This window comes from Eleutherodactylus coqui, chromosome 11 (assembly GCF_035609145.1).
Source record: "Eleutherodactylus coqui strain aEleCoq1 chromosome 11, aEleCoq1.hap1, whole genome shotgun sequence".
Classification (NCBI taxonomy): domain Eukaryota; kingdom Metazoa; phylum Chordata; class Amphibia; order Anura; family Eleutherodactylidae; genus Eleutherodactylus; species Eleutherodactylus coqui.
In genome coordinates, this window is record NC_089847.1 from 84703836 (window position 1) to 84775924 (window position 72089).

Sequence of the window (72089 nt, forward strand, 5' to 3'; positions counted from 1 at the left end):
GCCAATATATGCTACCCATCTGAAACATTGGTTTCCAATGCCCCAGTTCAGATGGCCAATTTTGCGGTGCGTAAAAACGGCCATACGGAAAAGGTAGCGCATACGGTGTACAATCCAGTCAGCCGTTTTTTCCCCGGCCTGAAAAGATAGTTCTGGAACTATCTTTTGGACAGAATATGGCGGCGGCTCCCATAAACTCCTATGGGAGTTGCCCAAAAAGGAAGGTGGGAGGGAGTTTAGTAGTCCCATCCTGCCCCTTGTCCGCAGCCAGCAATGGGAGGTGGTGGTTGTGGGAGACAGGGTGGCGCTTAGCTCCACCCCCATCTTCTCCCATTGGAATCAGGTGGAGGGGAGGAGAGAAGAGGGAGAGAGTTTAGCAGTCACGCTGCTAAACTCCCTCCCACCTCCTTTCTCCGGCTGCTGTCATTGGCGCCCATGCAGCGGCCGATGTATTCCGGCCCAAAAGATAGTTCCAGGACTATCTTTTGGGCCCGACGTAAAAACGCCCAGCGCTATACTGGCCGTCCGGGCACTTTTCCGTTGCGGGAATATGGCCATGTGATCTGATGCATTGGAATCTAATGCATCAGATCACAGCGTATATCAGCCAACCATGAAAACGGAGGGCCGATATACGCTTGTGTGAAAGAGGCCTGAAGATATAGTGATGGCAAAACCACTAAAAGAGTTTAAGAGGGGCCTGGATGTCTTTCTTGAGCAATACAATATTATAGGTTATAATCATTAATAACATCTGAGGGGTCAGCGATTCGGGGATTATTCCGATTGCCAGATTGGAGTCAGGAACGAATTTCTTCCCTTAAATTGGGAAAATTGGCTTATACATCACTGGGTTTTGTTTTTTTTTGCCTTCTCTGAATCAACATTAGGGGTTAATAGGCTGAAGGGTTAATAGGCTGAACAGGATGGACATATGTCTTTTTTGGCCTTACATACTATGAAGATGACTGATCTTCAAAAAGCTGATGATAAAAGGAAAGTTCTCAAGCAACTGGAGACGTCACCCCCAGCTAGTGCTATCACATGCCTTTCCCTGATAATTGCTGAGCTACATTTACAAGCAGAGCCTGCAATCAGTGCTCACATAATAGTGCTAATCGCAGGCTACACCCCATTCTCCATATACTACCAACACTGTTATGTGAGAAAACCCACAAGGTTGGCAGCTTTGGAAATCCCGGCTCCGGCTCGACTAGCACCGATGACCAGACCTCCTTGGCAGTTGTTCAGATTGCTCAATTTTCCCATTGTAATGTGGATTCAAAGAAACTGATCCATGGAAAACTCAGTTGATTTTATGTTGTACTTGGGTGTCTAATCTCCATACAGAGAAGAGATTCAATCATGAAAAGGCTGGTGGTTGTAATAAAGTGACCCTTCAGTCACCTGTCAATCATCTACCCTATCAATCATCTACCATGTATGGGGGCTCCCAACTCACCCCTGATAGCAGATTTCAGGGAAGATAAAGATCTGTTGGATTTCATCTACCTGATCCTTTTGTTCTAAGGGAGATAAGCTGCTGGCAGAGGTTTTCTCACCCATCTGCATACAGAAGACATACTCGGCCAAGTCTACATGTATACAGGGGATTACAGTAGGCTAGACAGTGGCCGGCAGTCTGATGCATATGGCCACTCTTATCTGACCGCAATAGTTTTGTGTCGCAGAGCTGTGGAGAAATCTACTGATAAGTAAGCCACTTTCTATGGTTCTCACCTTGGACAAGCTGAGGCCGGCCATCCTTTACATATGGCCTGCAGCAAGTGATTTATTGTCATTCAGCTGAAGAACCGGCTTCATCATTCCCCTCTGGCTTCAGGCATTGCTTCTTGGAACAGTGTAAGATTTCATGTTTGACAAGGAGCCTCTTATGTCACGTTATTCCTTCACACACCATTTCTACAGTCTGTTCCTTACCTGATAAGTTCAGAACTTTTTGTTTTCTAACCACAAAACACTAGAAAACCATATTTGGTTTAGGTGATCTGATATTAACATATGTCGATAGCTAGGAAAAGTGCAAACATAACTTGAAACCTCTCCCTATGGGGATAATGGCTGGGGGCTTTATCACTGGGATATCTGTCTTCACAAGTGGATAAGCAGCGGAGGTGGGGGGAGAGACACGGAAAAACTTTTTGCCAGGTTTTGATGCTAAACTGTGTCTTATGTTCTCTTTATAAATACGTTGGAGCCTCTGGTTGTGGCATGCTGCGCTCTTCTTTCTGTCAAAAGAGACCATGATGGAACCCCAACAAATTCCATTATAAGTCAATGGATCTGTCGGCCACAGATGGAACATGTATGCCAGGGTCCAGCAAGAGTTTGTGGCTGCTGTCATATATGAAAGCCCCAATGCATATCTGAACAGAACCTTACATTAAAGGGCACTACACCCATAGACATGATGCCTATTTAGACATAAGGGACAGGCCATCATTCTTCTGCTGGACATTACATAAGCCTCATCAGTTTGGACCAATCCACTCGGTTACCCCATGATACCAAAAACAGTGGTTGTCCTTATAGAATGGTAGAGTTGGAAGGGACCTCCAGGGTCATTGGGTCCAACCCCCTGCTCAGTGCAGGATCACTAAATCATCCCAGACAGATATTTGTCCACCCGCTGTTTGAAGATTTCCATTGAAGTTTATACACAAAAAACTGTTGGCAAATTCTGTCAACGTTACTTTTTATTTTTCAGGTAATGGTCATTTATCAGCTACTTTCAGCCTTGTAAGCTAAGTTTATGGGCTCAGAGTAGCTGAGCTGCCAAGTCTGGGATGTTGGTTTTATACTTACCTTCCCTGCCGCTCCCCTACTGTTGGCTCTCAAACCTGCCACTGCAGTGCATTCTGCGGACTACATGGCGTGTGCTAAGTGTTCCTCTCATTCTACAGGGTCGGGAGGGGTATCATCACTCCTTAAGGAGCACCTAGAAGGTGAGTGAGGAGACATATAAGGCCATTCATGCTCCTCTGGGAAATATATGCACATGAGGAAGATTAAATAATACTTCTGCGGAGCCACCTATTGGATGACAGCATTCCTGCAAATCAATATCTGACCCTTCATACAAGTTTTGAAACCAAGCCAGAATCCATACACAGATAGATGTTTCGGGGGTTTTGCCCCTAATTACTGTGTAGGAGGATTCTGGCTTGGCTAGTGAGAGTCCTGTGACATGGGTCAGCATGGGTATCATCAATCCTTAAGGAGAGCACATGAATACTGCCATCCAATAGGTGGCGCTGCAGAGGTATTGTCCCCGGCCTCAGCAGGTCAGCTACGTTGCAGCAATAAGCTTAGCGTCTAGGGCTCAAAGTAGCTGACAGATTCTCTTTAAAGGCTGTGTCCACCTTATATAAAACATGTAAGAACTATGTAATAGTTATAAAGCTAAAACTTTTTCATTTCTCCAGCTCCAAATGCAGGTCAATGGGTCTCCATGGTAACAGACAACAAACAAGCCCTTTATATTCTGACCCTGCAGTCATACTCACTTCCATCTGTTCACAATTTTATGCTAACTACATTCAGTAGGTTAAAGTACCTTTACATGGGGTGATTATCGCCAAATTCTTGCTAAAAACAGCAAATTGGGGCGATATTCATCCAGTGAACATGCAGCCGCCATCAGGGTACTGAGCGGAAAATCGCTCACCTGTTGGAGTCACTTGAGTTTTAGCAGTACTACAAACCAAGCGACTATCGAGCCGTGTGAACAGGAGCCGCTCAATGCTTGAGTGACTCTAATTCACTGTGAATGGAGGCGGACAGACCTGAACGATCCCTGGCGGCTCCCCCTCCATTCACCGGAACGACGATCGCTGCTGTGTAAAGCACAGGCTACTCTCACCCGACCCAATGTAATAACACTGCGCAGTAAAAACAGAGACAAGCTAATCAGGTCACAACTCCCCCCCCCCCCCCCCCCTTCCTAAGGGCATAGAAACCTTCGTAAAAAATGCAGCATTACACAAGCAATTGAATATTTCTGTTTTTTATGCACCCTATTTATTTAAATGGATGATTAATAAGTGAAATACAGATGCTTCCCTACTTGCGAACAGGTTCCGTTCCAGGAGCCTGTTCGCAAGTCCAAACAGATGTTTGTATGGAGAGGGATCGCGGGTGGATCCCGCTTCATACAACGTCAGGTGCCGGCTGTTCTTACAGCGGGCACCCGGCGGCAGCAGTTCTGACGAGCCGCGCCGCTTGTCGGAACGGTAATACTTTAAATACCACTGTCAGAGCGGTATTTAAAGTGTTAACAGTTCCGACGAGCGGCACGGCTCGTCGGACTGCTGCCGCTGGGTGCCGGCTGTAAGAAATAGCCGGCACCCGACATTCAGGGGGCCCGTACAGTGTCCCGTGATAAGATGGCGGGACACTGAGCGGTTGCTCGCAGCCTGCGCGCACAGCTTGCTAGGCGCTCTGCATAGACAGTCCTAGGGCCTTTCAGAAGGCCCCCGGCTGCCTAGCACCCGCGCAGTGTCCCACGATCTGACCGGACAGGCTTCTATCAGGCTTGATAGAAGCCTGCCCGGTCCCTGCACAGTATGATGTAATGCCATAGCATACTGTGCAGGACAGATTGTTCGCATCTTACGAAGTTTGTAAATCTGTACACGTTAAACCACCAAAAATAGTACATGCTGCGTGCGATTCTGCGTGCCTAAAACACATGGCACAAAAACACTAGTGTGAGAAGTCTGCGTATGAGAGAGGCCTATAAAGAGACCAGCAGAGGACTACTGGATCAGACTGTGCGGGGTTTGTTTGTTGTCTGTTACCATGACTACAAATAGATCTACAGAAGAGCTGTTGGAACAATAGAAATAATTGTAATTAAATCTTGTTACAACATTGACTGAAAGGGTTGTTAAGAGTTTCTGCACGTCACTTTATTCTGTGGATCCCTGCAGAAACGGGGCTAAATCTGCATGCTGATCCGCGGCAAAATCAGCAACAGGGTGGGAGGCCCTTCAAATCCAGAGAAAACGCATCGCCATAACAATTTGTCAGAAAAGAGAAAAAAAACCTGTGTGTATACAAACCAACCGGCACAGCAAGCGAACAAGATATATATTAAAAGGTGTTTTACCGCAAAACTGAAACTTCCTGAAGCTAGACATAAACATTATAATATATATGCACATACACAGTTAAGGCCTTTTATCCACGAGCGGATCACATTCCGTGCGGGGAACCTTCCATGGGATCCCGTCCTGCCTGCGGCCAGTGTCCCATGCTTACCTGTATTTCCCCCGCAGCGGTGTCAGCGTGGATCTCTTCCAGGTTTGCTGTACTGTGCACGGTCCTCACTGCCCGCCGTCAGACATGCGCAGCACAGGTTTGTTTTAAAAAAAAATAATCTCCTGCTTTCCCGCGGCAGGGCTGCAGTGTCAGCTGCGGATCGGACGGCTTCCATTGACTTCAATGGGAGCTGTCAGTGCGGGATCCGCACAAAAATGGAGCATGCTGTGATTTGTTTTCAGGACCAAAAGGTCCGCAGAACAAGTCAGCATGCTTAAATTAACTTGCGGACGCCCGCGCTTCCTTATGGGCGGCTTGATTTGCGGATCTCCCGTACTGGGTTCTGCAAATCAAGTCTGCCCGTGGACAGGAGGCCTTAAACCATGCCCAGTGATGTAATATCACTTCAAGAGACGGTCACCATAACATACAATCTTCTTACCTTCATCCCCTCATTTGTGAAACCTTTTAAATGTCAGCACCCCTTATACATAAGGTATAGCCAGCCAAAGACTAATGTTTAATGAGATATACAAAGTAATGGGCCATTCACATGAGACGATTATCGCTCAAAATTCGTTCAAACGAACTAATTTGAGCGAAAATTGTGCAGTTTAAATAAATTTAAAACAAAAACCACAGACACCATTGATGGCCGTTTCAAATGTACAGATATACTCAAGTTTACTTTGCATCATAATGAGTCAAAACCCAAGGGGTGCTACAACCGTGGGTCGAATTTAGAGACAACTGCCAGTAGGACGAGAGGTGCATAAGTCGTAGCGAGACTGGAGCCCCGAGATACACAGATAGACGCATCCGGCGTCATGCAGTAGCGGCTCCACAATGCACAGGGGGCGACATTCTGGCGAGCGTACAGACAGGCTCCAATTGTGACAATGACAGTTTCTTGAGGATTGGCTGAGGCAGGTTTGTGGTTAAGCAAACACAGTACCGTTGTCGTGAACGCTTGCCCTGGTGACACCCCTGAGCATGTCGAACGCCACAGTGTGGTGCCCAGGGATAAATTGTGATTCTGTCTCTGTGATGATGACTGGGTCTGATGACGATGTGGCCACCAGGCTGACAATTACACCATTTTGGAGCTCCACGCCGCTCGTCAATGTGGAGTCATGGTTTAGGATGCCATCAGCATCAACAGCGTATGTATCCGTAGTACGCGTCAGCACCACGCTGCCGGTATGCTGTTATGTTGATGCCAAGCTGCAGCCTGTTGCACTAGCATGTCTTCAGGACATGCCGAATGTCACTTTTCAGATGTGCGGCCCCACACAGCAGATAGACAGGTATGCCTTCTAAGGCGTTCAGGTAATTCCTTGGTCAGCACGATTCCCAGATCTCTCTCCAATCAAGAACCCACGGTACACAATTGGACATGAAGTGAATGCTCCCCCACAGCCTCGTAATGAAGATGAACCGTGGACTTTGGTCCACGGTATTATTGTACGTTGATGCCACCAGGAAGTCCTGGTGGCGTCAAGATTGATAGGGGGAAAGGGGGTGACACCCCCCCTGTAGCTGATTGGCTGCACAGCTGGCTTGCCTGCAGGTCCTGCCTGGCCAGTAATGTTAAGCTGCAGCTGCAAATGCTTGGCATCCAAGGTGCCCTCGACCTTAGTAACTTCAGAAACCCTGCTGCAGGTGCACATTGGCCCACCTCAAAAGCACCTTCCTCGCCGGCAGCACCCCGCTCTGTGTTGAAGAGCAGAGCGGGGTCGGCATGACTGAGGAGGCCACATTGCCGGTGGCGCTGCAACCCTCCTCCCCAGACACCAGATGGGCTCCACAGACACCAGGAGCGCAGCAGGGAGCCGGCAGCGGCGCACTGCACTCCCTGACGTGCATCTCCCGCACACTGCAGGAGGAGAGCAGGGAGCCTACAGGGACGGCCGACACTGACTTACAGGCTGCTACCGCAATACAGCAGGAGGAGGACAGCTGAGAGGCCACAGCGTCGTGGACAGGTGACAGCCGGTAAGCTGCGCACAGCTGCTCACTGCCATTGCACATACTACGGCTCACAGATATGAAGTGTAGCACCTTCCAGGACCTTTACCTATTGACCCTATCGACTACGATATATCAATCATACAATCAAGCATTTCTTCATGGCATTTTCTCAACAACCAGCCTTCCCTTCATAACTTCACTTATTCTAGCGGTCTGGTTTCATGCAGCAGAGTCAGGAGGATCTACTTGGGTAATCCATTGTGGAGGAATATCACAACAGGTAACAACCACTCAAGATCTGATTGGTCTAAACGTTCCGGGGTCGCCCTCTGCAACTACTTACCAAAGACACCTTCACAAATACTATAACATAATGTTAACGTTTTACATTCCCTACAGAGAATACAATAATAATCAGGTATTCTAGTGTTCTTAAGGCCTCCTTGGCATGGTATTATAAGAATCAGATCCACCTCAGATTTCTTCAATGTGAATTTAACCCTCGACTTCCATGCCTATGCACATGCAAATTTTGCACCAGTCAGTGTGACAAATCCGTGTGCAACCGCCACATACACAAACCGCGCCAAGAACTGACAGGTCAATTTGTTTTCCAAAATCCACACCATATAAAACTACGGTGTGGATTGCCACAGCATTCACAAAATGCCATGAATTTAAGCCATGTAAACGGGGAGCGAGGCCCTCAGTTATCCGCTCTGTCAAGTTATTAAAATTCTGTTCAATCTCTCCTTTTTTTTTTTCTTCCCTTTGTTTGGATAGAAAACTATCCCTACCCTTTAGTGGCCACCACTACTGCGCCCACATAGATTGTTGCCAAGCTTCCACATGCCATTCACCTTAAGAGGCACTGGATAGATGACTGCCCAGGTACCGTGTTTGCCTGAAAATAAGACCCTGTCATATTAATTTTTGGCCCAAAGGAGACGCTAGGTCTTATTTTCAGGGGATGTCTTACACTTACCTAGCAGGCTCAGTCCATGTCCCTCCCTCTGGAGCGCCAACGCACTGAGCCGCGACATTGATTAGCCAATTCATAAATCCCGCCTCCACAACGCGATGGCTGTGATTGGTTCTTCAAGTGATGCTCAGACAATCAATGCAGCTCTCCATGAATTAATCACACCCATCGGCTTCCTTCATCCAGCGCTGCATTGATTGGCTGAGCAGTGCTCGAGAACTAAATCAGAGCCATCACTCCCTGGAGGTGGGATTTATGAATCCTGTAACCTGGAAGTGATCTTCTGTGAGCAGCTGTGGACTGCAAGAAGCGCGACAGAGCTCTGGGATCTGGACAGAGCTTGCGAGGTAATTCTTTTCCTTTTTTTCATGTAATGCAGCTAGAACTTATTTTCAGGGTAGGGATTATATTTAAGCCTCTCTGAAAATCTAAAATAAAATACAGGTAGAGCTTATTTTCAGGGTAGGTCTTTCTTTCAGGGAAACAGGGTAGGAGAACATGCTTTGACAAAGTATTCTTGACGTTAAAAGACATCTCGAAAAAATAATGTTTTAGAATAACCTTGAAGAACTACTATGCAGCGTTTTACATGGGATATGGAAGAGTAAAGTTACAGTGAACTGTTCTACACAGGGTGCAGCCAAGTAACAATCAGTACAAAGCCAATAAACGAGAGACAATTCGAAAATAACCTTCTGTATTTCATCTTAAGAACTTTACAAACTTGTTCAAAAAACATTCCAAAGAGAAAAAAAATAAAATAAAGTGTCATCTATTATTTCCTGGCAAGAAGGCACTAGAAGTCTTTAAGAAAAGCACTTTATAAACGATTGGAGATGTTTTGGTGGTGGTGCAGCATTGCACTGCTTCTGCACAAACACCCCCAGATTGCTCATTTCCAGTATAAACCCCAAAAATATCTGCAGGCGGATGCCCAATGTTCTAGAGAATATATAGACTAACTTATTTATAAGGCAGCATGGAATTAGTTATGGCCGCTGCCCAAACCGTAAACTCTTACAAACTTTGTAGTGTTTAAAACACAGATGAATAAAAAACTGTTTTGAGAACTTTTGGTCCTTCAGTCCCGACAGATCGGAGACATCTACTCTTTGTTCATTATTTGTAGCACGTCATCCAAGATGGAAGGTCCCAAGTCCAAATGAAGTGAAAGAAGAGATCCAGCGTGAGCCAGGAACCGTTCTTCCTTTATCTCGGAGGAAAAGCCGTTATCCATCGCTTGAAGGGGCGCAGCCATCTCTTTCACGGGGCTTTTATTTTTGTCATCCAGGTGAAGCCGAGGTGGTTTTGGTGGAGGGGACTGAAGGAGTGAGAGAGCTTGTGGCTCGCCTATTGTAGGCAAGGAGATGGCATTCTTTAGGACAGGCGATGGCATCTGTGAATGTGACAGAGGCGGGGTGGCATCAGGTGACGAAGATGTAGAAGAGCAAGTATTTAGCCGAGGAAGAAGGTGGAATTTGCCCTGCAGGAAAGAAATATCTCCGAAAACATCTCCTTCCCCGCTTCCAATGTGTATGGTGTGTCTGAAGTCTCCAAGTGGCGGGCTTATCATATCCGGAGACAGAACATCCCTCAGCTTTCCTTTACGGGATCCTCTCTTCAGGTAGATGGGAGCTTTGGTGGACATAATTGCCGTCCCTCAGTCTTGGAAGTTAAGAACCGATCGGATAAGAATCCTCTTCATATGAAACATCTAGTCTCTGGTCCAAGAAGAAGAAACCATACCATTAATCTTACCACAACCACATACACTGGGTCATGCGTATGCCAATACAGCAACACTGAACATAATACGTACTTCAGACGGTTTGTTCCAATGTCAGCCGGCTACTAGGAGACGTTGGCTCTGATTCACAGTTAATCCCTCAGCAAGATGAAGTCTTCACAGAAAGTCACGCCTGGAAGAGATACCAAAAGATTATTGTACAGATAGCAGAGCTTAAGTCACAATGCACATTTAGTTATAAAGTACCTCATGCCAGTCAAACGCCATAATACACAGCGAATCCCGAGACAACCACCCAAAACGGCATTGAAAAAGGGGTCTTCAAAAAAATCTGGTAGCAGCAACTTCAATGGAAGATTAATATTGTAAAAAAACTCCTTAGGCTGCCGACACACGGGCGGGCGCCATATCAGCGCCGACTTATCCCGCAGCACTGTCTGCTGCTTTAACCCTCCGCGCCACACGGGGCTTTGCATCACTCCTGTGAAAATGCGATCCTTAGGCTACACTTACACAGGCGCTTTTTATGATTACCGCGGTATAATGCTCCCATTGATTTCGATGGGGCCTCGCAGACATGCGCTGGAAAGCGCCGCGATTTTTCGAGTGCTGTCTGCTCTATTTTGCTGCGAGTTCACTTTTTATTCATCTTCCACAAACATAAATCCTTGTTGGCTCGTTGACTTATCGTTCTTAGTCCCTCATACAGCGAATGTGAAAGCCGGAACGGTTCTGTACGATTCCTTGTTTGAACGCGTAAACGATGTATCTGCCGGTATGAACAGCCGGCAGGAGAGATCTCCGCCGCTGCACGGCCGCCTAGCTGAGCTGCCCTCTGCACCCGGTTAGTCCTCGTTACCTGGCTGTCCTCCACATCACTGGCTGCCAGGAGAAACACCCCAAGGCCGTGTTCACACCAGGAAGATTCTCGCACTGATACAAAATCCATTATTTTCTCATTGAAATCAATGGGAAACCCTTGTGATCCTCCGATGCGCCTGAGGACTGCGATCTCACAGAAGGGGCTAACTTTCTCGAAGCAATATCACTCGTCCGGGTGAACGTAGCCTAAGGCTAGTGCGATATCGCTGCAAGAAAGTCGTGACAATATAGCATATGAGCTCATGAGATGTTTGAGCGCCAGCGAGGCCTTTCCTGACAAATAATCTCACATCGCTGCCGCTTGCGATTTTCCAATCCACTGTCTGACGTCTGAAGACATTATGATTTAAGGCTGTACAGCTCCAATGTTGGAAGACGTCCCACAGGGTTCTCTTACTGTATATTGCCAGCCTCTCTGCTGTCGGAGCCTATCCAACTTCTCACCTCATGCAGTACTGGCTTTAGCCAGCAGATAGCGCTGTTGTATAATGGCAGAAAAAGAGTAAGCCCCCTAGGAAAACCAGGATACAAATTGGATCGGAAAGGGTTAAAAGCGCATCGCACGAAAATTACAAGTTCGTGCTTTGCTATGCGATGGGATTAAACAAAAGGAGCAAAAACACAGAAAGCTACAGCAGGCAGCGATTCCTAAATCTTGCAACATCGTAGATGTGAAGGAAACCATTGAAAACCGCGGGGTTCATAATTCTGCGTCTTCACTCACTCTCGCACTGTGAGGTTTTTTCGCCCGTCTCCAGAGATCTCTCGATCCTTGGATGTACCCAGGACTATTGGCAACCGTCCAGCGACCATGCAGGTCCTCATAGAGAACCAATGCCTGCAACTATTGGATGAAACGACGGGAAAAAAGTTGGAGCTGAAGTGACAGAACTCAGCAATAACTTCTGCCTTTGTGAACAATTGGTTCCCACGGCCAAAAGTGACTAAAGGCAAAACCAGAGAATGTAGCTTGTGTCCTGCTTACCGCCCCGTAGTATGATTCACGCTAGCACAGCACTTCCTATATGACTCCTGGTGGGGGGTCTCGCAGTGGCGCATCACATGCAAGTGATGGAGGAGGCTGTAATTTTGGGATTAAAGCCGTTGTCTTAATGTACGTTATAATTGTATTTCACAATAACATTTAATAAGTATCCATTAGGTAAATTGCGTTGCATCACACCCCGCGGCTATACGAGGCAGTCACCCGGCATGGTGGCAGCGCACAAGCACAGAACGGCATTGCAACACAAGTGTTTTTGTGTTTTGCAGGCGTTGTGCTGATTCAGGGAGTGCTGGGGGGGCGCTGAGAGCCGGCCAAATAGATGGATTCTGGGAACGGCTCCTCCAGAGTTGCTGCCTGAGCACGTTTTATTCCAGCGAGTCTGATATTCATCTGGGCAGCAGCTTGTGCGGGAACATTTTACCATAAAGGGCTGCTGGGTACACGGCCGAATCCCATCATGGGGAAGAAGTATTCTGTGGGAAGCCCGGGGCAATTAATAGGAGTAATTCAATTATTTGCCACAGTGCTGAGGCAGGAGTCTAATCATACAACCCAGACTTGCCCTGTCTCACCCTGTGGATGGTGCCAATAGCGGGCTGGGGGCAAGTGGAGTGTTTAGGAGGTTAGGGCATGTGATGGGGGCGAGAGGACAGTAGTCGGAGACTGATGGGGGGTGCAGAAGGCTGGGGCTGTGATGGGGGCGAGAGGATAGTAGACGGAGACTGATGGGGGGGGGTGCAGGAGGCTGGGGCTGTGATGGGGGCGAGAGGATAGTAGATGGAGACTGATGAGGGGGGGTGCAGGAGGCTGGGGCTGTGATGGGGGCGAGAGGATGGTAGATGGAGACTGATGGGGGGGGGGGGGTGCAGGAGACTGGAGCTATGATGGGGGCAAGAGGACAGTAAATAGAGACTGATGGGGGGTGTGCATAGCACATAGGGATGACAGGGGGTGAACACGTGAACCCCATCCTTCGTATGTATGGAACTAAAGCTCATCCCCAATCCTGTTACAGAAGGGAATCACACACAATAACTCCTTGACGAGTAAAGATAATGAGAATGGCCCTATTCAATTCTGAAAGCATACAGCGAGGACCTGCCATGCTTGCAATGTCCTCATGTAACAAGATGTCTGAGTGTTACAGCTTGTTTACAAACAAAGAAATTAAAATCTCCATTATTTTTTTTCTCTTCTAGATTGTAAAGGGGTATTCCAGCCCTTTTTTTTTTTTTTTTTTTTTAATGGAAGTGAGGTCATCGGATGCTGGACGGGGGTCCCCCGCACAGAAAACCGCTCATTTTTGGTGTAAATCGGCCAACCCTACTGTAACCAGATCTTTAAGGCCACCTATCCACGAGTGTTGCGTTTTAACACAGCGGATTTCGGCCGCACGAGAACACTAAAGTTCCCGCGACGAACCCATCATTATGACATTTTTATACGCCAGCAGAAAATCGTGGTGGCTTCCCGGCCGTGTACATCGGGCTGCGTATTCCATCATTATACGATGTAAAGCGTTTCATGCGTTTCCCGCGTGCGGGTAATCGGCGCGGATAACGCAATGAGATTCCACCTGTGGACAGGTGGCACAAGTCCCAGCTACTTCTATTTACCAGCTAACTGTGCTTGAAAACGAACAACTTAGGCCCCCTGCACACGGGCGGATACTCCGCAGCGGGATTCCCCACGGAATTTCCGCTCGTACACGCCTGCATAGGACTGCATTACAACACGCAATCCTAGGCAGACGGCCGCGATTTGTCTGCGCGAAATCCCACACAGAAAACGAATCACGGCATGCTCTATTTTTGTACGGGGCTCTGTGAGCCCCGCACAGAAATGTCACTCCCCGGCCGATGGCTCCGGTCTGCGCCGGCTGCCGGCACATGAAAGATCCGGGGCCGCGGGAGCAGGTGAGCGCCACTAGTTTCCCCCGTCGGCGCAAACCTGTACGTGTTCCCAGAGTGTCTGTTAGTTCGATTACATGGCTGGTCAGCGGCTGCAAAATATCACCAAAACTGCTCGTCTTCAGCAGAACCAACTAACAGGACAAACGCTAATGGGCCGATTACACAGGGCAATTATCACTCAAAATTTGATTGATTGGCCTCATGTCCATGGCACGCGGGGAACCCACTCGTGCCCCGTGGTCCCGTCTATCTACTTTACTGCAGATGTGTGCGGACGTGGCGGCCGACGCACATGCGAAGTACAGATATATATACCTATATCTCCTGCTCTTCCCGCAGAATCCATGGCCTATCTGCAATGCCAATTGCGGACGGGCCACGGGACGGACGGCTTCATTGACTCCGATGGAAGCTGTCTATGTGGGAACCGCAGTAAAATGGAGCATGCTGCGATTTTTCATTCATGAGTGGAAACCACAATTGCACGAAGAATCGTTTTTGCATAGCATGCTATGGAGGGTTACTGCTGCGGACCCCGGAGATGGGCGCCAGCTTCAGACTCTGCAGCAAAAATCCGCCCGTGTGCAGGCGGCCATAATGATCCAGTGTTAATGCACAAAAATCGCAGATTATCATCACTATCACCGAAAAAGCAATAGCGGGCTTCTCGTTTAGGGTTAATGCTCCTTGCTCAGCGCTTCACATAGAAGCCCGCGATCCAGCGGTGAAGCGAGTTACTGCTCGTGAAATCCCTGCCGTGGACAGGGGCCGTACTGTCAGCTGAGCATGCAAATCACTAAAGGTGGGAACTAAAGTCACAGTCATTTTCCCGCTGCTCCTCCGCTCAGTCAGCGCGGCTGGGGCTGCCAAATGGTCATCCTTGGCCGCAGCGTGATGTGTTCCCGGGTCCAACCACGTGAGGCTCAGAGAAACAACGCTTTTTGCTTTGATGTGAACTGGACAACTGTTGGGGACGCGAGAGCCGCCCCGCAGACTATCGCTCTTCTGCTTTTCCACAGGAACAATAGCCGTTCACAGAATGATGGTGGCGGCGATCTCATTTACCCTGCTTCCCTGAAAATAAGACAGTGTCTTATATTCATTTTTGCTCCAAGAAATGTCACCATTTTACATGTATAGCTGCCTGGACACTATTTAAATTGACTTTAACTAGGGCTTAATTTTGGAACGGGGCTTATAGTTCAAGCATCCTCAAAAATTCTGATAAATCATGCTAGGGCTTATTTTCAGGGAAACGGGGCAGCTGCCTGCCTCCATTCATAATAAACAGGCAGTCACTCAGATGAACTGCGTGTTTACACAGGCCACTGGTCGCTAAGTTCTTAGAGGAGCTATAAACTAAGTGATCTTTGACCAGCGAGTGATTTCTCGCTCGGTGCCCCATTGGTGGCCGCATGTACACCGGACGACTACTGTCCGAATTCACTGTTTTCAGCGATTTGGGAGATGTAAAACTATCTTTAGATAATTCACACTGAGCCCAATGGGCTAAAGGAACTATATAGCTGTAATAGGAGCACCTTACACATCAGCTGACCGCGAGGGATTGGGCTAAACAATTTGAATTAGGCCAAGACTGTGCAGATTAGGAGGGGTTGGGGGAAGTAAGTGGGTACAACTGCACCCACTAAGGGTGGCCATACATATTAGATACAGGTTTGGCCACTCACCTAATATGTATGTTGTCCTCCTGATTGATAGCAGATGCCAGAATAGATTGAGTCCTTGGCTTGCTTGCCCTCAGGGAGATAAGCCACCAGCTTTCTCCTAGTCTCTAGATTCAGAGCACATACTATGATGTTGTGAGCGATAGCGGTCCATCTAATGTGTATCGGCAGTCCTGCTTATTGTCCATATTGTATCATCAGAAGGATCTGTCCGGTAGATAGATACTTTCCCCGGAATGAAGCCCATGTTTAGACTAAAGCACACAAGTAAACATGTTGGGTAGAGAAGACTAAGCCTGCAGTACAAAGCCCTGGTTTACTTTAGCGGTTCCTACAACCTGATAACCTTGCTCTGAAGACGCTTTGTATGGGCTGCTCAGGAATTCAATGGGTCATCGTAAAGCCATTGTATACAGAAGCATCGGCAGGCAGGATGGAGTACGGGAGGACGGGTGCCAGAAGAACCAAGAGGAGGCATTGCATGTAGTCCCTACAAGATATAGGGAAGACCGCAGATCCTTATCTCAGGGATTTCACGTTTGGTGGTCTACTGCCTGGTCGGAAGGAGTTGCGTTGTCCATGTTTTGGGGTCCAATGCCCTTCTCTGACCCTCCCATGATGGACCATCTTCTAATGAGATGGTTTTCCTACGTATCCAGTTAGGACCGACCAAAAACCAGTTCTTATAAATATAGATCAAAGCATCTAATAGTAATGTAGGAAATGACAACCTCTGACGTCCGTCGCCCAAGATCACCGATATTAATGCATCTAATTACTATTCTCGCAGAGGAATGTCATGAGGCACAAGATGCCAAGTACTGCCAACTGTGCCAACCTCTGCACCAACGTAGCTAAACATGCCAAGCTTCCCAAGAGTCTCTAACCACTGTGTCTCACCTAGCGCCCCCCTAGACTAGGACTAGAAATGTTAATGCAGCGACAACCCGACCACATCCCATGCCAAGCAATGGCTTCAATATAGTTGGGCAACCATGTCACAACTGAAGCAGGTAGGAGACTATTCACTATGGGGAACCCGTCAGGACCTCTGAGCCCCATTAACTACACTAAGGGGCTAAACTTGAAGGATTGTGGGTCTGGGGAGCCGCTATTCAAACTCACCGGGGCCCCTGTTCTTCTGCTGTGCCCCTGAGAGACATGCATGTGCGACTCTTCTCAGCTAGCTCTCTGTGCGCCCGCTCTCCCATAGAGATGGATGAGACAGCATGTGCAGAGCCATCTGCGGTCACGCTGGGCAAGAGTGGCGATTACTTGGGGTACATCGCTGGAACACGGGGCCCGATGAGTATAACAATCAGCTCCCCACACCCTCGTTCCTTCACCTTTGAACCCAATAGTATAGTTTGGGGCTCATAGGTGCCAACAGGTTCCCTAATAACCACAAGGGTCAGCCCCCTTTATAATAATGGATTGGTATTTCACATCCTCCCTTAGTCCTTACTAGTGCCAACACCACCGGACAGCAGGACCCGGCCGCATGGAGCCGCCCCCCTGACCTGCCGCTCTAAGGACTTTTTAGGGAAAATAGTGAAAGTTGCGCAAGTTTTGTTTGTTGTGAGACGCACTAATATGAGACCCGTTCTATTGGATGGCATCAATCACATTAGTGATGTATTCTCACATGGCACCGCGATGCGGGAAACACCGCAGCATGTCCTATCTGGCTGAGAACATCCATTACGGTCAGTGGGGCCGACAGCAGCAGCGCCGATCCCACTGTAAACAGGAGAACTCCGTGATCCGCTGCCGTGACAGCTGCGCCAGGGGATTCTCCTTCAGGCCAGCAGGGATGCGAGGGTGTTTCCACATGGATGGCGTCGGTGATATTTGGCTGTGAATCAGCTCTCTGGGAACGGAGCCTCTACAGTTTGGAGTTTGCAAGCACCTCCGAACGCGCAGTTTCTTCCAACCCCCCACAATCCACGTCCGGCCTGGCGGGGAGCAGCCATACGCTGCGGTCGGACCCTTTCATGCAAAAATGATTAATGGTCAAAAAATAAAAATAAAAAATTGTTGGATTGTGCGAACTGAACCGCCAATCATTTTCCGTAGGCATAAAAATAATGGTTGGCACAGCGCTGCGGGTGAAGAGCCATCGTTTAGTCGTCCGCAGTCAATGGGGCAGAGAATGTGGCCGACCGATCAATATGTGAAGGATTTATCTGTAGAACCGGGCTGCAAGGGCGAACTATCATTCCCTGTACGGACTTATCGCTCCGTGTATAACGAGCCACAGACGCCTCCGGTTGTAGCGTCTCTCCCGGCATGCCGAGATCCAACATACAGTTCTACCTCCGCCCCAGTCCGGGGGGGTAAGCCTGGCCAGTGGTCAGTGAAGCAGCCCTACATGTGGCCTCCCTGCATGTGTCATGCACCAGTCCCATCAGATCGCCATCACTCCTCGCACGCCGGGGTGCCAAGACTACAAGGCTTTAAATACACATGGCCGGCTGGGAGCGGTTTTTTTTTTTAAAATTCGCTCACATTGAAAATGCCCATATTGAACGAGAATCGCCCAAAAATAGGGCAAACGTGTGTGTGTGTCACCCGACCGTGTCCTCTCCATCTTGGAAGCAGATAGAAGTTACGTGGGACAATCGCCCACCTGAGTAGCCTTACACAGCCGGCAGGTGAGACACATCGGTGTACTGGGCACCGTTACAGGGGGCGCTACAACTATACCAATGGAGGAAGGTAAGTGGAAACCGCCACTGATATAATCGGGAGGTATACCGCCGGTCCGCACGTGTCCCTTTATGGTGGCGCAGATGAGAAGGTGCTGCAACCCCCAATATATAAAACGTGTTACCCGAACGTCTTCCTCCAGAAGGACCTAGAGGGGTGCAGCTACTAACCAATCCTGAGCTCTGATCAGTGACGGGCACACCTCTCCTGTGAGCAGTCAACAGAACCAGAGACCCGGCCCAGACCACCATCACCATTTCACCCACTCATAAAAAAAGAGCGACAAAATAAAATACATAGCAGCTTCTAGTGACATTTGAGCAGCCTCTCCCGCTATCCGGGCTCTTCAGCAGCACAGTCTGTGCCCACATTATCACTGCCTCACATGTGCCCCGAGGCTGACAGGGCGTGGGGCACCCAGTACTGTCACACACTGACCTGGGCTGGACGCGGTCCGCAGGCACACAGCTCCGGTCCCCACAGATGCGGACGTGGTTGGGAGGGGTCGGCGCTTCCGGCTCTCAGTCGCCAAGTAACCGCATCAGAGGATTATACAACACGAGCCCCTCCGCGGCTAAAGCTCCGGGACACTGAGGAGGGAGCGTTACCTCAGGAGAGGAGCCCCGCCCAGAAGAGCAGCCAGCCAATCACCGCCAGGAGGGCGTTCGAGGAAGAGACGGCGGGGAGTGAAAGAACCAATCAGATAAGGGGAGGTTTTTTTTTTTTGCAATAAACTTTATTCGAATGATACAAAAACATCCAGCCAGAACTTCAGGGCTCTGCACGAGCAGGAACGACTGCCCCTGTATAGAATGGACATCTAGTAGATCCTGCTGTCATCGGTGCAGCAAAGCTAAAGCCATTCATTGCTGCAGCAGCACAGAAAATACCAACCATCATTCTTGTAAAAACAACAGTACCAAACTGCCAGCTGATCCCTACAGTCAGCATGGTGGTGGAGCAGAGAGGATGGCCAGGACAGAACTATACAGTTGTAGGGCTCCTAACTGCTATCATGTAGCGGGTCTGTGAGGGATACTCTGGGAAAACACATCCATGACCGTGACCCACACTAAACAAGGGGCAACGACCCCTCCAACATCTATCCGAGCGCTGGCCGGTATCAACACACAGATAAACCCTCAGAGTATGAATGGGAAATCCCTTTAAATTATGGAAAAACACAAAACGGGCTTTATTTTTTTTTTTTTTAAAAGGGGGAGAACAGGCGGCAGTCGCTGGAGGAGAGGAACTAAGGGCTCGTTCACACGGCGTACTCTGCATCTGTATTCCATATATTTTTGCGGACATCGTACGGACGGCATTCAACGCTTTGCATTGGTTATTACGACATGCATTTTTTGAGCATGTCGTAAAACGTGAAAAAAAATGTTGCCCGTGTACTACTTTTGTACATATTACAGATCAAAAATGCCCATTCAGGTCTACGGGAACATTAAAAAAAAATTGTATTTGCTACATTTTTATGCCAGAAGAGTGTAAAAAAAAAAAGTGACATTAATTGGTCCTTTTTGCGTGCATAAAAAAACTCAGATAATGCGCACGCAAAACATACATACTTGGGGCTCTTTCACGCAGGCATATTTATCAGTATTTTGTAAGCCAAAATCAGAAGTGGAGGGAAAGTATGATGGAAAGAGTCGCATTTCTTCCGTATTTTGGACCCACTCCTGATTTTGGCTCACAAAATACTGATAAAAAATACGCCCTAAAACGTATGCCCATATGCATGCAGTAAAATGGAGCGATTTCTCATGCACCCGTGTGAGTGGACCCTAAGGGCTCCTTCAGGTGGACGTATTTGCGCACACAATACAGAGAATAGGACACATTGACTTCAATGGGTTCGTTTTCATTTTTTTCATGTGTATTTTACACACATGGAAAGAAATGCAGCGCGCCAAAAGGTGCTCATAGAAGTCTATGGGAGGTGCGCAAACACAGACTCAATCCGCAATTCCATGAAATAAAGAACACAGATGGATCTCATTAGGCTACATAGGCTGTTAAATCCCTGCAGGGGTTTGTCCTACACCCAGGTGAACATGCCTTGTGTGCGCTAAAAGTACAGTAAAACGCATGGATACATGTGCAAACCGTGCCCATGTGTTGCGCTGAAGCATGCACAGTTACGCATACATCCATGTGAAGAAGCTCCAAGGGTACTTAACTGGCCAAGAAGGGGTGTCAATCATTTAGATGGAGCAATAAGCACCACCGGATGCGCCCAAACAATCGCCTGTCTGATCATTGGTGCATACAGTACATGCTGATTACACAAAGCGTTGTGCTGTTAGGAACAGATGCTTTTGGGCCAACATAAAAGATGCGATCACCTGACAAATTAACATTTGCTGGTTTGTCAGCTGATCCCTGGCACCTTCACACTAAGCAATGATTGGATGGGTGAAGGTTTGTTCCCGATCATCACCATGTATAAGAGGGCATTAAGGCATCTGGTGAGGAGTGTCTTATGGCTCCATATAACATCTGCATCGGTCAGATGCCTCAGAGTTCAGACAGTCATACAGAAGTTGTTGGTTCTGTAGCTTGCGCCATTGGAAACCACATGGCGGAGTCATTCCTGGAAGCATTGCTGCTAATATGGTGCTGTATGAAGCACCAGAGGCGCGGACCTGAGGAGTGTAGCAACAAGGGCAAGTCTTCTCTTGAAATATTATAATACAGGAGGTCGCCGAATTATGAAAGATTTGTCAAAACTAGTGGAAAAAACCAAAACCGTCAAACAGCATTTCCAACTTTCATTATTCTAGTCTGTCTCTGGACAATGGCCCCTCCTTTTCTCTTCCACTTGTTTTTATAAAGCTCCCGTCTGATACCGTCCAGCCCCGGGCTAACGTGGTGTGCAGATGGAGCTAACTGGAACCTGGCACTTCACATTTTAAATGCAGTTTTATCAAACTTTAGGCCTTCTGTCCACGGCCGAGGCGGAATATCGCTAGTGAAATTTCGCGGCAGGGGAGGAAGGGGAGAGCACTGACAGGCTCACCGCAGAGAATCACGGTAATCAAAGCATGCCGAGATTTAAATCCCGCTCATGGAGAATCGCTATGATTCTCCGCTCATGGATGCCAGCACCACGCTTTCCGTAGTAATCCTATGGAAAGCTTTACAGAGCGTGATCCGAGGGCGATTTATCACAAGCGGATGATCACCCGTGGACAGACAGCCTTAAATGAAAAGCTAAGGTTTATTGAATCCATCCCTCCTGCAGATAAAGAAGAGGACGACATGCCGGTTGTCTTGCAAGGACCTCCATCTTTTCCTGTTCCAATCACCTGGTGGTCTGGTGTGATGACCGGCACTCCGACAACCTCCAGTGCTCCTCTTTGGCAGATCACTCCTGCTTTCCTTTGTCCAGCTCAGTCTATTTAAAGTTTGTATTTTCTGAAATTTGTTTTACATTAAATTTTAACAACTTGCGCAGATCTGCACGGGGATTTCCTTTCCGCTGCGTCGCTGTTCTCCTTCTTGACCAAAAACCGGGCGTATGTTCCTCCTACCATTCCTTTAGTTAGCCGGCCTGGATTAATGCAGATGCAGCCCGAGATATCCTGTGGTAGGGCGAGACAAACATTAGCTGAAAGTCTATAGCAAAATAGGCGATCGGCTGCATACAAGGTTCTAGTTTGTGGTATTTTTATTTATTTCTTCTTCTAGGTAAGATTTTTTTTCTGACACTTTCCTTGTAGCCTTCTAAGGAGAACCTAGAAAATACACCTAGAAAACCGCTGGTACAAACTGAAACCGATATAAAGAAATCCCCCAACCTCACACACCGGTTACCGGATGAGATTTTTACATTGGTTTTCGAACAAAAAGAAAACGCCTTGTGAAGGACTTAAGCTTGATGCATCAGTCACTATATATGTAATCCAAAGCGGGCCATAAATAATTGGTCTCTGATCCACCCAGCTTTCTATACTTTTCATTAAAGGGATGATGATCATTAACCCCTTAGCGACCGGGCTTTTTTTCCATTTTTTGTTTTTTTCTACTCCCTTTTAAAAAATCGTAGCTCCTTAATTTATCCATCGACGTCGCTGTATGAGGGCTTGTTTTTTGCGGGACGAGTTGTATTTTATAATGGCACTATTTATTGTACAATATAATGTACTGAAAAACTTTTAAAAAATTCTTAGCGGAGAGAAATGGAAAAAAAACCGACATTCCACCATCTTTCGGTCGGCCTGTTTCTACGATGCACAAACTGCAACAAAAACGACCTGATATTTTTATTATATGGGTCAGTACGATTACTACGATACCAAACTTACATAGTATTGTTTTTGCTGTAGTACTTGTATTTTTTTTTAAGATATTAAATTTTTTTCAATTATTTTCTGCGGTCATTTTGTGCGCGCGATAACTTTTTTATTTTTCCGTCGACGTAGTTGAGCAAGGGCTCATTTTTTGCAGGATGTCCTGAAGTTTCCGATAGTATCAATTTGGAATACATACAACTTTTTGATCGCTTTTTATTGCGTTTTTTCTGGGAGACAGGGTAACTAAAAAAATGCATTTCTTTATTTTTTTTTTCAGACGACGTTCACCGTGCAGAAAAAATTATGCACTACTTTGATAGATCGGACTTTTACGGACGTGTCGATATCAAATACATATTTTTATTTTATGATTTAGATTTTTTAATACTAGATTTGGCAAAAGGGGGGTGATTTAAACTTTTATAACTTTTTTTTTACAATTTAAAAAACTTTATTGATCTTTTTTTTAACTTTACTTTGAAGTCCCCCTGGGGGACTTTAACATGCGATGCTTTGATCGCTCCTGCAGTATGACGTAATGCTATAGCATTACGTCATACTGCTTTTTTACAGGCAGTCTTTCAAGCCACCCTGTGTGGATGGCTTGATAGGCAGTCTGCTAAGGCAGCCCTGGGGCCATTCATTAGGCCCCCGGCTGCCATGACACGTGCAGGACCCCCAAACAGCGTTCGGGGGATTTAAATGCCGCTGTCAGAATTGACAGCGACATTTAAAGGGTTAATAGCCGCGATCGGCCGAGCGCGGCTATTGCCCGCGGCTGTCAGCTGTAATAAACAGCTGACGCCCGCGCTGTATGGAGGGAGATAGCGGCGCTACCTCCCTCCATACACGTCCTGCAGCTGCAGGACGTAAAAACACTATGGGCCGGTCGTTAAGGGGTTAAAGGGTTCGTGCCTCAAGACAAACGTTTCCACAGGATAGGGAAAAAGTATCTGATTATGGGGTTCCCAGTGGTCAGACCCCCAGCTGATTACAAGAACAGGGTCCTTAAATGAATGAGTGGTGCTCTCATATGTCTACTGCTACCTTCATTTCTATGGCTGCCAGAGGTCACACACTTGTACCAATTCCAGCAGTTCAATTGAAATCTTGTGGTTGGCACTAATTAGTACCACTAATCAGATACATATTCCTCATCCCATGGGATTGTTTTGGGGGACAACCCCTTCAAGAGGTTTTACAGCCATACAAGGTGATGGTACACTACTTACATATACCATGACTATTGGGCCATTTAAACGGGACTGTTAGCGCTCAAAATTCCTTCAAACAAACTAATTTGAGATATAATTGTGCAGTGTAAATTTTAAAAAAAACAAAAAAAACGCTCACTATTCGTTCTCAGGTTATTTTCGCTGACTTTGCAGCTTAAAAACCAAATTGCTGGATCGCAGGCTTGTTGTTCCGTGTAAACGCTCCCCGCTTCACATAGAAGGGGACGCGTTCAACGAGAAGCCCACGATCAAGCGGTGAAGTCTGGCAGTGTAAACACTCTGCACGAGCGCTAACGACCTTAGTGGTGACATCCGCACTCATGTAGTCGTTTACCCGGCTGTTGGCCGGTGTAAAAGGGCCATATCTGACTGATTTATCAGTTATCTCTTGAGGGACTTGGCAGTAAATGTTCATTTTCGCTGTGTAAGAATTGGCATTACAGCATTCATTCAAGTCATTGGCTTGTCTGTGTAATGCAGGAAGGGAAAAGTCCTCTAAAGCAAGACAGGCTCTTAGCAGCCAATCTCCACTCTGGAAAAGAGATCATGATCCTGGATGGAGGACCCCGTTACCATGAACGCACAATATCATAACTCTGGGTTTATAAAAAGGCGTTTCTAAACCGGAATATCCCTTTAAAAAAGTGAAGTGTCACTTTAAAGATACAAGCAGTACCACAGACTGAACAAGAAACACTGAAACTAACCTTGATGAAGAAGCGGAGTTCTGATGGTATAATAAAGACATCGGGAGTGACTGGCATTATTGCATAGTTATAGTGGGCTTCATAGTCCATATTGATCTCCTCATGTGGTGGATACAAGGGATAATAGCTGAGAAACAAACTTTGTTAGTACTAAGGAAAACTCCAACCCAGATATTGCAAAACTTGGGTCTACCATGTTGTAGATGGGAGGTGGGGAATACGCCCCAGTCTACTATAACTACACTGCTCACATTGCTTCCCCAACTATCTGTTCAGATGAACAGGAATTCGCTCACCTCCGCTGAGTCAGGATGTGTTTGAGGATCCGACTAAATCTATCCGGAGCTCCAGCAGTACCGCTGAAATGATCAAAAAGAAAAATGGAATATTCTCCAAATAGAAACCAATATAATTAACTCCAACTTCTAAAGGGGGCTGCTCACACTAGGATTTAAGCATCTCTGAATAATAAATATACGTTTTTATACACACATGCACCAAAAAATAAATAAAAAAAAATGTATAGCTTCACGTACCCATAGCCTAGAATGGGTCACATGTAGTTCAAATATGGATACTTTTGACTACGTTTGACCTCCCATAGGTTTGTGAACTTTTTTTTCATGAAAGGGAGACGCGTAGTTTGCTATGCTTTCATTCACACACACACACACACACAAAAAAAAAAAGTACAAAAACATACATTTGTTTTTTTAACATAAGTGCATGGAAATGTTTTCCATTGATTTAAACATACAGGTTAGGGGTGGCTCTTGGGTGGAATCATCATTTGTCTGACATCAAATAAAGCCCAGTTGTTGAACTAGTACCTGCTGATCTCCTCTGCACCCATGTGAAAGAGCAAGTCTGTGGATGTGAATCCCACTGCTACCCCATTGACAGATAAGGTACAGGGATCTGCCACAAAGTGCACTCTCTGGAAAACAAAACAAAAAAAAAACTTAGTGCTACTAATTAGTGTAAAAGCTAAAAACACAACAAACCATAAGCAGAGGAGGCGCAGCCATGTCCCAGCGAACCACCTGAGGTTAGCACTTCACGTGGTACACGGCACAGATGCAACATCCTCTGCAGTCTGCATTACTTACACATAGGTCCTTGTGGTTTCCTTAGTATAATCTATAAATCACATATTTATGTATGAATCTGATGTGCAGACCACAACAGCATAAACTAAGAGACGTTGTGTGCCTTCTCTAAAGAGTAATGCTGTGTGCGAGCGGGAAACGCAGCTCCCCGGACTCCCCGCTGCCTTATCATTGAGCCTCATAATGTAGTTTATGGGGCTCAGAGGTGATGACAGGTTCTCTTTAAGGAAGGAAGTGACAGGTCCTCTTTAAGGGAATGTGTCAGATATCTAATTCTAGTTGTGTTAATTAAACTCAAGTAGAACTAATATAATAACTAAGGTGCTTGTTGTTTTTTAGGAGGTAAAGATGCAGCAAAATTTAATATGACTTAATACATGATGATAACTTTCATCCACAGTTTAACCTTTACATTACTTTACAATAAGCTCTATTGTGTTATGAGAACAATAGCTCTTCAATGGCTCAAGATAAGATAACTTGGTGCTACAAGTTATCACAGATAACTCTCCCGCGGCTCCGGCTCTTTGATGTGCCAGCTGCCGGCGCATGCACAGAGCGGAGCCAGCGGCCGGGGAGTGACCCCCACAGAAATACAGCATGCCAAGATTTGCTTTCCACGCATGATTTTGCGCGGACAAATGGCGTCCGTCTGCATAGGATTGCGTTTTCTAACACAATCCTATGGCAGCTTCCACGGGCAGAAATTCTACGGGAAATCCCGCCACAGAATTTCCGCCCATATGCAGGGGGCCATAATGTTTAATATGATTGGAATTACCTGCTTGTCTTCCTTGGCGGGCTCATAGCAGCAAAAAGGGGGCTGAGGGTAGACAGGATCATGGTGGACATCTCTGACAGAGGGGACAAATACCAAATGGGAACCAGATCTAGAGAAATATACAAAGCATAAATCACTGAAAGAAACCTACTAAGATGGCCGAGGTGCACATATGTGTGCTGCTTCTTACAATGTGTGGGGATGTAAAGTTTGTGTTATCCATCATCACTTACGGCCGTGTGCCTTCAATGATCATCTTCAGGCAAGATTTAAACACTTCTTCGAATGTCACCGTCAGCTGCGAGTTCTAAGGGGGGAAAAAAAAAAAAGGAAAGCTGATGTCACCACTTTCACTTTCCCTCCTGATGGCATGGAACACTGCTTTCAAAAAACACAGTAAAACGTTGTACGCAGCATTCTACCGCATTTTTGACAGGGCTAAAAACACTCCCCATTACCTTCAATGGGCGACACATGGCATTTAAAAGCCTGAAAATACAGCGTTAGAAATGGCGCGTTCGAATGCTAGTCAGAGAAGCCCCATTGAAATAAATGGAGGAGTTTTACAGTGTTTAGCGGGCAATTAAAACTGTGCACTAAATGCTGTAAAAAAAGTCTCCACAAGTTTCCAGAAAGTCAGATGCGCCAGAGAATGGCATTCAAAGCGACATTCTAGGCTCTGTGAAGGGTTTTCCAGCAGACCCTGGCAGCAGCGGACTGTGCCCAGACAAACAGCATTTTTCTATTACAAGTTAGAGGATTGGATTTGTATATTTTATGCCACTAGTATTTCAATTGTAATTTAGACCGCACTTAAAGGGATTATCTGGGCCCCAAACAGTTTTGCCAAGCTGCTCACCAAACTGCACAAACAAAAGCAGCCGAACACCCCCCCCCCCCCACCCCCACCAGGGAATCTGTCTTTCTAGGACAGCTGACTAGCTAGGATAGTTTCCCTGCTTCGGGCGCTGTACTGTCGTGGCAGGGGGCACCATGCAGTGCCATGCCCAGGATTGTAGGGACCCACTAAAAAGAGGTCACTGTGAAGTGACTTGTGGGCTTATACAATTCGATCAAAATATAACAAAGAACCCCATGCATGTCTAGTATGTGGATGTGCGCCAATGTCTTCTTTCTGCAGCGCTGCTGATATTGCCAGATCATTGTGCCTCGCACTTGGAAGCATTAGAATTAGAGATGAGAGAGCACGCTCGGATACAGCAGTTACTCGAGTGAGCATCGCTCTTCTCGAGTTGCTGTTTACTGGTCGGGGGTGTGGGTATGGGGGAGGGAGATCTCTCTCACTCCCCCCCCCCCACCCCCGCAGCACGCTCGGACCAGTGAGCAGTTACTGCTGTATCTGAGCGCTCACTCATCTCTAATTAGAATAGATCTTTAATTTGTCAAATGGACTCCAGATAACTGTTCCAAAAGGCGTTTCCTAGATGAGCACTATTCTACTACCACCACTAGTAATACTATTAGTCATACGTAATAGTAAAGATCTTACCTCAACCTGCGCATGTTTCGAGTCCAAAAATGGGCCGAGCTGAAAAGACATACAGAAAGCAGGTAAGGAATGGCATCCATATAGGTTTACACGTCTAATATAATTGCCAGTTCTTTGATCTCACCAGGATGCAGACATCTGGACCGTCTCTATTAATAACATCCACCAGATCCTTCAGGGCATCATAAGTGATGGTGTCCGATGTGGTGAACGGTCCGCAGGCTGCAATTATCATCTGCTGAGGGCAGTCTGCAAGAAAGGAAGATTACATAGGAGATTATTGTCATGGAGGGCGTAATATCTGGGACGCCTGCGCTAAAAAGTGTAACGACTGCCTAAAACTACTTGCAGACATTACAGTTACGTTAGAACGTTATTCCAATTTTTAGACAGTTTTCCATTATTTTTACTGTAAATTATTACGCTGAGGTACACAAGTGACAAATCCTGCTTGCTTTATAGGGAAAGCAATACCATATAGAAAGCACTGTATTGACAATGCATCTACAGGAGACAAACTAAAGGCCCATTTACACGGAACGATGATAGCTCAAACGACAGTTTGAGTGACCGCTTTGAGCGATCATTTTGCACAAACTATTAAGTAGCTACTCAGCTATTTAATAGCTTATTAGCGTGCAAATGAAGGGTTTAGCTGAATGCAGTTAATAGCTGGAGGGCTCTTAGCTGCTTTGTTCTCCAATGGGTTAAATAGCTGAAATAATGCTATCAGCACTAACCGTGGAGAACTCCTGATAAGACCGCACAATGATTTTTAGGCTGGCTTGAATTTAACAAATCAACTAGCAGTGCATGAAAAGTGGCCGCGCATTTACACGCAATGACTATTGCTCAAACGATTGCTTTTGAGCGATCAATCGCTTTGTGTAAGTGGGCCTTAATTGTCAGCTTTTGGACACAAGAAGAATGGAGCACCTTAAGCTTCCCCTGAGGTCCCCTCGTCTGGGAGGCAACACAAAGCAGCCCAGGATTAAAGGGCACTTGAATGGACAGGAGACAGTCAAATGTCACAGCATTACCATAGCACTGAATGCTGATGAGCACCAAAAGGTCCTAGCGAGACATTTAGTCACTTAAGGCCCATTTACATGGAACAAATGTCAGGCAAACGATGCCCGACACTTGTCCCCACACATACTATGCTGCATAAACGATGGGCGATGACCTGATCGCTCAGTGTAAATAGCAGCTGTTCAGTACTGAACAGCTGCTATGTTAAGGCAATTGAGAGGGTTGGGGGAGCGACAAGAGGGAAATCTCCTGCAGCCTCCCCGCTGTGAGCCAGCGATACTAGCTCCTGTGCCACAGTACGGAAGAAAGTATGTGCGGGGACGAGTGTCCGTCGGCGTCATCACAAAACCTATCTGTACAGGTAGCGCACTTCCAAGGAGGTAGCCTACAACAAGCTGAGTGTACGGTTACAAGGGAAGATGATCTCCGAAATAATGTCTGGAAACAGAAAATGCAGGTAATCGTCTTGTTAGGCCACTAACAGGGCACTAAGCAAGAAATCGCTCACTTGCCGGAGTAGTTTAATTTTTAAGGTACCTTTTACATAAGACAATTGTCAGGTGTATTAGTGCCCAATAGCCATCCCACAGTGCTAGTCGTTCAAAGAATGGAGGAGCAGTAGTCACGAATCATCCTGGCCCGCGATGAACCATTGCCTGTTTACACGGCCTGATAGTAGTTTAGTTTTTAAGTGAGCTAAAAGCCATGCAACTCCAACAAGTGAGTGATTTGTTGCTCAGCACACTTTCTGGAGCCACATGAACACAGAGCGATTATTGCCCAAATTCACTGGTTCCAGCGACAAATACACATACAGCGGTCCCCGGTGACACCTCTCAGCTCCAGGCTGCACATGCTGACAGCAAGTCTCCCAGGGGTGCAAGCCCTTCTGAGCACACACCCCATGTTTCCGTAAGGCGCACCCGGGACATCGCGGGGGAGTATTTTTAGCTCCCCTAATGGATCCGATCCACGAGGGGAGGTGAAACGTTAACGTTATTTAACTTTTTTTTTTAAACTTTTCCGTGATTGCCGTTATCCATTGGAAAACTACGATCACAGGCCCAGGGACCGATCACCGCAGTGCCCAGTGACATCTCCTGCCTCCCGGCTACCTTCACTAGCCTGGAAGCAGGAGATTTCAAATGTCCTGCGACCATATGGTCTTCTGCGCATGCGTTGCCTTATTTCCTTTGGCATGCATGCACAGAAAATGTCCGAAGGTCCTTTTTGGATCAAATTGTCGCAGGACATCGTGGAGGACGGGGGTGACTACTTTCTGCCCCCCCTCATAGAGGTGATCTGTGAGGGGGGCTGAAACTATAACTTTTTTTCACTTTATTGCGATCGGCACTATCCATTAGCCCCCCACGACAGCTCCGTGTTGTTGGCAACCTCCGGTAACAGACAGCATGGAGCTGTCACGTCCACAGCCCACGAGGCTTTAATCCTCAGGGAATGCATGTTTTTATATCCCTGAGGATTAAAGCCCACAAAGCCAGGACGTAAAAAGGCAATGGGTCCGTCACTAACGGGTTAAATGCCCAGAATACCTCCTTAAACAATCATAGTCATTAGACCCATCACTGCTGCATGATGTTTGCAACAGGTTCCCTTCAGGCCAGTCCAACGTGGTGGTGAATTGCCGACACAAATTGTGTCCCGTTCCATGCGGACTTTGCCACAGATTCCACGATATGCATTGCACATCTGCAGCATACTGATAGATTTCTACACAGATGGCATTTTGGAAACCCCATCCAAACGCATGGCAATATAAAACGGTCCTGGATTTGCAGAGTGCAATCCACAACACTTCTCTCCCATCTGGACTCGGCCTTAACGCCGGTTCACAAACCGTTCTGCATTCACCATATGAGCAGAAAGCAATTTAACTAAACGTTAGGTTGTTTTTTTCATTCTTATCTCTAGTGTCAATAAATGTTGCTGATTAGTTATTTTTCTAGTGCCAGATTTAATCACAGGCAGTTTAGATTGGCCCATTGTATGGTATCTGTCTTTTCTAAATGTCATCTATGAACAATAGGTCTCACCACCGAATTAACTCATCTAACCTCATGTAATAGTTTACACTTTGTCCCATTTCTGACACCCATAGGGTGCTGCGCTGTCCTTGCTGTCCAGGGATTGTTACAAGGGGTGGGGAGGGCTTCTGTAAAAGATTAGACTAGAGCTCCTTTGTTATACTTCCATGTAAAAACTACCACTTTCGTCCTTTTTTAATGTTCTGTGGAAGACCTGCAGTCTATTATCATCCTTGGCTCCAGTGTCAATAAGTCCATATCTACAAGTGGGCCAACAGTCGGGTGAACGACTGGATGAGTGCTGATATCACCGCTAAAGGTAATCCGCGCTCAGAGCGTTTACACCAACAGACTTCACCGCTGGACCGCGGGCTTCTCGCTCAGTGCTTCACCTACTAAGTAATGCGCTGAGCGTTATGGAACGAGACGCCCACGATCCAGCGATGGTTTTTATGCCGACCGAAAGTCAGCGGTAACGAATCGTGAATAATTTGTCTGCATTAACAATGAAGGATTATTACTCAATTCAGTTCGTTTGAACCAATTTTGAGCGATAATCGTCCCGTGTAAATGGCCATAAGGGTCCTTTTATACAGCAAGATAAACTGGAAGGAGCGTGCAACCAGCGGTGAAGTAGTGATCGTGTAGGAGGTGCTTGGCATGCATTTACACTGAATAATTGGGTAGTTTTGATCATTTGCACATAAGCCCTCCATCCGATTACCAAGTTTCCCCGATAAGACCTAGCTACATTAGATTAAAAAAAAAAAAAAAAGCAATACTTACCAAGCTGGCAGCATCCCGCTAGTCTCCGGCGCTGCAGCAGGCTGCCGTGTCCTCCGCGCTGACAGCATTATCTTGCTGGTAACGGGGCTTTGAATACTCCGCCTCCAGCAAGCGAGTGCTGTGATTGGATCAAGAGCGCCACTGGCTTAGCCAATCAGAGCCGGCGCTAGATTATTCACAGCCATTTTGTGAATGACATCACTGAATGGCTGTGATTGGTTCATCGAGTGGCTCTCTTGATCCAATTACAGCACTCGCTTGCTGGAGGCGGAGTATTCAAATCCCCGTTACCAGGAAGAGAATGCTGTCAGCCCGAAGGACAAGGCAGCCTGCCGTAGCGCCAGAGACCATCGCGAGGGACTGGGACGCAGTTGGCTAGGTAAGTATAAGACACTCCCGAAAATAAGAGTGCCTCTTTTAGGGCAGAAATTAATATAAGACAATGTCTTATTTTTTGGAAAACACGGAATGTGCAACTGCTTTCCTGTGTAAACATGGCACCCTACAGGGCATGTTAGTGAGAGTCATTCACTGGTCTGATTCACCTGGTTTTTAGCGCAGTGTGTAAAAAAGGCAGTCATTCATTCATCTATGACCGACTGCCTTTACTCTGAATGGAGGTTGGGGCTAGAAAGGATCTCCAGTGCGCTCCACCTCTATTCAGTGAGCGATTATCACTCCTACGTACGAGCACAGGAGCGCTAATCATCCAGATGACAGTCGGGCAATTAAAGCGAAAGCTACAGACAAAACATTTAAAAAGGGACAACAGTTGGGGGACTTATTCTTCCTTCAAGTGGGTGACAAAAATACAGATTAAAATAAAAAAAATAAATAAATAAAAATACTCCAACCACCCAAAAAAAAACAAAACCAACCACCCACCACTAGGTGGCACATATACATACACTCCACCTGCCTTTGAGGCACCACAGAGATCTGCTGTTAACAAAACGCTGAATCTCTTGCTGCTCAGCAGGGACCTGAAAATGTTTAGAAACACCCGCTGATGACCAGCAATGTGAAATAAACGCTTCAATGGGGAGAGTATATCGGGCTTTTTCGCCCATTGAGGGTGTACAGTTTGGACACATTATACTAACCCCGTCCGTAGATCGAGACTTACCACATTATCCATTAGGCTTGGAACGACATGGGAAATAACAGAACTACAAATATACTTCAAACCACTCAAGTTGGTTCTTGAAGGGCTCGCCGATGAAGCGCTACCAGGTGTCTGACTCGCAGGCGCCAGCAGCGGGACAGACCACCGCAATTATCAGGAAAGTGCTTGTTGCCTGGAGCTGCCTCTATAACCCTCACATTCATCTATGCTTGTCATACCTGTTAGGACTTGGCCTATTAATGGGATGTATACCCTGGGGTACATTATTACCCACCCAGCAGAGACAGCCCTCTGCGATTGTTTGCCACTTGTATGCAGTTGCTAGTAGAGGACATTTCATTCATAAATCTCCCCCGTAATTACTACAAAGGTTAATAAGTCCTCCAGTTGGCCTCTTCTGTCACGTTACTAGAGATATATTACCCCTTAATACAAGGCGTCTTGTTATTCAGGACCGCTGACAGCACTTTCTACCGGCCACCCTATAAACGTGTTCATATATGCTCAGAATATACAGTAGGTGGCCGAAAGCTTGTTCAGTCAGCAGTTCTTCCTCCTTACCCCTCATACACATGCACTGTAACCAATTGGGGGGGGGGGGGGGGGGGCGAGACGTATAACCCGGTGGCAGATACCCGACAGCAGCTAATCTCCTGGGAGTACAGAAATCGGGTAGGTTGAAATCCAATATGGCCGCTCCTTCTTTCCTCACCAACATCTACCATCAGGGCAGAGCAGGGACTAGGGACACTCCTATACACATTAGATGGTTGATAGGTCCCATTGAAATAGTCAGGTTTGGCAGATGTTCATCTAATGTCTATAGGCACCCTACGGGCTAATGCCCACAGACAGATTTCTGCTGCGTGAAACGTGGCGTTATCCCGCAGCTATTAGGTTTTATTGAACTTAATAGCTCAATGTTCATGCTGTGGAATTCTATCGCAGAATTCCGCAGCGGGAAAGAAACTGCGGCATGCTCTAATTGCCGTGGAAAAACACACGGCCAGCTTCCATTGTAGTCAACGGAAGCCAGCCGTCACGCGATACTTCCACTGTGAGCACAGCAGGAATGTATCATGTGATTATGCGTCACCACCTGCTGCCAGCGCATCATGTGCTGTACTGCACATGCGTGCCAGCTCGCCAGACGTGGTGGATCCGAGAGGAGAGTATGGGGTCTTTGGGGGGGGGCGCCGTGTCGGACTCCGCTATGATATTCCGCTGGTGGAGTCAGATGCGGCCGTAGGCATGAGGCCTAAAAGAAGTCATCCTAGACTTAGATGACCCATCTAGATCATTCCATCAGAGTAGGCCGAACTCCCAGCATTCCCGCTAATCAGCTGTTTGAAGGGGTGGTGGCACTCTGTGGCATCTTCTTCAGCCCGTAAAGTCAGGTTCGTCGGTTCTGCAGCAGATTATCATTCAACTAAAGGGAAGTTTGCTGCAATGCCAGACACAGCCACAACGCAATATACAGCACTGCATCTAGTATATAATGAAGAGGCTGTAGCACCCCTTCCAAGAACAGCCGATCAGTAGGGGTGAGGGGTGTAAGACCCCTACAAATCCCAAATTGATAACTTACCCATAGGATAAGTTACAAATATCTAAAGGCCCTTTTACATGGAACGATTGTCGTTCATTTTCCCTCATTTAAACAATTTTTTTTTTATATTTGGTGTAAAAACAGCCAGCGATCAAACGGTAAATCATTCGCTACTTAGTGAATTTTATGCCTGCATAAGATAAACGAAAAGCGATCGCTCACAGTCACTGAACAAGTGAATGAGGATGACTGAACGATTTCTTGCATGAACGAGCCAAAGATGTGTCTCCTGTATAAACACGCTGCCTGAGCCAGCGCTGACATCGTTAGCCCGTTCAAACAATAAATCCTTTGCTCACTTTCCTTCATTTGAGCAAATGTTGAGTGACAAGCGTTACGTGTAAATGGGCCTTTAGTCCCAAATGAGCCCTTTAAGCCTTTGCCAGAAAACCCCCGCTGGTGGCTGGTCTCCCAGGAGAACAAAGGATTCGCTGATCTTCACACATATTAGTTTATTAGTACTAAAACGGACTTTTGACATTATTTTCTATGGCCAACTTTTCTATTTCCTGCTCCACGCCTGAGAATCTGTCTGTATTTGCACTTTAATACAAATTTGCATAATTAGCTTCTTTTGACTTCTAATTAGTCGTTTTACATTGCATGTTAAGAGTTAATCCCATTATTGTGTCCAGACAACAGTCATCTAAAATGACTGTGGGAACGCGGATGTCACCGGTAGGTTAACGCTTGTGCAGAGTGCTTAGACAGGCAGATCACCGTTGGATCGCAGGCTTCTCAAACACTCTTCACGTTCTATGTGAAGTGCAGCGCGGGGAGCGTTTACACGCAGCGAGAAGCCCCCGATCCAACAATGGTATTTAGGCAGACTGAACGAAAGCAGTAATGAATAGTCAAATGTTTTGCGTTACACTAAACGATCATCGATCATTTTCGTTCGAGCGAATTTGGAGCGATAATTGTCCCGTGTAAATGGCTTCCAGAAATGGAAAGACCCTAAATATGCAAATATGTGTTTGCTTAAAAACAAACCCAAAAAAAAAAAGATATAGATATATCTTCGTGTCACTTTATTAATATACGCATACACTCTTTACAACAGTTCTCTCAGGAGCCGCTGCCTTTCCCCTTTAAAATTTAGCAAGGTTCACGACACAAAAATAATTCCCCGACACGAAGGACGCAGATGACAGCGCTGTAAGCGGAGTCTCTGGGATTCCTGCTATGAAGCTGTAGGCACGCCGTGTGCAGTTGCATGGGGCTCCGCACAGGTTATTCTCCCCTAGATGCAATACAGGTTCCAACACAGCGCAATACGAAAAAAAAAACAAGAGTCCCTGCATGATGTAGGTAGAAATTATTCATGAAAGTGGAATAGTAGAGCTCCATAAACTTCTACGGTTGCCAAATAGCAGCACCTCACCAGTGACCCTCATAACCCTTCACAGCAATACTTTGCATCAGCATTTGTAGTCCACAGTCAGGAAGAGAGAACAAAGTAGAGGGTTCTGCACACGAGGCCGCTGCAGATTTTCTGCGGATTGTGGAAAAGCTGTGGATTTGCAGCAGATTTCATCCTTTACATTGCAAACGGTAAAATCCGCACTGCGGGTCCGTTCAGCTGAGAGACGATATAATCTCATGCACTTCACGGTTAAGGCCCTTTTTCACACACAACGATTATCGTTCTCCCGTGGGGTTTTGAAGGATAATCGTCCCGTGTAACTGCATGCTGAAACTGAACACGAATCGTCCAGTCGTTCACTTTTAAAAGCAGCTTAAAATCTGGCCACCACATCGTTCTGTACTGAGCGTCCACTGCTTACAGTGAATGATGAGAAGCGGAGGAGAGCGCCCCCTGCTGGCCGCTCTGTCAACAATCCTCGCTCCTGTGTAGAGGGAGCATCACAGCAAGGAGTGTTGAGCATAGTCTGCCAGACACCCGTTATGTGTAAAAGGGCCCTTAGGCTGGGTCCTCACAGGGCGGATTCTCAGCGGAAATCTCGCAGTTTGGCCGCAGCGAAAAACCGTGAGATTTCCGCCGGGAGAACCGCTGCTGCAAAACCCGCGGCGTCTTTGAAGCGGCCAAGCCGCTCGCTCTTCCACTGCGGCCGGCGCTCCCATAGAGGAGCGCACGGCCGCAGCGGAAAAAAAAAAATGACGACCTGCTGCGGTCGGCAAATCCACCGGCTTAGCCGTCCCATGTGGACGATATTTCTGAGAAATCTCGTCCACATGGCTGGCTAATCCCGGGATTAGTGGCCACATGCAGATTTGCCGCGGCGAAATTCCGCACGGAATTTCCACGGCAAATCCGCCCCGTGTGAACCCAGCCTTACAGTAAAATGTCGTGGATTCCCCATAAGCACCTCTTGCATGAGAGTGTTCACACCTGGTGGGGTCGTCTGCTAATATAAATATCTGCACCTCTTCTGTGTTTTAGATCCACTCTCAGTTTTGACTTACCAAAGCAAAGTACTGACCAAAATATGCAAGTGTGAAAGTGCCTAAGGATTCATTCACACGTGCAGATTTTGTACCTCCCTCCACCCCCATGACATAAAAATGCCTGTGGGACTACAGCCTGCTGAGCAGTAAGATACGGTATCACAGCTTATAGATATTTCTTCTTCAAGAAAGAGAACACTGGTCAAGAGGGAAAAGCTTTCCGATTTGGAAGGGGGGGGGGGGGGGACCCCGGTATTTCTTAATCATTTAATCATGGAAGAAACGAGAATGACATTGAAAATTTTGGGTTAGCTCTTGGCTCTGAGATGTCGCCCATTTGTGAGTGACAAACATGGAGAGCGATTCCATCAGCATATATCGAACATGGAAAGCTTCTCTGCTGGCAGACTACTGTTAGACTGTGACAAGAGACGCTGCAGAAAAGGAGTACAAGAGACTAGGGAAAAGAATCCGTTCACGTGATTAAGCACTTTGATATCTCAACCCAAAATTAGGGCGGTTTGAAATTTTTTCCCTTTCTCGACATGGTTAAGTGCACTTTTGTTGTCCAGTGTAATTATTTCTTCAGGTGGGTCATGTGATCCCATTCTGACCTCCTTATATTGACTTGGTTTTCAAAGAGTCAGTTGTTCAGTCAGCATAATTCCTGTATGATGGAGTCTACCACACCACCTCTAGAGGGCGACACAAGCCATCCTCACAGTTACTGCAGAGGATTAGGAGGTTCCGGTCACAGTTACGGCTCCTTCACACTGGCGATGGTGATATTGCAACTTTTTGTCTCACAATTTTTGAGCGTCAGCGCCTTTTTCTCACAAAAACACCGCTGCCACTTGTGATTTTCTCACGTTTTTTTCCTGCAATTTTGCCGCGAATGTTAAAAGGACTTTGTTAACGCATCGCACGAAAATAAGTAAGTTTGTGCTTTCTGATGCGATAAAAAGGAGGCTTCATAGGGAAACATGGGAGATAAAAAAAAAAAAGCGGAAAGATAGAACATGCAGCAATTTTTTTTTCTCGGAGATGGAACAAAATCCAAAAAACAACGGTGACGTTTCTAGGTTTTTCTGTTATGATTTTCCCGAGGCAGCATAAACTTCTCCCTTCATTCTGTGGGTCAAAAATGAAGGAGCCCTTAAAGGGGTTGTCCCGCGCCGAAACGGGGTTTTTTTTTTTTTCAACCCCCCCCCCCCGTTCGGCGCGAGACAACCCCGATGCAGGGACCTAAAGAAAAATCCACACAGCGCTTACCTGAATCCCCGCGCTCCGGTGACTTCATACTTACCGGCTGAAGATGGCCGCCGGCATCTTCTCCCTCCGTGGACCGCAGGGCTTCTGTGCGGTCCATTGCCGATTCCAGCCTCCTGATTGGCTGGAATCGGCACGTGACGGGGTGGAGCTACACGGAGCTACACCGAGCCCCATTGAGAAGAGCAGAAGACCCGGACTGCGCAAGCACGTCTAATTTGGCCATTAGACGGCGAAAATTAGATGGCAACCATGGAGACGAGGACACTAGCAACGGAGCAGGTAAGTGAAAAACTTTTTATAACTTCTGTATGGCTCATCATTAATGCACAATGTACATTACAAAGTGCATTAATATGGCCATACAGAAGTGTATAGACCCACTTGCTGCCGCGGGACAACCCCTTTAAGGACACAGCTGTTTTCTCACGACATTCCGAAATCCTCCAATCCCCTCTAATGTTGTTGTATGAAGGCTTGTTTTTTGCAGGACAAGTTTTAGTTTTCAAAAGGCACCATTTGGGGTACTTAAGAGTTAATTAGTAAAGGCCCATTTACACGGGACGAATGTTGGGCAAATGGCCGACACTCGTTCCTGCACATACTCGCTCCCGTGCTGCTGAACAGGAGCGAGTATTCCTGGCTCACAGCGGGCGGTTGCAGGAGATTTCACTCCTCACTCCGCCCCCCCCCCCCCCTCTCCATTCACTAAACCTAGTGGCCACTCAGTACTGAACGGCTGTCATTTACACTGAGCGATCAGTGTTTAGCTCAAACAGCAGCCGTTTAGTACTGAGCAGCAGCTATGTTAAGTAAATGAAGAGGGGCGGGGGGAGCGAGGAGAGAAATCTCCTCCTGCCGTCCCAGCCCCCTGCTGTGAGCCAACAATACTCGCTCTTGTGCAGCAGCACGAGAGCGAGTACACACAGGGATGAGTGTCGGGCATCGTTTGCCCAACATTCGTCCCGTGTAAATGGGCCTTAACCTTTATTAAATTTTTATGGGGAGAATGTAAAAAAAATATTTTTTTTTAAGTTTAAATTTTGCCCCATCCGCCGTGTGGTAGTCCGTACGATTAATATAAGGAAAAAATTACTATATGTAAGGACCTCTATAAGGGGTTAAAATGTCCAGGATTGGAGCACTGTAGTCATTTGCGTTAGCCTTCGCACTGCGCTGTAAATATACTGTGCAGGGCAGGAAGGGGGTTAAAGGTGCCAAGCTGGTTGATTAATCGCAGCTTAACGGTTCAATTACTAAAGAAACTAGAGTGATCAGACAGAATAAAAGTAGGAGACCGTACAGCAGAATACGATAAAGCAACATCTGATGTATTACTGGTCATCACTCCTTCAACATAAGTCTATGACACACCTTTGTCATGACAGCACTGGTATTTTCTTGGACATCCTGCCAATGATTAAAGAACACCTGATAACAGGGAACAATAGACTATATTCACTTGAACAGTGAATGGAAAATGCTCATAACAGGAACAGTCACACCATGTCACACTTTATGACCAGCCCTGCTAGAGTATGAATCAGTAAATGCGTCAGTAATCACCATTCTTCAGTCTGACCCCTCCAGTCCAGTCCAATCACAATCGCTGTCAGAGAATCGGACCGGAGTATCAGGAAACACCCTGGTGTGCGTCTGAATGCAGAGATCAGACGGCAAGCCTCATACTGTGTCTGATACAGATGTGACCAATTACAACCCATGTCTAGTGCTACAACAAATTTGAAGAACTTAAAACAGGAATTCAGTCTGCATTGTGGCCCTTTTACACGGGACAGTCGGCTAAACAACTGTACGATCGCTGACGTCACTGCTAGGGTCATTAGCGCTCGTACAGAGCCTTCAGACAGAAGGACATAGCGCTGGATTATGGGCTTCTCCCTCAGTGCTGACAGGGGAGCGTTCACACGGAATGAGAAACCAGCAATCGTTCAGTCAGCATAAAAACTGATAGGGAGCGATTCTTTTTGCATTTACTCTGCACGATCATCACTCAAAGGCGTTCTGAGTGATAATCGTTATACGTTAATGGCCCACAAGGCACTACTTGCTGCTTTGACTGGCCAGTGCTGTCCACATGCCAGTCAGAGCAGTGTTTAGTGCCTTAGACTACCAATGCACAGTGGGCATCAAGTAGGCACAGAGGTAGTGTAGCCACCTTTGTTTGTCCAAGACAGGAGAGTCGCTCGAAGATGGAAGAAGGAGGTTTTAATCAGTTCAGCCATATTATTCAACTGATGTGTAGGATCAGGAAGGCTTTTTGCCCCCCTTGTGGCAAAATGGTCTCTGGACTAGCAGATATGTGAAATGAAAGACTGTCCGGGCATGTCTCTTTTTTTCAACCTATGTACAAGGTGTGTTTACACAGTGTCTGCAGTAAACGTTTAACAAGCACATCAGGAAAGCTCCCAATGTACACATTAAACAGACATAGATCTCCTTTCACCCGAACACAGGCCAAAAAGTATATGCTTCCGGCCTCCATCAGGGAGGCATGCATTGGGGAAAAAAAACCCGAAAACATTAACTGACTAAAATAGTGTAGTAAACTATACAATTCCATCCAGAGGCATTCTATATAAAAAAAATCCCAACTTGGAGTCAATGGGTAAAGGGTGTCACCCCATGCATATTTCTACAGTGGCATCAATCGGAGATATATGCCACAAGATCATCCCGACGTATGCTGCAAACTCAATGTGAACAGGCCATCCATAACGATCTGCTCTGGTTTGTGCAGCTACACCACTATCAGACCAATTTCATCTAGTACAGTTCTTATGACCTACCTTCAGAATCAATGCTTGGTTGGTAGAAAGGAAGTGGGATTCCCTAAAGAACAAGGAGATTAAAAAGTGTCAGTTATAAACTTACATAAAAGCTATGAAAAAGATATAAAAGAGAAATACATATCTTTTTATCATCGTTTTAAAGCTTAGTCGATTTCAGTGCACTGCACATACAAAGAGGATCTAAGAGGGAGCCTGTCCGCTGCCTCATGATGCCCTCATGTATGTGTGCATTTTATTACAAAGGGGGTTTTTATACAACTTTTCTGGGGAAAAAAAAACAAAAATGGAGCCAAAGCCGGTAACTGATCCAGCAGGAAGGAGAAGCATAAAAGGTTCAAACGAGCGAAAGTGAATGAGAATCATAAGGCCTAAAAGTGAACTATGAAGAATAATTGTTCAGGTTTCACTCATTGTCTATAGTATGCAGCATAAAAATCCTCGTTGGCTCGTTCACTTAATTGCTCAATTTAAACAGCGCTTGTGTGTGTCAGACTACCCTTCTTAAAGGGGTTGTCCCGCGCCGAACGGGGGGGCTATTGAAAAAAAAAACAACCCGTTTCGGCGCGGGACAACCCGATGCATGTGTTGAAAAAAAAAAACGGATAGTACTTACCCGAATCCCCGCGCTCCGGTGACTTCTTACCTACCTTGCGAAGATGGCCGCCGGGATCTTCACCCTCGGTGGACCGCAGGTCTTCTGTGCGGTCCATTGCCGATTCCAGCCTCCTGATTGGCTGGAATCGGCACACGTGACAGGGCGGAGCTACGAGGAGCAGGTCTCCAGCACGAGCAGCCCAATTCAACACGGAGAAGACCGGACTGCGCAAGCACGTCTAATCGGGCGATTAGACGCTGAAAATTAGACGGCACCATGGAGACGGGGACGCCAGCAACGGAACAGGTAAGTGAATAACTTCTGTATGGCTCATAATTAATGCACAATGTACATTACAAAGTGCATTAATATGGCCATACAGAAGTGTATACCCCAACTTTGTTTCGCGGGACAACCCCTTTAATCCTAGTAAAATGGCCAGCTCTGGTGGAAGACCCCAACAAATTTATCATATGTAAAGTCCCCTCGTTGTCAGATTTCTCCCCATACACAACAGGAAGACAACAGAATTGGATAGGATCATCTTCTTTAGGCCCTTTTACACGCAACGATTATTGCTCGAAATGTGTCCAAATGGCTAAAAATGAGCGATAATAGTGACATGTAAACGCGGGGATCGTGCATTTTTCATTTGAACAATGCATTTTAGTTCAACTTAAAATCCATCAGTCAGCTGCTGAAAGAATGGGCAAATATATTCCATTTGAATGCATTTCACTCATCTTTCAAAATGTGAGGATTGCATGATGCTCTCCCAGTGGCCTGTGTACACTAACCAGGAGAAGAACAATACAATCTGCTGGCACCCTGGGGGACAACAAATGAATGTGCTGGCAGCTGTTTGCACAGCTGGGAGTGTGTTTAAACACATGCTGGGCTTTGCAAACAACTTCTGAGGTCCTTTTACATGCAAATGAAGATGATAAAGTGTTAATAGCCATTAACAGTTTATGCAAATAGATTGCTAAATCTTTCAATCGTTTAAAGGCCCTTTTACAGGCAAAGATCATCTTTCAGAGTCTTTTCAGACTATACTTCATAAAATTTAACGCCGCTTCCATTATGCATGCAGAAAACTGCAGGGTGACGGAGCCCAAGACAGAGTAGAAGTATATGCATGAGACCGATCTTTGGTCTTCATTTCACATTAATCCCGTCCCTGTTAGTGTTTCGCACTGGACAGAAAAGTGCTGTGGTCACATAATCTCCCCTACGGAGCCATCCATAATCCACCTTCATGCAGTTTTTTGCATGGAGGACGGAACATAGGACAGAACAAGTGCTTGATTTATAACACACCGTGTGAAAAGAGCCTTGCAGGAATAGTTTGTTTCTTGATTCCTCTTAGTTAACACTTATAGAATCATTCAAGGGAGGAAAAAAGAAAAACAAGTCTTGCGCTCACGGGAAAAAGCAGGAACGAAAGTAAATTGATTATTTTTAGCTTAATCAATTTTATTACGTATATATTTTTTATAGAATCATATAATGCGGATTATGCCTCTGTACAACAGAAGTGATCCTGACAAGATAGCCAGCGTGCATGGTGGGTATTCCATTACCTTACAATTTGGTTTTGTGATCTTGCCTGAATTATAACTTTTTCTAAGACTACAAACCATTTCCAGAGCAACACAAGAAAAAGATCAGGGAACTAGTAAGTTATGAAAGCCCTAGTAGCCACATACCTCATACAGTTTGGAGGCAACAAATTTTCTTCCAGTGCTGTTAGTCCCTTCCATCACCACAACCTGAAATAGAGAAAAACTTAGAGGCCGACAGCACAGAAAGATGCATGGATAATTAGCACAGTCTTATTAGAATTGGCCATTTAGGGCTCCTGCACAATGGCGATCGCGATATCGCTATGCTTTTTTAAATGCAAATGTCAATGGGACTTTCTAAATGTTAAAAAACGCACCACACAAAAATCTCAAGTTTGTGCTTTATGATTTTCGTGCTATGCATTTGTAACATTAAAAAATCCTATTGACAGTTGCGTTAAAGAAAAAACAAACAAACAAAAAAAAAAAACAGCGATATTGCAATCGCAAGTGTTAAAGCACCCTAACTTGTATGAAAGTCTTGCAAACAAATATTCCAATAGAAAACTGGTCAAAGTTTCTGCTTATTTGTCTGCAACAAACAAAAAGGGGCAAATATTTTATGACTTAGGGTAGTTTCACACGGACGACCGCAATATCGCGACAAATCCGTGTCTTTGGTCACACGATTGAGCGTCAGCGCACATTTTCTGGCAAATCAATGCCGCTTGTGATTCTGTCACAAGAAAGATAATATGCCATTCTATTGTTAAAAAACACATAGCATGAAAATCGTAAGTTCAACAAAGGCTCCATAAGGGAAATTCTAAAAAAAACGCGAAAGTTAAGACATGCCGCAATTTTTTTCCCCATGCAAAATCACGAGTGAAATCACAAATGTGAAGGAACCCGTTGAAAAGCATGGGTTTCATAAGTCTACGTTTTTGTGCAATTTTATTGCCCGAAACGTTTACTGTAAAAATGAATGGGATGAAAGCAAATCCTGTTCACATGCAGAGAAAAAAAAAAAAATCCGCTTGTGGATTTTCTGCTGTAACTGTACTGCAGGGCTGGGTTAACACAGGGCAGAATTGCCACGGAGTTTCCGTGCAGACTTTCTGCACGGAAATTCCGTCAGCAGTTTTTATCCCGGTATGAAGCAGCAAAGTGGACGAGATTTGCTGAGAAGCTGCTGCGTCCAAGCCACGATGAAACTGACAGGCCGCGCAGAATTCAAAGCTGCGGCATGTCACCTTTATCGCCATTTCCGCTGCGGCCATCTCTCCTCCCTATGAAGAAGTGCTGGCTGCAGTGGAATAAGCCACTTGAAAACCCGCAGGACTTCAAGCTGCGGAAATCTAACAGAACTTCCGTGCGTTGCCAGGACGGACGTTCCGCGAGATTTCCTTCCCGTGTGACCGCAGCCTGATTCTAACCTGCAATTTTGCTGCAGATCCGCTGTAGAAATTCTGCAACAAATCTGCAGCATTTCGCAACGTGTGAACGCACCCTTGAAGGTGTTCGGATTTCGCAATAAAGACTTTATAACAATAATAATTTGAGTTCAATACCTGCCCAGGAAACAATGAATATTCCTTCAGCTCTGACACGTCTACTGGAACCTGCATTCCTGAAGAATGCTCCCGATCTCCCTCAAGAACAACAGATTTGGAGTTCAACTTCCCATTGCTGTCACATCCAATCTGTCCAAGAACCGTCACAGTCTCCTAAAGGAAGACAAAAAAGGGTTACAGAACAGCATCGCACGTAATATGTGGTAGGAGATGCACTATGCCTCCCCAACAGCACACAGGATAGTATGGAGAAACAGTTTGCATTGTGGCACAGCTAAATGCCAGAGGAAGAAGGGCAATGTAATAAATTACATTTAAAAAATTCCTCTTGTTCATGATCTTTTTTCTCTCTTCTAACACCTTAATGACACGACCCTCCCCCACTTTCCTTTCAATGCTGTTTTTTCCTACCCACATTAAAAAAAAAAATAAAAAAAAATCATAACTTTTAAGGCCCTTTTAGACACAATGAGAATCGCTCAAGGCCGTCTTTTGAGCGATTCTCGTTCTGTCTAAATGCAGGGACATCAAGGAGTTTTCGTGATTGATCACTGAATTCTAGCTTGCTAGAAATAAGCAATCAGCTGTTATCAGTGGAGCAGGCAGTTATCAGCCGGCTGCGCTAAGATTCTCTGTGCCTCTGTCCCGCTGTGAATTCACAGCGGGGCACGGTCTGTAAGCACTGAGAACACTACAGATGTCTGCTTATGCAAAACAGCTGTATTCTTCTATTAGAGGCCGCAGTTGTGTCCCGCTCCGCTTGTATATTCTATAGCAGCTACTTGCTACTATAAAGTATGCAAAGATGATCACCCAAAATAGTCGTTTGAGCGACTTTTGAGCGATCATCTACCAGTGTAAATGGGGCTTTATTCATTTAGCAACGTAGATACTAGGGCTTGTTTTGTGGGAAGAGATGTATTTTTCAATGGTGCTATTTAATAGAACATAAAATGTAATTAAAAAATGTAGAAAAAAAAAAAACCTAAGTGAAATTACTACACTATCTTTGGGGGGGGGGGGGGTAGGGCTTGTTTCTACGGCGTACACACTGCAGCAAAAATGACAGCTATATTCTATGGGTCGGTACGATTACAACGATAAATTTATAGTTTTTTTTGGTCCTACTTTTAAAAAGAAAAGAAAATCTTAGGAAAAAAATGGAATTATTTTCTGTGGCCATCTGACAACTACAACTTTATTTCTCCATCAATCTAGTTATCGTTTTTTCTCTGAAGGGGAGGTCTTGCAGTTTGTATTGGAGTACATAAGGTGCAGTTCTGACACTATTGTTTTTTTTCCGATGAAGTTTACCGTACAAGGTAAGTAATGCGATACAAAAAGGTTTTTAGTTTTTTTTATTAATATTAATATGGGAAAGGTTTTTGTTTGTTAAACTATTTAATAATAAAATTTAAAACTGATTTTTACTTTTCTATTTTAGTTCCCCATAGGGAACATGAACGTGCGATGGTTTGATCGCTCCTGCAGGTAATACCATAGTATTACAATATACCATGATCTGACAGGCAGTCTATCAAACCATACTTGCTGGCTTGATAAGCAATCTACAATGGCAGCCCTGGGGGCCTTTTAGAAGGACCCCGGGTGCCACGGCAGCCATATGATCTAATCGCAGGTGGCCGTTCGGGACCCTCAAACACCAATCGAGGCATTTAAATGCCGCTTTTAGAATTAACGGCACCAATTAAAGGGTTAATAGTGGTGAAAGTCAGCACCCGCATTGTAGGGAGCGGGATCGAACCCCTCCATACAAGCCTTCAACCTATATGACATAACTTATGTCACGGAGCGTATAGGGTTAAACAAACTTTTTGAAGCCACTTTTTAGGCAGCAAAACTAGTCAGTGTGGATAATACTCCTGTAATGGGAACATAATGCAGCTACAAACTTACCTGAGCTGGGAAAGACACAGATGTAAACTCTTCAATATGGAAGTGATTCTTCAGGGCTTCACCGAGCTCTTCAATTTTACTGCCCACAGCTATACGAGAGCACACAAGTATAAAGACCGTGAGGGGCAGAACATGCAGGGGTATGTGCAGGAGGCTGTATAGTGAAACTAAGTCCCTGTGACTCCCAACTACAGGCTTGTGGGCATGCGTGTGCTGCCTAATGTCTTATGGAATTATTCTCTAATACACTATCTGATCAGCACTTTTATTTCCCTGACAGTTCAATATGAACTTCAACAGAAGATTAAAAACACACGACTTTGGTATATCTTTGTATTACATTTGAGGCATACAGATGTATATAGCAAGCCCCATAGGCATCCGTGGATGCAATATTACTGCTCTATACAATCTGGAGGTTGTTTTGAGCTGTAGGGCTTGTGCACACTAATGTAATAGAAAGACAAACTACATGTATCAAGACCTGCCCGCTCTGCACATAAATGAACACTAAAATTGCCTAAGGCCTCATGTCCACGGGCATAACTGAATTGTGAAATCTGCGTAGATAACCCTCAGGTCAGTATGCCCATACACTATCATTGGGCATCTGCAGATATTTAAATACCTGCGGATGTCATTTTCTTTTCTTCTCGGCGTACGGATCGCACGTGGGGGAGGGGGGGGGGGTGAACAAAAACGCAGCATGCTCCATCTTTCTGTGGATCCCGCAGGGACAGCTTCCATTGAAGTCAATGGAAGCCATCCGATCTATGGCAGACTCACAGCTGACACTGCAGACGTGCCGCCGATCCATGGGGAAGCAGGAGATGAAGATAAATAAAAACATTTAAAATAAAATAGAAAAAAGTGCACTGTGACAGGCAGGATGGCTGTCGCGCCCGGACGCATCTACTGTGCTGAAGAAAGAAGATCCGGCTAGCACAGAGGGGACTTGCACTAGATCTGGAGAGGTAAGAAACTGCCTTTTTTTTTTTTTTAAATCTGTGTCTGCGAGCACAGGAGGATTCTGCTGCAGATGTCTGCACTTGGAATTGGTGCGTGCCCATGGACATGAGGCCTACATAGTATGTTAGGCTGAATGAAGACAATGATGCTGCCTGGTTGCTACCGGCGATTGCCTTAAGGGAGTCCTCTGGGGATGTAAAGACAGTGATTAGTTCAGCCTGTTTTAACCCACCCCTTGTTGGTCCAGAGGAAGGCAAAAAGACCCCCCCCCCCAAAAAAAAAAAACACCCAACAAGCCAATTTAGCTCATTTGGAGGGGAAAAAATTTCCTTCCTGACTCCATAATGGCAGCCAGAGTGATCCCTGGATCAACAATTGAGATCATCAACCCCACTGGTCACCTAATGTCTATATCCTGTAGTGTCATTGCTCTCTCAATGACATCTAGTCCCTTCCTGACTCCATAAAGGCAATCAGACTGTTCCCTGGATCAACCCCTAACAGTTCCTACCTGCCTGTATACCCGGATTAACAATTAACCTAAAATTTATATCCTGTAATATCCTTCCGCTCTATGGATTTTGCCATCACCACATCCTCAGGCAGAGAGTTCCAGTCTCACTGCTCTTACAGTAAAGAACCCCCTTCTATGTTTGTAAGGAAACCTTCTTTCCTCCAGACGTATCGGACGCCCTATTGTTACAGTCGCAGTCCTAGGTATAAACAGATCATGGGAGAGGTCCTTGTATTGTCCCCTCACGTATTTATACATAGTTATTTGGTCGCCCCTTAACAGTCTTTTTTCCAGGGTGAATAATCCTAATTTCTTTGGGAGGAATGGAATACCCATTCTATGTATTAGTTTAGTTGCCCTTCTTTTAACCCCCTCCAGCACTGTAACATCTTTCCTGAGCTCCGGTGTCCAGAATTGTACGCAGTATTCCATGTGGGGCCTGACAAGTGCGTCATATAGTGGGAGAATAATGTTCTCGTCCCTATACCTCTTTTAATGCTCGCCAAGACTATTTGCTTTTGCAGCTGCTGACTGGCATTGATTGCTTCAGTTAAAGGGCAAGAAACACCCCGGGTGAATAATCTCATTAAAATCTAACTAAATTAAAAATACTAAATGGCATAGGAATTAAAACCACAAATACCTGCCTAGCAAACCTTGGAGCACTAAGCCATCGATATTATTTCGTGCTGCTGCAATCTGCTGTATACTGGGCTTTATAGAGATCTCCTAACTAGCTAGTAGCTATATAAGATATCAAGCAGGTCACTGCTGCAGACTAATGAGTCTGCCTAAATAACATCGCCAGGTCTGCATGTTTGAGCAAAAAGAGGCATATGGAAGGGGGTTCCTATAAGACACAGTATGCAGCATATTGCCGCAGCGTTGAACGATATATATTATAAATGGCTTAGCGACCAGGTTGCTAAGCAAGGGTTTGTATTTTCAATTCCTATGCCACTTAGAATTTTAATTTAGTTCAATAAACAGTCAGATTTTAATGAGGGTGTTGAACTGGGGTGTTTCGGGGCAATTTTGGTGTTAACAAGCCTGGTGTACATGTAGAGGCACTTTTTGCATACCCTGCACATAAATGGCACCATCCATTTGTACTAGGAGGCCAGAAATAAACCTGGGCTAGATATTAGATTCTATCGACAAGACACAATCGAGTACAGCAGGATCCAATAACAATCTAATTAGTTAATGTTGATGCCAGACAGTTCCCCCAACATCTGCTGACATGGTTTCCCCTGGAGATAATTGATTGCCAGACACACATGCCAATGCTGATCTCACCACACTGAAACAACAGGCATGTAACTGGGTAGTCAAAACTGATCGTGGTCTGCAGACATCAGTCCAACATCTACAGCCAGAGTCTACTGATGCAAGGCAAGTAACTATAGCTATAATGGTCTGAACAACTTATTTCTACATTTGAACACTTACCATCTCGGATGTCCATCAGCTTCTGAAACATGAACTTGTATGATTTAGTAAGCGACTCCTCATCTTGTAAGGTTATGGGTTCTACTTTAGTATACTTGCCATTTCCACCACTCCATGATGTTCCCTGCACTTCTCCCAAAGAGGTCACCACTTCACCACGGTTTGAGCGAGAGCTATACTTCTGTGATGGGGTGGCACTAATGAAGGGAAAATTGAAAAAGCATGCAATAAGCAGGATAGTATATTTGATGTGCCTTAATAAGTGTGACACAATTTTCCCAACTCCTAAGTTCCTGAATCTGACACTTTTCTACCTTATTGTATATTATATGCTAATGTCCCAAGTCTGAAAGAGGAGCAGTCTGGTTCAATAAACTGCATTAAACCCTGAAATGACACTTCTGGAGCATCTTCTGTTAGAACTCTACATTGGGTCACCTCAGTCAGGCTCCATTCACATGGGGCAGTTCGGTTGCAATAAAAAAAAAATTAAAAAAAAGACGCACCAAAGGGAATTGGCAAAATTGCGTGCATTTTTTGCGACATTTTACTACAAACATAGTAAAAACACAAATGGTTTCACCAATGCACTTTTTGGTGCGATTTTTATTGCAACCAAACTGCCCCGTGTGAATGGAGCCTTAGGGTATGTTCACACTTCTTTTCTTCGCTCTCTCCAGCATGGTGGTAAATGACCTGGCCAACATCTGACAACACCTCAATGTCACTTCTACTCCATATTTGGACAGTTACATCATTGGGGCATCCCCGAGGAGCCAGGTATGATGTAACTGTACATATATTGTGTGCTTCATAATTTTACATTCCCATCCCCTTGAGCAATACAGTCCCACGTCTTGGAGCATGAAACCTGCTATGTCTTATTCTTTACGAGATTCCTCCACTAGCCTCCTCCTCCTGAGCCCTTTCCAAGTTCTAAATGAACCTGAAAAGTTATAAATACAGTTTTCCTGGTGGTGACCAGTTTTAGTGATCTACCAGACAATGTCGCATTTTCTCTTTCTTATTTATTATTTTTTCTTCTTCTCTATTTTTGCACATTCTTGCTTTTAAAAGGTACCATCAAAAAGGGGCAATTATAACCGGAATCATCACTGTAAACAGCAAAATCAGGCAGTAGTTGTCCTGTGTACAAGCAGCAGCTGACAATCACAGTTGCTTGGCTTTTAGCTGAACAAAAAAAAAGAGGAGAGAGACATACCTGGGTGAGAAGCTGGCTGGTGAAAAAAGAAGATGGGGGCTCCGAGCCATAGAAGGAACACGCTTTGATTGTGGGTTTTCAGGTGTTGATAAATTGCGTTTCTGGGATCCCTGAAGGAAGTAATAACATTAATGTAAAGGGGTTGTCTGATAAAGTGGAGCCTTTTAAAATTAGATCCAAATGATTTAACACAATAAAGCAAACGGTACTTACCCGTCCTCAGCCCTGGCGAAACAGCGCTGCAGCCCCGCAATACTTCCGGTCTGTGTTGACAGTAAAAGTCAGGTGACCGCTGTCTGGCAATCACCCCCCCCCCCTCCCCCTGTCATCAGCATTGACATCCTGGGCGCCACGATGCCAGATGTTCGGAATGGTGAACTCTGACTGGCAGGCAGCAGTCACCCTCTATCAACACAGGCCAAGAGAATCGTGGAGCAGCATTGCCAGGACTGAACACAGGTAAGTACCATTTTATGGTTTCAGATTAATTAGATCTAAATTTAAAAAAAAAAAACAGTAGCTTCACTTTCAACTAACTTTTGACATGTAAGGCCTTAGTCAGACGGGCGTTTTTAGCCGCGATTTGCGCATGCGTCCGGCGATTTTATAAAACCATTGCTTTGCAATGGTATCGGACACATGAGCGCTTTTTATGCGCTCGTCCGATAAATTATAGAACCAAAAAAAAAAAACAAACAAAAAAAAAAAAATACGCAGATCGCACCTATTTGCGATTCCTGTTCTCTTCTGTATATGCGCTCAATGGGGCCGGCGGCAGCAGCGCCGACCCCATTGAGAACATATAGAAGACAAATCATTCTTCTCTGCCACAGCTGTAACAGCTGTGGCAGAGAAGAACGATGTTTGCCCATTGAATTCAATGGAGCGGCAATACAGCCTCTCCATTGAAAGCAATGGGCTTCCGGCGTGCGCGGGGTGAATTGTCGGGAAGGGGTTAAATATATAAGCCCTTCCCGGCAATTCATCCTAAAATGTGTTAAAATTTTAAAAAATTGTATACTCACCTTTCCGCTGCAGCCGGAGTCCAGCCGCGGCCGCTGTCAGTTCTCCTGAACTGCTTCTTGGCACTATTCAGCCGGCGGGGCTTTAAAATCCCCGCCTGCTGAATGATCTGCCTCTGATTGGTCACAGCCCTGACCAATCAGAGGCTGAAAACACTCACAAACCCATTCATGAATTCATGAATGGGTGAGTGACTGCTGCCTCTCAGCGCTGAGCCAATCAGGGGCAGGTCTGACTCACATCCATTCATGAATTCATGAATGGGTGTGAGTGAGGCATGCCTCTGATTGGCTCAGCGCTGAGCCAATCAGGGGGCAGGTCTGACTCACATCCATTCATGAATTCATGAATGGGTGTGAGTGAGGCATGCCTCTGATTGGCTCAGCGCTGAGCCAATCAGGGGGCAGGTCTGACTCACACCCCCTTCACACCCACTGCAGGACAGCCGCGCGGAGCTCGGGCTGCCGGCAGAAGGTGAGTATACACCCGCAGCGCATTGCTTTCAATGGAGACGGCTGTATTGCCGTCTCCATTGAATGCAATGCGCTGGACAGCTCCGACCCGTTTCTAATGAAACGCTGCTAGGAGCAGATTTTCGGGCGACTTGCGCGCACCGGTCACGCGATTTGCGGATGCGCATCCGTCATGCGATCCGCAAATCGCGCGAAAAAACGCCCGTCTGACTAAGGCCTAAGGGTGCATTCGCATGGCCAAGAGGGAGTAGCATATTTTGTTACAATGGGCAACACATGCATCTGTGTGCTATGCAGTTATATTGAACGCATAGCTGAAGTGAACAGAGCATAAATCAGTGCAGAGCAGGTTAGCGTTACACATCTTACATCACTCTACATGGATTGATTTTTATCGTTCCTATATAACAAACGCCAAAACGTACGTTCTGAAGCTGGATGACGTTTCCTTCACAAGTGAAATTTTGGTTGCGAAAACCAGGATTTTTTTTCGTTACTCCCTGTAAAATCAATTTCTCAGATGTTCATTGGGGGACACAGCACCCACCTGATGCTTAGGGAGAACCCGCTGTTTCTCTTTTCTGAGATTCCCCCTTCACAGCACAGGAGCATGTATGTGCGGTGACGAGTGTCGGGCATAGTTTGCCCGACATTCGTCCCATCTAAATGGGCCTTTAGTGTCCTCCTCCGGCAGGAGCTATAACCCGAGGTCTTCGCTGTGTCCCCCAATGACACAGAAGTTGCAAAAACCCTGGATAGATTTATAGAGAATACATCTAGCAGTATAACGAATTCTTCACGGTTGTATTTATATCATACATGCAGGCATGGCAGACACCAATGCCCCAAACGCTTACTCCGCTATGGTCTTCTGTCACAGAGAGACAGCATTTACATTGTCTAAAATGTGTAGATCTACCTCAACTCCAAACTTAGGTTCCTATAGAAGACTGATGAGAACTTTTCTGCGTGTGTGAAAACGCACAACTACTCGTCATACTTACTTTTGCAGGAGTGGAATAGGAGTCAAGTAGGTTTTCCTCTTCCGTCTCCACCTCGATACTTGAATAAGCTAAGGTCATGAAACAGTTATGGTATAATGCATGCTGTAATGTTTATCAAATAGACAGATAATAAAAAGGATACAGCTCTTGAATGCTGTTGAAGTCCCTATTGCCACAATGTTTTTCCTTTTTCAAATTAGGACGTCTTGAATTCTTCCTATTGAGAACCTAAAAGAAAAGAACAGTAATATTTATAGTAAAGGTGCTTCTACACTGAAGATTGGGGAATCTGAGCGATAATCGCTTAGTGTAAACGCATGCACCAACTAAACGACGAACGGGGAGTCTCACTTCTCGTTGGCTGTTCAGTGTCTGCATACATAAAACTGAACGACATATCGTTCAGCGCAAACAGCAGCCGCTCACTTAGAATGCTTACTGTGAATGGAGGCAGGCGGGAACAATCCCCAGCCCGCTCCATTCAGGCAGCGCAGTCAGCGATGCTTGTTCCTGTGTAGAAGCACAGAAATGAGTATTGCTGGGACAGTCTATCAGCCATTGTTTGCCCGACAGCTCGTCCCGCGTAGAAGGACCATAAGGTGTACGTGCAAACATCAAACAAAAACTAAATCCACTAATACCCTGTTGCATATATGGATGCCCCCTGCCCACCCATAGTCTTTGAGGCAGTTTTTATTTCTTCTCATAACCCTAAAGATTTGTTCACATTACAAATTTTAGCGCAGAATCCGCACCAAAATCTGCTTATGTGTCCCATTCATTTGATGGGCTGCCACATTCGCCGTTTTCATGACATGGATTTTTATGCTGCAGATTTCAAATTAACATTGTGTGGATTTTGTGTAAAAGTCTGAGTTGGGACCCAATGAGCACAGGCTGCTGTATGGTTCTCTCAGACTTGGAAGTGCAGATCTACTCCACTAGCACATCTCAAGAGATGGTTTATAGTCTCATCCATACATTGCAGGAAAAGCATCTTTAAAAAAAACCCAAAAAAACGTATTTTCCGGCATATAAGACGACTTTTTAACCCTGAAAAATCTTGTCTAAAGTCGGGAGTCGTCTTATATGCCGGGAATAAGCTGGGGTGGAAAAATCAATCCTCACCTCCCAAGGTGCTGCTGCAGGCTGTCGCTCCTTCCTCCACGCCGACAGAGCATTGCTTTCTGGATGCGGGGCTTAAACTCCCTGCCTCCAGAAAGCTAATGCTCTGATTGGCTAACTTAGCGCGGCGTCAGCCAATGAAAGCCAGCGCTGCGTTAGCCAATCAGAGCATTCGCTTTTTGGAGGCGCGGCATTCAAGCCCCACATCCAGAAAGCAATGTTCTGGCGGCATGGAGGAGGGAAGGACAGCCTGCAGCAGCGCTGCGGTAGGCGAGTATTGATTTTTTTTCTACAGCGTATTCCTGGCATATAAGACGAAAATTGGGGGTCCTCTTATACGCCGGAGAATATGGTACTCACTTTTGGACTCAAATCCATTTTTCAACTGTGAGGAGACAGGAATAGGACTTTGAAGAAAACCAATAAATACAAATCTCTCACATTGGTGGATTAGAATAAAAAAAAAAAAAAAATAACACACCACATGTAGCTAGAAGAAATCTCTACTTACTTCGTGCTCCAGAGTACAGAGATTGCCGACAGTGAGCGGTAAGTTCCTGGTAGTACTGAAAGCCATCCATTCATGGACCATCTCCTCTTCTTTCAGCCGATGAACAGAACAAAGTTCCACCACTGGAGACAAAAGAGAAGAGCCATATTTTCCACAGTTGTAGGCCTCAATTACTGAAGGAGGTTGTGATACAGATTAGATAGCAGAGATTCTTCCCCTAACACCATACTCCAACCGCATCAGCAGACCCAGCAAACTGAAGGGAGCAGCGGACTCTCCTTCCAAGTGCCAAGTTGCAAGCCAAGACCCAGCTTGAAAAAAAAGTAAGGCCGGTGGCAGAGGAACAGGTCGGATTCTCTGGTCGGCGACCGCACGTACCTTGGATTATCTGTATTGCGGATGACTGCGGCGGCTCGCTGTTGGTCATGCACAGTACAGATTTATTTAAATCCATCACTAGGTGATAACACGGCTCCCCACGACCTATTCACAATGTCAACTCCGGATGGGCCGCGGGTCGGGCGGCTTCCATTGACTTCAATGGAAGCCAACTGCACAGAACCCGGTTTAAAATAGAGGATGCTGCGATTTTCCCCATGTGAGCGCAAAATTGCAATCGATTTCTGATGTGGGCATTTGCTCCGGATTCTGCAATGCAAATCCAGCTGTGCGTATTGGGCCTAAATAAATTCGGGACTTTTTTTTTTTTTTTTTTGATGCATAAAGAAAAAAAAATGTAGTGAACAGGAGCATAAAGAAAAAAAAACAAACAAACACAGAATATGCAGGGAATACAGAGGTTCGGTCTGTGAAAACACTGTGCATTTCACGGACTGAACTGAAATACGGCTGTATGAGCGAGCCCTATGGACAGATCCCACATCACATCCACTGTGCTACCTACGCCTCTAGTTATGGCGTTATCTAGATATGGATGCCAGAGAACGGAAATCCACTACTTTCTACGACCCTATTGAATATAATGAGATTCCGGAGTGGATCCCCTTTCCCACAGAGATCGGCATACTGATTAGCCCCACTGGGCTCTGCTAATCCGCGTGCGGAGGGACAGGATGGTCAAATACAAGCCAACTCAGAAACCGCAGTGACCACACGGATGTCTGACGGATAATAGGTGTGTAGGTGGCTGTGGGGTAGGTTCTCACACCGCAGATATGCTATGGATTTGCAGTAGAGGCTCGTCAAGAAAGGAGGGGGTGCAATAAAAAGTTTGGTCATGCGAACGCAGCCTCCTGTCACACCAGTCGCGCGGTGCAAACGCAGCCTCCTGGCACACCAGTCGCGCGGTGCAAACGCAGCCTCCTGGCACACCAGTCGCGCGGTGCAAACGCAGCCTCCTGGCACACCAGTCGCGCGGTGCAAACGCAGCCTCCTGGCACACCAGTCGCGCGGTGCAAACGCAGCCTCCTGGCACACCAGTCGCGCGTGCGATTTTGGTCAGTGACCATTTTCATGAGATTTTCATGCATTTTTTTGTCCTGCGGTCCCAACGGTTACACACCTTATGAATAGCGCCATCCGTTTTTAACCCTCCCATAGAGAATAACAAGCGAATCTTGAACAAGAATCGCAGCGATTTTTCAAACACCAACCAGTTGTCTGACTGTAAACCTGCCCGTGTGAACACGCCTGCGCGCATTGGTTGCGGATCTGCAGCTAATGTCACACCTTCAGTTCAGGGGCCGCCGCCGGGCGCGGATCAGGTCAGCGCCAGATGGGGTGGATTGACGTAGACTTTTCTCTTGCAGAAAACCTGCATCAAATCCGCCAGTGAGAACACCGTGCGAGCAAAGCGGAGCGCGAGCAGAATGCCCCCCGAGCAGAGCGGCGCACGAGCGGAACGCCCCCCGAGCAGAGCGGCGCACGAGCGGATCACGGACAGCCCCACCCTGGGTCTCATGTAAGACATCTATGCTGCTCCGCGGTCAGCTCTGTAGAGCGGCGCAGGACGCTCGTAACTCGCTGGCGTAGAACATGCGGAACGTGTGCGACGCTGCGGAGACGGGTAACCCTTACGTTTATCCGTCACATCGCCATCTTCAAACACCACATCGAAGACGGCGAGCTCCTCCCGGATCTTCGTCACGGACACCGCCATGCTGCCACCACTGAGGGCCCACGGGGGGCAGCAGCTTCCAGACGAGCCTGAGAATACAATAACAAGGATATTAACCCGAGAAATCCCCAGAGGACCTCATGGTGGCGGCTGTACAAACACACAACCATACCCGGGCGGTAAGGCCTCAGCGCGGGGAGCCGGGATCAACGAGGACGCATTAGGCGGCGCTAGAGGAGCTCTGATGCCGGGAGGCCGGCGGCCATTAGCAGGGACTCTCTAGCCGAGGCAGCTTGCTTCTCCAGAGACTCCCGGTAATTGCGCTCATACAGCCAACAATACGGTAGCGCGCTTTACTCGATCCCGGCAGAGAGAAAATTCCCGCGCTCTGACATACAAAGCAATGGCGCGAGCCGTAACTAGCGCGAGGGGCTGACAGGCGGCCAATCAGCGGCGAGATCTTAGGACGCCTCCAGGCGTGGTCACTGAGCTGCCGCTGACGTCGTGTATAAAAAGGCATTCACATGGAAGTGAGACGGTGGAGCTAAGGAGGAGTGCGGGCAGTGCGGAAAAAGAACCATTAAAGGAGGTTTCCACGTATTAACATAATAGAAGTTGTATCTGTGGTAAATTACTCCCAACTGCATGAGGGTAACATCACCCGGGCGAGCGCGATGACGGGCGGTGCAACTCGGCCTGAGATAGCGCTTGGGAACGCCATTTCTCCGTGGATATGAGGCGTTTAGAACGCTGTCGGCCGCGGTGGAGTGTTTTCAATGGAGAACCGCATGGCACTTGCGACAAGTGGATGACGCCATTTAAAATGGGGTTCATATTCATGCGAGAGTTGTACGTCTCGCAACGCAAAAATCTCGCACAATTTTCTCGGCTGTGTGAAGCCACAATTACATCGCAGGGCGAAGATGAAATTCGCAGCTCTAAAGCGGTCTTCACACACAAGTATTTGCGCGCTAAACGCACACGCACCACATGCTGAGAACAGATCGCGCTGAGATCCATGGGTTCATGCGTATTTCTGTATTTTGGCGCACACATCTCAGTTGGGGAAAAGAAGATGGAACATTCTAAATCTTTCTCCGTATTTGGGCACCAAAGGTCCCCATAGAAGTCAATAGAGGGTATGAGAATGCGCGTGCAGTATGCGGGTGAACACCGCGCAATTCTGCTAAAAAAGCACGCATCTAGCCTCTTCAATCTGTGTTTGTGTCTCGTGCGCAACAAAAAAAACACGCCCTGCCGGCTGCAAGAGTAAAGTACGACACATTCGCAAAAAAGTTACGCTCAGTTGTGCGCAATTGCACTTGTGTGAAGCCGGCCTAAGGGCTCTTACACACGAGCGTACGGATATAGAGACTCGCGAGAGCATGACGCGATTGCGCTGTGAATGGTGTGCTGTCACGTGCTTTCACTCGCACATTTTAATTGGCCATTTACACGGGACAATTAGCGCTCAAAGTTTGCTCAAACAAACGAATTTGCGCGTTAATTGTGCAGTCTAAATGCAAAAAAATCGCTCCCTGTTTGTTCACAGGTTTTTAAGCTGACTGAAATGTGACTGGAGTGGATTGCGGATTTCTCACTGCGTGTAAACGCTCCCCCACTGCGCTTTACATAGAAGGTGACGCGCTGAGTGAGAAGCCTGTGATCCAGCGGTGACGTCTGTCAGTGTCAATGCTCTGCGCAAGCGCTGAAGACCTTAGCAGTGACGTCAGCGCTTGTGCAGTCATTCACCCGACTGCCGGCCTGTGTTAACGGGACATTACTGTACTTTTTTGCACTGCCCGGCCCGGTCACATCAGCGCGGGACACACATGTGCCGTTCTTAAACCGGCTGAGCAGCCTGATTAGTCCCCGGTGTTATCAGTTAGCAGTGCGAAAATAGAACATGCTGATGTGCGGTCTCCTACATATTGCACAGCACACAGAAGGCGTGTCCGGCGCAACTTGCCCATATGAATGCACCTTTATGCAAAACAATGTGGCAGGTGACATGTAACTGTCTGTTCACACGGTGCTGATTTTTTAGCCATGGAAAACCCTGCACCAATTAGGGCGGCTTCAGATGAGGGTAAGCTCAAAAATTGTGGAGGTTGCAGTACCGCTCACGTTTTAACGTATTTTACTTTCTGCGCCTCCGTGGATCGTTCACAGCGCCGTGGTTGAAAAGGCTGTGCAGCCTAATTTGTCCCCGGTGCTATTGATTTCCATGTGCGCAAAAATAGAGCATGTCGCAGGGTTTCATTGCGTTCGCAAAATGCACGTGCAAAACTGCATGCGACAGATGTGTTCTTCATCCCCGACACAGCAGCAACGGACAGGTAAGTATATATATATATATTTGTTTTTTTTTTACACTAAAATTTTTCTTTTTCAGGGAACAGCTTATATGTAAAGCTCTTCCCTGAAAAACAGTTTAGTGATGCTGGCAGACCATTACCTTCAATGGAGCCGCTGGCAGCAGCAGCGGCTCCATTGAAGTGAATGCTTGCATTTTTTTTTTTTTTACACTAAATTTTTTCTTTTTCAGGAAAGGGCTTATATGTAAAGCCCTTCCCTGAAAAAGAATGCAGGGGTGCTGGTAGACCATTGTTTTAAATGGAGCCAACGGCAGCAGCCGCGGCTCCATTGCAAAACAATGCGTGCATTTCCTATGGTGCACGCATGTCCTATCTTTGCAGGCACGCACCTGTAAAACACGGACATGTGCACACACCATAGGGAATGCATTGTTGCAAATAGAAGCGTGTTTTTGTGCGTGCGTATGCACGCCCAATAACCCGCGTGTGTGAAGCCACCCTAAATAATATCACCATACTGTGACAGGATAATACCCCTTCACCATGACTAAATAATATGATAATACCCCTTCACCATGACTAAATAATATCACCATACTGTGACTGGATAATACCCCTTCACCATGACTAAATAATATGATAATACCCCTTCACCATGACTAAATAATATCACTATACTGTGACTGTATAATACTCCTTCACCATGACTAAATAATATCGCCATACTGTGACTGGATAATACTCCTTCACCATGACTAAATAATATCACCATACTGTGACTGGATAATACCCCTTCACCATGACTAAATAATATCACCATACTGTGACTGGATAATAGCCCTTCACTATGAGTAAATAATATCACCATACTGTGACTGGATAATACCCCTGCACCATGGCTAAATAATATCACCATACTGTGACTGGATAATACCCCTTCACCATGACTAAATAATATCACCATACTGTGACTGCATAATACCCCTTCACCATGACTAAATAATATCACCATACTGTGACTGGATAATACCCCTTCACCATGACTAAATAATATCACCATGCTGTGACTGGATAATACCCCTTCACCATGACTAAATAATATCACCATACTGTGACTGGATAATACCCCTTCACCATGACTAAATAATATCACCATGCTGTGACTGGATATTACCCCTTCACCATGACTAAATAATATCACCATACTGTGACTGGATAATACCCCTTCACCATGACTAACATCACCATACTGTGACTGGATAATACCCCTTCACCATGACTAAATAATATCACCATACTGTGACTGCATAATACCCCTTCACCATGACTAAATAATATCACCATACTGTGACTGGATAATACCCCTTCACCATGACTAAATAATATCATCATACTGTGACTGGATAATACCCCTTCACCATGACTAAATAATATCACCATACTGTGACTGGATAATACCCCTTCACCATGACTAAATAATATCATCATACTGTGACTGGATAATCCCCCTTCACCATGGCTAAATAATACCACCATACCATAGCTGGATAAAAACCAACAAGAATTCTGAATGACACCCCCCTCATGCCAATAATATGCTATGAGTCCCATGTAACTCTTCTATATACTATAACCTCTTTATGTGCGCCATCCTATATACTATTACCCCCTCTGTAAACCTTACCCCTTTATACTATGAACCCCTATATTCCCTTCTATAGACTACAAAACCCATAGATTACCTCTTTATATACTATGACACCCCTATACTCACACTCCTATATCCTATGACCTTACCAGGCTGAACTGGATGGACATTGTCTTCATTCGGCCTTACGAACTATGTTACTATGTTACCTGTACTCTATATATACTTTGACCCGTCAATGTCCCACTGCTATATACTATGGTTTGACCCCCATGTGTCCACCTTTCTATATACTATGACACTCATGTATACCCCCATGTCACACTTCTACATAATATAGTATGACCCCCATGTGTTAGCTCCTATATACTATAGCCTCACACTCCTATATTCTATGACTCATAGTATACAAAAGTGGGGGCCACAACAGGTCATAGTTCATAGGATTGGATGCACAGGGGGTTAGAGTACATTATATACGAGTGGGACACTGGGGAGGGGGGGTCATACTGTAGTATATAGGACTTGGACACAGGGGGCTCGAGACATACAGGAGGGGGAACGGTATCATAGTATGAATATGTAGTTTAGAGTGGTGTGTTTGGTGTTCAGCGATCAGTTCTGCATCCTCCTCCAGGGCCTCTTCAATCAGATGTTCGGCGGGGACCCCGGACAGCAGACTCCCACTGTTCATCTATTTATGGCGTATCCTGATTATACAGTAGGTCATCAATCGTTTAATCCCGGAAAAACCCCTTTAATCTAACCCAATGTGTTTCAGTGACGGCGATTTGCTTTTAGTGATATAAGGACCTCACATGCTAAGGAAGAATAACATCTTGCTGATACTAATAACTTTCTGGCAGGTTCTCATCTCTCACATGCAGTCTGAGATGAATAGTCTGAAGCGCACTCACTTCCCACTGGACCTGTTCCGCACTGCAGGGATGCGCAGAGTCACTATTTGCCTTATGTTAGTCTGGTGAGTAACGTTTTATGGGCTCGGACAACACGGGGGATTTGGGATGTTTCCCAATTTATATACAAAAACACAGATGCCACATGTTGTTCATGGGACGATGTGGAAATGTCATTTTTGTAAAACAGTACAAAATATAATGTGAACCTCCGTTGAGTGTGTGAGTGTGATGGTGCAGCTCTCAACTAATCCACTATTGTACTTGAATATTCTGTATGATCAGAGCAAGATATGGTATTCAATACACCTTGTCTGGAGTTATAGAATTGTCCAGCTTATATGTGGGATTTAGATGTATAAGACTGGAACAGGATAGGAGATACGAAAAGTAAAGGATCCCGCATGTGTAAAATCCACAGCTTTATAGAATGTCCAATAATACCAGACAGAAATACACACAGCATAATCCCAGGCTAACAGATAGACTTGTTATGGCTGAGGGCTATCTGTAAGCCTGAAACGCACAAGGGGTTACGCTGTGCATGTATTTATGTCAGGGATTTTATGGACTTAATAAAGCTGTGGATTTTGCAGATGCTTGTATTTTTTGCTTTTCTTATGTGCGGAGGTGCAGCGCCATTTAGTGGTGAGAATACTAAATGGTAGTTCCAGAGATCATATTTTGCTGGTACAAATTTGAAAGAAAACAGAGTTTTCCAGGACTTAAAGGGGTTGTCCCGCGCCGAAACGTTTTTTTGTTTTTTTCAATAGCCCCCCCGTTCGGCGCGAGACAAACCCGATGCAGGGGTTTAAAAAAAAAAAACGGATAGTACTTACCCGAATCCCTGCGCTCCGGTGACTTCTTACTTACCTTGCGAAGATGGCCGCCGGGATCTTCACCCACGGTGGACTGCAGATCTTCTCCCATGGTGCACCGTGGGCTCTGTGCGTTCCATTGTCGATTCCAGCCTCCTGATTGGCTGGAATCGGCACACGTGATGGGGCGGAGCTACGAGGAGCAGCTCTCCAGCACGAGCGGCCCCATTCAGAAGGGAGAAGACCGGACTGCGCAAGCGCGTCTAATCGGGAGATTAGACGCTGAAATTAGACGGCACCATGGAGACGGGGACGCTAGCAACGGAGCAGGTAAGTGAATAACTTCTGTATTGCTCATAATTAATGCACGATGTACATTACAAAGTGCATTAATATGGCCATACAGAAGTGTATACCCCAACTTGCTTTCGCGGGACAACCCCTTTAAGTGGGTTTTCCCATCCGTGTTTGAAATTGCAGTACAATTCACTGACAAATAAGATGTTTATTTCCAAAATGCTCCATTCTCCAGCTATTGCAGGTATTAATTCCACTGTCCTCTGATTGTTTACTGCTCGTTGCCAGGTTAACAGAGAAGGCCGGCGCTTCTGCACTTCTTTCATCTAAATCTGATGGCTCGGATCTCAGCATTGCATGTGCAGTACTTTTGGCCCGGTCAACAGCTACCGTTGTGCTCTGCTTTATCTTTCCATAGGTGAGGTTGTCCTTTGTGATTTGGACATAAGGCTTAAAGAACTAAATCGGAGGTTTTTTTATTGTGAGTGAATGAAGACATCTTGACTGCATCAGTCTATTAACTGACTTAACTATGATATTAATATATTGATCAGCTATTCTTGGGTTCTGAAGTGTGTTTGAAGAATCCTCATTCTTTTGGACCTCTGAAACAACAATCTATTTTAGCTGTTGGATTACATGTGCATTGTCTGAATGTCTAGAGACCTACGCTCCTACTCCTGGTAGCCTGTTTTCCGCGAGTAGTTCATCGGAAGTTTTCTATTTGTGTATGTCTTCAGCCCTAATTTTAAGATTCCTAATAAAATCAAATTTTAATTGTGTCTATACTGTGAAGGGCATACAATATTTAGGAGCTTATTGTAGAATAAGAAATTTGTTTGAATTAACCAATTAAGGACCAGGCGTGGTAAATATACGGCGCCTGGTCCTGGGCTTAAAACCCCGCCGATAGTAAAATTACGTCGGCGCTTTAAGACTCCTGCCTTTGCAATCAATCAGAGGCAGGACGGGTTATCAGCTGTTAGTGACAGCTGATAACCCTGAGGAGAAGGCAGGAAGGGTATATAACCCTTCCTGCCTTTTCCTTCCCCGAGTACACAGCGCTCAATGAGTACTGTGCGCTGGAAAGTGAAAGTGGAAAGGTTTCTTCCACTGTGGGAGCCAGGGGGTCATGTCATCCCCGGGGTTCCCTGCTACAGCAGAGCTGGAGGGTCATACTAGACCCTGGCCAGCTCTGCCAGTGACTAATGTCACTATAGGGGTTGCTTTCCCCTGTAACTGGGGCTTCTATGGAAGCCCCAGCTACAGTGGGAAAGTGACAAATAAAAAAAAAAAAAATGAATGTCCCCAGAGGTCCTATATGACGTCATGGGGGACATAGATGGCAGAAAAAACATGATTACATACACAAATAAAACTAAATTACAGAATAAAACAACAATATATACATAAGAAAGAAAATAACACAAAGCCAACACCGACCAAAACCATTGCCGTATGCACCCTGTAATCCAAAACCATACATATTTTATATCAAAATGTCCGAAACAAATAGAGAAACCCATTCCGTACTTTATTTTAGCATAAATATACTACATTTTAAAAAAACTATAAATGTTAAAAAAAAAAAATTTTTTAAGCATTTTACTCCCAATAGAACTAAAAACCGGGAAAAAAAAGTCAGTGAAAAAGGTATTTTAAAAATCGCCCTATATGTCACAGGGAAAAAACGCAGTAAAAATAATTTTGGTAGCTAAAGGAAACAAAATAGGGCAGTAAAACTGCCACATGGGTAAAATCCCTAAAAAGTGTCTGGTCCTTAAAGGGGTTGTCCCGCGGCAGCAAGTGGGTCTATACACTTCTGTATGGCCATATTAATGCACTTTGTAATGTACATTGTGCATTAATTATGAGCCATACAGAAGTTATCAAAAGTTTTATACTTACCTGCTCCGTTGCTGGCGTCCTCGTTCCCATGGAGCCGACTAATTTTCGCCCTCCGATGGCCAAATTAGCCGCGCTTGCGCAGTCCGGGTCTTCTGCAGTCTTCTATGGGGCCGCTGGTGTAGAATGCCGGCTCCGTGTAGCTCCGCCCCATCACGTGCCGATTCCAGCCAATCAGGAGGCTGGAATCGGCAATGGACCGCACAGAAGCCCTGTGGTCCACGGAGACAGAGGATCCCGGCGGCCATCTTCAGCAGGTAAGTATGAAGACGCCGGACCGCCGGGATTCAGGTAAGCGCTGTGCGGGTTGTTTTTTTAACCCCTGCATCGGGGTTGTCTCGCGCCGAACGGGGGGGGGGGGGGTTAAAAAAAAAAAAAAACCGTTTCGGCGCGGGACAACCCCTTTAAGGTATAAAACTGCTTGGTCCTTAGGGGGTTAATAATAGTCTTTATTTATATAGCGCCAAACATATTCTGCAGTGCAAAAACAGGGGGATACAGAAAGACAAAAGTACAAAAATACAAAAACCACGGTTACATAGTAATCAGTTGATGGAAACAATAGGGGTGAGGGTCCTGCTCCAACGAGCTTATATACAACAGATAATGGGGGGATACAACAGGTAAAGGGGCTGGAGATGTGCACAGTATGGCGGGGTGGAGTGTGTGGGATGCTATACACATAAACAATGGTCAGACATTAAGCCATGTGGTGGCTGAATCGGTGTGACTGCCGGGTGCTGTTGATGGCGGCTAGCAGGATATGCAGTCACTAGGACAGGGAAGATGTTATCAGGTGGAGTACATAGGGGTTTGGTTTAGGGTACATGGTATGCCTCCCTGAAGAGTTACATTTTTAGGGCACACCTGAAGTTTTGTGAATCGGGGATTGCCCGGATAGTTTTGGGTAGCGCATTCCAAAGGACTGGTGCTGCTCTGTAGAATTCTTGGAGGCGGGAATGAGAGGTTCGAATTAATGTGACACTCAGTCTGATTTTGTTAGCAGAGCGAAGGGCCCGGGCTGGGTGGTGGATTGAGATGAGGGAGGCAATGTAGGGCGGTGCAATGCTGTGGAGAGCTTTATAGATGAAGATGGTGAGTTTAAATTGAATTCTGTATTTGACGGGCAGCCAGTGCAGTGACTGGCACAGGGCAGAGGCGTCCAAGTAGCTGGACAGGAAGATGAGCCTGGCTGCCACATTCAGGATAGATTGGAGAGGGTAGAGTCTGGCGCAGGGGGAGGCCTATCAGCAACGAGTTGCAATAATCGAGGCGAGAGTGGATGAGTTCAACAGTGAGCGTTTTTAGCGTGTCCACGGTGAGAAAAGCGTGGATTCTTGCGATGTTCTTGAGGTGCAGCTGACATGTTCAGGCTACAGATTGGATGTGAGGGGGTAAAGGAGAGATCAGAGTCAAATATGACCCCAAGGCAGCGGGCGGGCTGTCTGGAAGTTATGGTGGGTGCCACACATTGAGATGAAGATGTCAGGATGAGGGCGGTTAGTAGAGGGTGGAAACACTAGAAGGTCAGTTTTTGAGAGGTTCAGTTTTAGGTAGAGAGAGGACATAGTGTTAGAGACAGCAGACAGACAATCGGTGATATTTTGGAGGAAAGGTGCAGTGATGTCACGGGAAGAGGTGTAGAGCTGGGTGTTGTCAGCATAGAGGTCGTATTGGAGGCGAAATCTCTTGATGGTTTGTCCAATAGGGGCTGTGTAGATGGAGAAAAGGAGGGGGCCAAGGACCGAACCCTGAGGGACCCCAACAGCAAGGGTAAGAGAGGGGGAGGTAGAGCCAGTAAAGGAGACAGGGGGCTGTGGTTTAGGGCTGAGAAGGGAGTGAAAGGTATCAAAGAGACGTTTAGCGTTGTGAGATAGTGAGGAGACAAGAGAGGTGAAGTAGACTTATTTGGCATGGTGGAGGGCAAGGTTGTAGGTTCTGAGCATGAATTTGTAATGGAGAAAGTCCACAAACATTTGCGACTTTCTCCACAGCCGTTCAGCTCATCCAGCACCGCCGGATGAAGTGCGTTTGAGGCGTGAGCCAGGGTTGCCAAGGTATGCAGCGGATGGCTTGGGTCACGGGTGGCACAGCTTCACCCAGGGCACGTTTGAGAGTGGTGCTGTAATGTGCGACAGCCAGGTTGGGGCAGGAGAGGAGAGAGATAGGGGACAGAGAGGATTGTAGGGACTCAGCAAAGTATTCGGTGTGAACTGCCTGAAGTTTCATGTATGTACGGTAGGTAGGAGGGTCTGGTGAGACACTAAGAAGCTTGACAGAGAAGGAAAGGAGGTTATGGTCAAAGAGCTGGAGAGGGGAGTTAGATAGGTGGGAGGCAGAGCAGAGACGGAGGAAGACCAGATGCAGAGTATTGCCATCCCTATGAGTGGGAGAGGCTGGGAGTTGTGAGAGACCAAGGGAGGAGGTGAGCGATAGAAGCTGAGAGGCAGATGGGGAGATGGGGTCATAAGTGGGAATGTTAAAGTCACCTAAGATGAGGGTTGGAATTTCGCAGGATAGGAAGTTGGGGAGCCAGGTGGCAAAGTGGTCCAGAAACAGGCGAGGAGCACCTGGGGGGTAGTAGTTAACTGCCACTCGCATGGACAGCAGATAGAAAAGTCGTAGCATATGTACCTCAAACTGGAAAAGTGAGTTAGGGTATGGGGGGGTGGGTGACCTGTTAGGTACATTTCGGGGAGAGAAGAGCACCTACTCCACCACCACGCCTGTCATCTGGTCTCGGGGTATGGGAGAACTGCAGGCCATTGTAAGACAGTGCAGCAGGGGAATTAAATTGGAGACCCTTTAAAGTGACAAATGGTCTGGAGAACTGGCAATTCCAAATGTTTGGATATCTTTTTTGGTGTCGCAATTGCAACAGTTACAGGGCTTGGGAGAGAGGAATGGGGCGGGGTTGAATGCAGAGGCTGTACTTTCCCCTAAAATGGTATGTTAGAGAAAAGTGAAAAGAGGAAAAATAGGTTATATGTTACTGTTATTTTAACTATTAAGGTATGGTATACATTTTTGCATATTTTACAACTAGATGGATTTAGTATTTACACCCCCTTTGGAGAAACCCCAATTTGCCATTTGTTTTAGGTTGGAGGGGTTTTACTGTGGGAGAAGAGAGGAGTAATGTTTTTGGATCATGTGCATTCTTTGGGTATTTTTCTTGGTTTTAAACAATTTAGAGAGCTTCATAATGTTCTCCATAGTTACTTCTTTTAGTTTCTTCAATTATGGCACGTATTTGCTTCTCAGGCCTTAATATTTAAGGACTGCAAAGTTATATTTCCCCTGTTTCATAGCCAACTGTTATTGACCTTTTGCATTTTTATTGTTTCATATTGAAATAGTTAAGCAACGTTTAGTTCACGTATTGTGCAGGAGGAGGAACAGTAAAAGTAAATTGTTTAGAGTTAACAATGCTCCTGATTGAATGTGACCGCGCGAATGGCGTGAGTGACACATGTGTATGACTGGAGGTGTTTGTTACCCATGTCGCGTCTTTTGTTCCAGTGTCTGTCCACCATCCTAGTCTGTCTCAGTAGGTGGGGTCATTCCACTTGTCTCTTGTTTTCCTGCCAGTCGCCCTTATCTATTTTGTAGTATTGCATCATTGCACGATGTATTCTCTCTTTTGTCAGAGGAAGTGATGTTCATTCCACTTGCCTCATATCTTTTGTCCTTGGGGAAAAGAGTCATGTAATTGCCCTATAGCTATACTAGTGAATCCTGAATTCAGTTCAGCTTAGTAGAAAACCTCTCATGGTTTTGGTCAAACCATTTTATATACACTGTCATAATGTAACGCCTTATTCAGAAAGTGACATTCAATAGGTAGTCTCAGAACACCAGAATGGGTTAATCTTTTATACAAGTAACCGGAGGGTACTCAACGGTGAGAAGGAATGGTGGCATGTTCTATCTTCATGCGTATCACATGCCGTGATAGTGCATGGTAAATGACAGAGCACAGCAGGTACACAATGTCTTTGCATACTTGCTGTGTGCGGCGCGACTATCATGCGGGCGACACGCAGCGAATTATGCTCGCGTGAAGCCACTCTAATGTGTATGCAAACCTTCCTGGATTGTCTGGGAGTTTATGGAAAAGGAGAAATTCCCTGACAGATCAGGTAATCTCTCACAAAGCTGGGAATCTGTTTGAAATGATATTCTCAGACATTAGCACTTATACATGGAACCATAATTGTTCACAAAATCGTTGGATCGTGCAAATTTGAACAATAATCGTTCAGTGTAAACACGGCTAATGATGAATGAAGTAGTTTGCTTATCAATCATCATTCATTTTATGCAGGCATAAAAAAATCATATACTATGACACCCCTATCTCCTATATCCTATGACCCTGCCTGTGGTCCCAATTCTATATACTATTACCCTTTAATGTCCCAATGCTATATACCATGGTTTGGCCCTACTGTGTCCCCCTTCCTATATACTATGACACTCTGTATACCTCCATGTCCCACTCCTGCATACTACAGTATGACTACCATGAAGCGCTGGGGCCCCTGCATCTGCCTGTGTGTGTAGAAATGAAAGTAACTTCCGTGTGAGAGATTAGGAACTGCAGCAGGCGTCAGGGAAAGTTGCAATAACCATTATTGTGGTTCAGGGGCCCTTGCTTTGGTCCCCCAGGCTCAGGAGCCAGGTCACAATTGCAACCCCTATAGTGACGCTGCTAGAGATGAGCGAACTTACTCGTTTAGGGCGTTTTTGCACTCGAGCACCGCTTTTTCCGAGTAACCGACTACTCGGGCGAAAAGATTCGGGGGGCGCCGGGGGTGAGCGGGGGGTTGCAGAGCGGAGTGGGGGGCGGGGGAAGAGCTCCCCCTGTTCCCCACTGCTACCCCCCCCCCCCCCCTGATTGTTTTCGTCCAAGTAGTCAGTTACTCGGAAAAAGCGGTGCTGGAGTGCAAAAATACCCTAAACGAGTAAGTTCACTCATCTTTAGACGCTGCACATTTTATAGCCATTCTGTCTGGTATAGCAGTTCAGTGCCATTAACTTGAATGGGACTGAGTTGCTCTCAGGCTATGTGACTGATGTACATGACGTCACATGGCTGAGATAAGGTCACAGAGCTCACCTGAGCATCATGGCCTCTTCAATCAGATGTTCGACGGGGACCCCGGACAGCAGACTCCCACTGTTCATCTATTTATTGCGTATCCTGAGTATACAGTAGGTCATCAATTGTTTAGTCCCACAAAAACCCCTTTAATCTAACCCAATGTGTTTCAGTGACGGCGATTTGTATTTAGTGATATAAGGACCTCACATGCTAAGGAAGAAAAACATCTTGATGATACTAATAACTTTCTCGCAGGTTCTCATCTCTCACATGCAGTCTGAGATGAATAGTCTGAAGCGCGCTCACTCCCCACTGGACCTGTTCCGCACTGCAGGGATGCGCAGAGTCACTATTTGCCTTATGTTAGTCTGGTGAGTAACGTTTTTTGGGCTGGGACCACACGGGGAATTTGGGATGTTTCCCAATTTGTATACAAAAACACAGATGCCAAATGTTGTTCATGGGAGGATGTAGAAATGTCATTTTGGTAAAACAGTGCAAAATATAATGTGAACCTCCACTGAGTGTGTGAGTGTGATGGTGCAGCTCTCAACTAATCCACTATTGTACTTGAATATTCTGTATGATCAGAGCAAGATATGGTATTCAATACACCTTGTCTGGAGTTATAGAATTGTCCAGCTTATATGTGGGATTTAGATGTATAAGACTGGAACAGGATAGGAGATAAGAAAAGTAAAGGATCCCGCATGTGTAAAATCCACAGCTTTATAGAATGTCCAAAAATGCCAGACAGAAATACACACAGCATAACCCCAGGCTAACAGATAGACTTGTTATGGCTGAGGGCTATCTGTAAGCCTGAAACGCACAAGGGGTTACGCTGTGCATGTATTTCTGTCAGGGAACTTATGGACTCAATAAAGCTGTGGATTTTGCAGATGCTGGATCTTTTGCTTTTCTTATGTCTGGAGGTGCAGCGCCATTTAGTGGTGAGAATACTAACTGGTAGTCAAGAAGAAAGTGGCTTTAAATTCTGCTGGTAAAAATTTTAAAGAAAGTTTTCAAGGACTAAAAGGAGTATCTCAGGAATCCTATTTCAATGTGTTCGAAATCACAGAACAATGCACTCACCCATAAGATGTTTATTTCTAAAATGCTCCGTTCTCCAGCTATTACAGGTATGGATTTCACTGTCCTCTGGTTGTTTACTGCTCGTTGCCAGGTTAACAGACCACCTCATCTATGGAAAGAAAAACAGAGGAGGCCAGTGCTTCTGCACTTCTTTCATCTAAATCTGATGGCTGAGATCTCAGCAGCGCATGTGCAGTCGCTTTTGGCCCGGTCAACAGCTACCGTTGTGCTCTGCTTTTTCTTTTCATAGGTGAGTGTAGCGTCTAATTAGCAGTGGTTAGGAGCCATGGGTATAGTAACCAAGTAGGACTGGAGAGTAGTCAGGTAGAAGTCGGAGTTGTTAACAGATGGTCACGTTTGCAGTACAAAGGAGGAGGCGGAAAGCATGGTCAGGTGGAAGCCATGATTCATTATCGGGTAGTCTTTGCAGGAATAACGAAGGAACAGGTAATGCGGAGCTTGACTAAACGGACCTGTGAAGTGGAATAATCACTCACTGAGGGAGTGGCAGGGCCAGGCTTTTATAGGAAGTACAATCAAGGCAAGAGACGGGTTCAGGACCAGGAGACAGAAGCTAGATAACTGGGATCAGATAACAAGGCTGAGAGTTATGCAGGGAAAGTGACTACATGCTGGATAACTCAATAAGAATGGCCCCTGCTTGAAATACAGGAGGTTCCCGGTTTGAGTCCTGACAGTAGCCTCCTTCTTCCAGGCTGGCTTACCGGGGTACCTCCTGTGGAACTCCCTTGGGGGTCTTGGTGCATGCATATTTTGGTCTGGCTCCTGTGAATTTTCCTCTGGTCCATACACCTTCCATTGCACCAGGTATTGCAATCTACCTCTGCAAATTCGAGAGTAGGATGCCCCCCAAATTTTGGGGAACAGAACTGTGTAGTCTGTATTTGCCCTCTCCTCAGGCTCTAAAAATATCCTGAACAATGTGTCTGCCTTGCCATTTCAAGAACCGGGGTGGTAGGACACAAAGTAAAATCTGGTGAAGAACAGGACCCACCGTGCTTGTCTCTCAGATAATTTCTTGGC

General features: G+C 46.0%; 2 protein-coding genes across 3 annotated transcripts; both read right to left on the reverse strand.

Moving 5' to 3' along the window:
* Positions 1 to 8916: 8916 nt before the first annotated feature.
* Positions 8917 to 18801, reverse strand: CDC42EP2 (CDC42 effector protein 2). Its single transcript, XM_066582880.1, has 3 exons — positions 18620 to 18801; positions 10056 to 10155; positions 8917 to 9957 (listed from the first exon to the last, which is right to left on the reverse strand). Exon 3 carries the CDS (start codon positions 9882 to 9884, stop codon positions 9342 to 9344), a length of 543 nt encoding a protein of 180 aa, XP_066438977.1. The 5' UTR covers positions 9885 to 9957; positions 10056 to 10155; positions 18620 to 18801; the 3' UTR covers positions 8917 to 9341.
* A 2063-nt stretch (positions 18802 to 20864) lies between these two features.
* Positions 20865 to 57335, reverse strand: POLA2 (DNA polymerase alpha 2, accessory subunit). Of its 2 annotated transcripts, none has more exons than XM_066582882.1 (19): positions 57113 to 57335; positions 56901 to 57029; positions 54864 to 54985; positions 53370 to 53455; positions 53228 to 53285; positions 50728 to 50837; positions 49605 to 49702; positions 46571 to 46659; positions 44651 to 44806; positions 43224 to 43286; positions 40917 to 40959; positions 27955 to 28079; positions 27831 to 27869; positions 26554 to 26627; positions 26321 to 26429; positions 25261 to 25367; positions 24727 to 24789; positions 24431 to 24557; positions 20865 to 21777 (listed from the first exon to the last, which is right to left on the reverse strand). In XM_066582882.1, exons 2-19 carry the CDS (start codon positions 56980 to 56982, stop codon positions 21628 to 21630), a joined length of 1701 nt encoding a protein of 566 aa, XP_066438979.1. In that variant the 5' UTR covers positions 56983 to 57029; positions 57113 to 57335; the 3' UTR covers positions 20865 to 21627. The 2 variants fall into 2 exon arrangements, with proteins under 2 accessions (XP_066438979.1, XP_066438978.1); XM_066582881.1 differs by having other exon boundaries at positions 49506 to 49702.
* Between the last annotated feature and the right edge of the window lie 14754 nt (positions 57336 to 72089).

Bases quoted from the DNA above. Each gene is read 5' to 3' on its own strand.
- CDC42EP2 (XM_066582880.1), bottom strand. From the start codon at position 9,884: ATGTCCACCAAAGCTCCCATCTACCTGAAGAGAGGATCCCGTAAAGGA.
- POLA2 (XM_066582881.1), bottom strand. From the start codon at position 56,982: ATGGCGGTGTCCGTGACGAAGATCCGGGAGGAGCTCGCCGTCTTCGAT. The intron at 53,456-54,863 runs GTAAGTAGAGAT...CTTTTCTTTTAG, and splicing joins TCTGTACTCTGGAGCACGAA to GTTCTCAATAGGAAGAATTC. The intron at 40,960-43,223 runs GTATGTGGCTAC...CTTGTTCTTTAG, and splicing joins TTGCCTCCAAACTGTATGAG to GGAATCCCACTTCCTTTCTA.